The sequence below is a fragment of the Labrus mixtus genome, chromosome 19 (genome assembly GCF_963584025.1).
Source record: "Labrus mixtus chromosome 19, fLabMix1.1, whole genome shotgun sequence".
NCBI lineage: Eukaryota > Metazoa > Chordata > Actinopteri > Labriformes > Labridae > Labrus > Labrus mixtus.
Genome location: NC_083630.1, coordinates 14295564 through 14365773, shown reverse-complemented (window position 1 = coordinate 14365773; position 70210 = coordinate 14295564). Strand labels below are relative to the sequence as shown.

Genomic DNA, 70210 nt, shown 5'->3' with positions numbered 1-70210 from the left:
CTTTGCTCATCTGTTTTACTTGACACTCCATTGAGTTGGTACTAATCCCTGAACAATACTTTCCTAACAAAATATTAAATCCTATCCAATCAAGATATTCTTCAGTCTTTACTGTGTGTATGATTTTGTACTACATTTGTGTTGCTTCTGAAGACGTTTTGCTGTTCTCTTTTGAAAATAAAAAGACGTTTTCACTGACCTCTCGTCTCACTTCATAGCCCTTAATGAGACACAATTAAGTCCACTCCTGAAGACCATTTGAAAATGATGCAATCTGGTGGTCATGATGGGCTCCAGGAAAATACAATGGGCCTCTAGATGCAGTAAGGGATGCCACATTGCCTGAGCGCTCCCACCCAATTGGATCCTGTCTTCTTTGGTTCTTCTCTGCAGGACAACATGTATAACGTTAGGCATTGAAGAATGAGTGCATGATTTATCTCAAGTGTTGTAATTGCACAATGGTTTTATTTGTTAGATAATTCATATTAGCCAAAGAATCGCACAGTGGGCTCAATGGATGGCGCTTGTGCCGTGCGTAATAATGGACATCCATCCCAGAGTAAGAACGCCTGGTTTAATGGAGCTCAGACTGGGGATACTGTGCAATGTTCAGGCCCATTTACCTTTGACTCACATTCCACCGGGGTGGCGTGACCCCAATGAGACGCCTGCTTTCCCCAGGTGGCAGTGAGCGATGCTCCTCAACAGCGTCAGGGAGGCAGGGGAGGCAAGCGAGCGAAGAGACCCTTTTTTGCCCAATAGGCTGAGCTGGAAAAACAGACGCCCACACAGGCACACATTCTTACGCACACATTCACTCAGTTGCATCCTTCACACCCTCAGGGTCCCCAGGCCTGCTTTCAAGGAAATTTGGATACAAGCAATTATTGAGGGTTAGGGAGTGACAGGTCTATTCCAGGTTAGAGAAGCTAAAAATGGTCTGGAATCACTGCTTGGGTTGAGGCAGTGTGCAGGGCTAAGTGAGCTACATGTCTTGTCTGCCTCCATCATCCCTCCCTCGGGGCTTTTTAGACGAGCGCTCTGCCTCTCCTTGGATGTTTACACATCATTAAGGTTCCCCTGTTTCATCCCTGCTCAGTCTTTTCAGAGAGCAGGGCTGCTCTGGTCTGAAGTGGGGAAAAAGACAGTTTCTGGTCAAGCGTGAGAGAATGAAAGGAGAGCTACAGAGGAAGCAGAAGAATCCCACAGACAGTGAGAAAACACTTTAGATCGAGACAAGAGGAGATGTTTTTGAAGTTTTCAGGACAAACTTGATCTCCAGACTTTCAAGCAAACATCTTATTTAGATTTTATAAACTGTTTTAAAAGTAAAACCTTTTTTTTTCATCTCTTAATTTCAATGACCGCATACAATAATCTCATATTACAACTCATATTGCAAAAAAATAACACAGCCAAAGAGGCACTGAACTAAACAACAGAAGAACAGATTATTACAGCAAGAGAATAAGCTTGAATGGGAAAAATAAATTATTAAAAAAAAAAGGGGAGGGGGCGATAGGAGAGGCTGTGAGGGTGGGGGTTGCCTACAGATGGGACTTCATATAGGCTAATTGAACAGCCTACCAAGTCGTCTTAAGGATACTGTAGATGTTATATATTTTTGTACGTCATTTTCTTGAGCATTTTGCAATTTTTGGGAACATGCAATTAATCATCATTATTTACAGTTTTCTCAAATGTGCATAATTAAGCTGATGAACTATTTCTTTTTTAAATCAAAGTAGCGTAATCAGTGATTGTTTGCGTGTTTTAAAAAGAAACTTTAGAAATCTGACTTCTGGCGGCAAAAAAAGCAGCAGCAGAAAAGTCTGCTGTGTGGCAGACACGTTAGACAACACTGGTAATGAAGCATTGGCAGAAAGTGATAATTATTTTAATTAATGATAATGGTTTTAATGATTCAACATTTTGGCTAATTGATTATGATTGATTGCACATTACTAAACAAGGAAAGTGAATCAGGGAGGTAATCAGGGAGATGACAGCACAGGTCAACACTACAGCGTGACGGAACATACACTACACATGCTAATCAGACCCAGAGAGACTCAGAGAGGGAGAGAGAGACAGGCAGATGGAGGAATGGAGGAAAAAGAAGAGAACTGGCTCTCTTGTAAAGAAATGCTGAAATAAAGTTAATGCAGTAGATTATGCAGACGTTAATATTATCGTTAAGACTTTGTGTTACAAAAAGAGGAGGATAGTGTTACAACTGAAATTGGAAAAGCATGCAGTCAAAATTCATGAGGCTGGATTATTTGTTAGAAATTAAATGTGCAAATTTAAGATCAGTTTCAGAAACAATAAAAAACCTTTCTAATACGAAACAGTTTGGTGTGATGTGAATACAAGACCGTGTCCTCAAAGGGAGTCTGATTGAAGTTGCAAATTGTTTTTGTGTAAATTTACTGAACTTTAAATAATTTGACTCACTCTTACTAGTTAAAGAATAAGGGGAAACACTTCCTGCCATGGGATTTAGTCAAATTGAAGATGGAATCTTAAGTCTGAGTTATTGTTGATTCAATGAAGATTCAAAGCCCACACTTTAGTAAATTGACACTGACTGACATTGTGTCACGTTTTCCTTGAGTTTTCTTATATAGGAAAGAGACTATACTTTTTTATTGATAATGTGAGGTTTCATACAAGAAATATCCAGCAAAGCAATATGTTTTTGTGTCCTAGAAATCAATGCCGACAACATGGACTCTTCAATGTATGTTATTTGTTTTATGTTACGAGATAAATGAAATATGTCATTTCTCTCAATTCATTTTTTCAGCTGGATTTTTTTTCTTTGATATTTGCAGAGGCCAAACAGTTATATCAAACAGGACCTTGTGCTGTATCTGTATCACTGACACTCATGCATCGTCAAAGCCACTTGAAGTGTTCTTCGTCAGGGAGGAGGCATGGCACCCGCTGCACCCTCATTGTATCACCTTGTGGCCCGTTCAGTGTTTATTACTTAAGAAGGGAGTCTGTCTCTTGTTTATTTCCTCCTCTTGCTCTCCTCCATCATGCAGGCACTTGTCAGAAGGATTGTTTTTTTCCCTCCACTCCACACTCCACCTACATCCTCGGCTGCCATTGTCTAAGCCACTAGTTGTACCCCACCCTGAGCCCATGACATGCAAATCTGTCCCCTTGATTTCACTTTGGAGAGTCGGTGAGTGGAGTGGTGGAGCGTCCTGCCCTCTGCAACCTTCCTCCCCCTTCTCCTCCACCTCCTCCTCTATCCCAGCCCACCTCCATCCCCAGCTCTCTTCCTCTGAGTGACTCCTCAGAGTGAATGGATTGGGTTCGAGTTTAATTAATGAAATGTATGATAATGTGATTTCTTTAATAGAATGACATAGTCTAATGGTGTTGTGTGATTATGATTAATATAGTAGTTTGGGGGGGAGAGAACAGCAGCCAAAGGCTAAATGAGGACCTCCTCTCTCCAGTTCCAGTCCTGGACACGTTTCAGCTCTGCTCTGGTCTTATGAACAACGCTTTTGTCTGTCCTTTAGTGTGAATAAACTTTGTAATTTACTTCACCTAAGCCCTTTAAAACATTTTGAAACATATTGTTATCCTTTTTTTTGCCACAGCTTAGATAAGAAGATCAATGCCACCATTAATGTAAAGGTATATGTGAAGCTTAACAGTCAGTAGAGTGTTAGTTTAGCTTAGCTTAGTTTAGCTTAGTTTGTCTTAGCTTAGCTTAGCCTAGGCTTGCCGAAAGTGTCACAGGAAAAGATAGTTCTTCGCACTTTTCACCAAAGCTTAGATGAGAAGATCAATAGCCTACTTCTTTATGGCTGTAAGGTGAAAATCAAGCTGTAGCAAGTAGTGTTGGCGTATCTTAATTCACTGGAAAATAGAGACTTTCTCAAAGGAGGAATAATCTGATTATTAATAAATACATCTAATAAACCTGCTGTAATTACCCTCAATCTCCAAGCATATACTTTTAAATACTCTGAATACATGGAGCATCATTAGCATCTATTTGGGGTCATGTTTCTGATCAACTCTTTTTATGTTGGCCTTATAAGTTAAATCAAAATTTAAGAGCACTTTTTTAAACCACCAAATGATTCGCTATGTTCACTAGCTCGGTGGAAATGTATAAAAATACATTTTATACAAAAATGGTACGTTCTTTACTAAATCCATATTTTAAAAAAAATGAATAACAAATACACAGAGGGCCTAGTTTTTATTTAGGTGTGAGGGCTTTTTCTTTGCACTGCAGTGTTCTCCTGGAGTCGTTGTTGGTTGCCTGGTTACCTTAAAGTGACAGTGATTTTGTCACCCTTCAGCAGAGCCAGGCTAGCTGTCTCCCCCTTCTTTTTAGTGTTTAATAGAAACTACACTTAGCTAAGTTAATCAGCTGTTGTCTACAAACAAGAGAGTAGTCTTGATCGTCTACCAGCAAGAGGCAAAGCGTCAATTTGCCAGAATGTCAAAATTTTGAACATTTTATTTCCCTTATATGTTTAAAAAATGTGTCAATATTTTTTCTCTCTATTCATTTACCCAAACTCAATTATCCCGTACAGCTGCTTCTGTTACCACTACTGCTTTGTGAAGTAAAATGTAGACACATTACATGTAGTATAAACATGGTGAAGATTGATGTCTCTAACTGATGGCTGATGGTTCTATATGTCATAAATTTGTAATGATCCCAGTGGTCAAAGGTTACTCGTTTTCTCTCTCAGATGTAGACTGGTGAAGTGGCAGTCATGCATGACTCATATTATCCTTGAAGAGATTAATGTAGCTGACTGAATGAAGAGGGTAATGATGTGGACATAGGCCACTTATTTTCCTTTAACAATGGGACTATAACTGCTTAGATGTTTTTGCGATGTGTTTTCCTTTGTTTTCTATATTTTCAAAATAATTTAATTTAAGCAAAATACTTTTCATTTGAACTTTTCAACGTGGAGAGATGAAATGTCAAAACCTATAGAACGTTAGTTTTGAGCTTTAGAAGTGACTCTTTTCTTTGGCAGTCAGTTGAAGTTGATAAATGAAGGTTGATGTTCTCCTTCGATCACATCCACCTGTCTGAAGGTTGTTTGAAGGACAGAAGTGAGGCGCTCGTCTCGAGAACAGGAGGTTTGAGGGAAGTTCTTCCTCTGCAACCGTTTGTCACTCTGATATTTGGTAAATGTGATAATTAATACTGTAATTTAACTAAACCCACTCTGCAAGGCCTGTAATTAAAACTGATGCACCTACTTAGCACACCAAGCATCACAGGTGGGCCCAAATTAATCTGCAAATAGAGCTAAATTGCCTGTGCTTAGCGTTTTCGTCAACGTCACTCACTTTGGGGGGAAATATGTGTAATTAATTCTGATATAACAAAGTCATAAATTTGAGGTTAAATGCAGCCTTGACAACAGACGCGGTGACAGCGAGAGACCTCATCTAGCCGTCCCAGATGGGATCCAAGACTCTGCTTTTCCTCCCGAGAAACTTGGCTGAGACTTCCTCCGACAACAAGAGCAGATATTCAAAGATAGACTCATCTTTTCTTCGCATACACTCTCAGTCTTTTTCAATTCTTGTTAAATCAAAATGAACTGGAGTGAAAGCCGAGTTTCCGGGCTGCAGGAGAGAAAATGAAATGATTAGTTCTGGATGGGGGCCAAATAAATGAATGCATTTTTGATTTTGACTTGGACTGAAATGAAGCTGCAGTTCCAACATTTACAAGATTGTACATGCTCAGTTTTTGTTCTTTTTATATCACTTCTGTGCTTAACTGGATCCAGAATTACACTTTGTGTGTTATTTGCTCTTTAACAAATCCCAAACCAATTGATTTCTTTAATATCACCTTTGCTTTTTAAATGTACTGTCAAGAGGGATCCTGTTCCAAGATATACAAGTTTTCAAATTAAAAAAAAAAATCTACACAAGAATTCATTTTTCAAACCTCTCATTTTGTACATTCAATACCCCAAAGATCATTCATATGACAAAATGACTTGGCACATATGGAAAAGGTTTAAATCAGCAGCAACCAAAAGGACACTAGATTAACATTGAAAATGTAAAATAAAAGTTTATTACTCATGTTAAAAAATATTTATTTTCAAAGGCTTGTACTCTTCCTCCTTTTTGTTTCGGTTGTTGCAAACAGAACATTCTTGCACGCCGCTATTGTTTGAGAAAAAAATTGCAGATTAAACGGAACGACTGAGGAATCAAAGAAATAATCACATATTTATGAATATTTGATACGGTCGTGGCAAATAAGGCAAGTAATTAGGAGTTTCCATAAATTAGCAAATTGTTATTTTATGTTAATGAGAGATCTTCAGCTTTTTTTTCTCATGAATAATTAATGAATCAACAAAAAAGTTTAGCAGGGAAGGAATGAGGAAGTGATCACACATGTGCAGAGACACACAAACACACAGCTTTTGCCTTTGTTTTGTTAAATTTGTCACTTGATATTTATTAGGCTGGAGATGGCAGGTTTTTAAATGTACAATGCAGCCGGGTGTGGAGTTGTTTTTGGAAGGAGAGGTGATACTGGCATTAAAAGCAGACACCACAAAAGCCTGTTCATGTCACAAAGAAGACTCTGGAAGATTCTATTGTAAAGGTGGAGAACAAAGAGATCTTACAAAGAGAGAAAACGCAAGAACAATTAGGAGATATAAGAAAATAAAGGCTTAAATGAAAAGAAATTGAAGTAGTTGAGAGGATAGCACACTGGAGAACAGGGAGGGGTCCCGCTATAGGGGTTAATCTGAAGGCGGAGTGGGTGGGGCAGGAAGGGCAGCGAGTCAGAAAACAAGAGCAAAACAAATCTGTGATCTGGAACTGGGAGAGCAGCCACTCAGGAGGGATTAATGAGAAGTGGGAGGCTGTGAAATTATGTGGCCTTTGAGTGGTGGAGAATGGCCCTAGCAGAGCATGGCCCTGAAATGAGGTGAGACAAACTTCACCTGATCCACAATTAACGGCATCATGCGGATGGTGTGACACAGGGTCACAGCAGGGGGGGAGGGAGCATGTGAGAGAGAAAAATCACAATTCACTTTGTGGCAAATTATCATCCTCGCAAAAAGGGCAGCCATCAGAAACCAGGAGTCAGTGAGAAGAGGAGAGGATTTTACACACCTGTTTTTTTTTTAAAGGCAGTGACAAGGATGAGAGCAAGCTTGTTAGAAAGATTTATGCTTAATAAGGAGAGACAGTGGCAGGGGATGGAGACAATTAACAGTGTGGGAAAACATAAATAAGAGTGAAAGAGTAAGAGGCAGAGCAGGGAAATGGGGTAGAGTTGATTGCACAGAGGGGTGAGGAGCAATAACAGGAGCACGAATGATTAAGTGGTGTTAGGGACTAAGAACACTTGTTTGCAAGGACAATCTTTGTGTGCTTTTGTTGTCTGCCGGCCGCCTTTATCTTTGTGTAATTCTCCGTCTGATGAAATGTGTTTAAAGAGATGAATTGGGATCGGAGGAGCCGTCCTGACATGATTATGAGGGATTCATCTGCAGCCATCTGCCACCGTTATGAAAGGGGGGGGGGGGGGGGATGGAGGGGTAGAGAGAGAAATGGGGAGAGATGGAGGGGAGGAAGAGGAAGGAGGGGAGTGCAGACCTTCTGTTCAGCAACCCTGCCACAAACCCACCATTATTACACAGGCCTCTGGCCTACAGTTTAACATAAAGACTTGCTTAAACAGAGTGTGTGAAGTCAAATAAAAAAAGCAGAAAATGGTTGTAAAGCACATGCACTCTTTGCTTTACAAGCCCCAAAGCCCAATAAAAAACCATCTAAAACACAGAAATTTAAGTTTTGATGCACAGAAATGGTAACTGCTCCCCTTTAGATGCCATTACATGAAAGTTAATCATCGAAGGATATTTTCAGGTATCACTGGTTTTACATTGCGACTTGGAAATGGCACCTACACACTACATCATATTCACACACCAGTTGGAGGAGAGGGCACAGCAGATGGGTCCGTTGCTCATCACAACGTCCACTTGTTCTAAAGGGGAAAGCGGGGGCCTCAGACAGCATGTCTTAAGTTGTGTAATAGGCATTTTTAGTGTCACATATGAAAGTCACACCTCTCATTTTTTTTTCTCAGGTTGTTTGTTCTTTCTTTTTTTTTCTTTTTTTTTTTGGAATGAAAGATTTGTTCGCACAGCTCAACATCCATGTGGATAAAAGTGGTGTATAAGTGAATTGTATAACATAAACCAACATGATCGCATATAGAGAGGAACAGACATTTAGATTTATCACTTTTGGTAGCGTTGATGGGTATTATCTTACCGTCTAATCTGTCAGCTGTTGCAATGGCAGCTGGTATATGCAGTTTTTCCCAGTTATAAAATCAGACTCTGTGTTATTTCCCTCTTTATACTTTCAGTTTTACATTGACAGCTGTCTGCTTTTTATGATCACTTGTGTTAAAATTCCCCCTCAGTTCTCATGTTTTTAAAGCACCTATTTCATATAAGTCTGAGCCATCACTTCATATTACAGGTCAACGTTATGGTGCTTAATTATGTGCCGGCTGCTTGGGGCTCCTAATAACCTGTCATTGAGGGGGAATTTGAATGTCACACCATATTGTTGGCCCCTAATGGCAGCAGGCAGATCCACTGATGAGCCGTTTTGGGACAATTACAGCGGATAGGTATTCAAATCACAGGTCTGGGTTAGTGTGGTGGACAGGGGCTCACGTGTATGCATGCACGCACACACTTGTTGTATCTTGACCCTGCAGCCCACCTCTCCTTACACAAAAGAAGACAGCCCCCCCCCCCCCCCTTCTTCTGCTGAAACAGTTTAACTGCAGCCTGATCGTTTTTATTATCCGCCTAATCCAGATATCAGCGATTTCATCAAGCTGCAGGAAGATATGCATATCATGAATTATTTTGACACTGGGACCTTTTAATTTTCGCCGGCAATATTTCATCCCACCAATCAGCGCCTGGAGTGCTTGTCTGCGGGCGGACGGTGAAGCGGTGTCAGAGGACGAGACTCCCCCTGGCTGGATCCAAATCATCCCGGGGACAATAATGAGCTGTGGCCACAATTATGAGCTGCAGCCTGTGTGCACATGCATCTCATCAAGAGCCCCATGCAAGCTGCTGCACGAGGAGCCGCAAGTGCAGAGATACAAAATGCAAGACTTATGCAACATAGAAATGGTTTTCATAAGAAAGAAAAAAAAAGAGTATCCTATTTCATAGATCTTGCATTTTACTTCTGGGTTTACCTTGGTATCAGAATGTATTAATTTATTTTGCTCTACTACATTTATTCAAAAGATCCTTTTGTAACTTTACACCTTTATAGTACAGAGGAATGTTTTACAGGCCTGCATTTAGAGAGGTGCTTTAATAGGTTACTTGCACTGTACTCATTTTCTTTACTTTTGTATTTCCTCCTGTCATTATTTTACTGTAACTCTAAAGTATGGCATGTTAATCCACATTTCATTCACTGCTAGACTGAGTTAGTTTGTTGCTTTAAATTTCAAGCAAAGGAAAAATCCAATATGTTATATAATAATGTTTACATTGTGAATAACCCATTCTAGAGATTTGTAGCCCATGTAGTTTTTTTCTTCAAAGTAAGCTCTTAATAAGGTGTTAGAACATTTAAATATTGTCTATCCAATACTACAGTAGACTACTATAACACACAATGTGTGACAGGGTGCCTCTTTTTCTATGATGTCTACTTCTCCTTAAAAAAAGAAAAGAAAAAACTGACACTAAGATTTGACGGTTACAGACAACTTTTGCACATTAAAAGGATTCCTTGTTTCAATGAAGGCAGATATTTTACATAAGCAGCTTACAAAATGAGCTTGATTTTAAACTAAATTAAATATTAATATGACCAGCTACAACATAACATTATGATTACATGCATGTGGAAGGATTATCCAATATTGTGTAAACAATTCTAAGCACTACATTTATACTACACTACTTCATGAGTACTTTTTTTAATACAAAAACTGGTCTTGTAGTACAAAACATTTACATTGAAGTAGCCTACCTAACACTCTGGTGAAACCTAAACATAAGTATATCAATCATTTTAATAATGCTTGAGTAATGGTCAACAAATAGTTAACTAATGATTAAGTAGGTTTGACAGGTCTTGGGTTGCCATTTCCACATGTGGAAGAGGGCTATTAAGAATAATAATCCACTTTTCAATCATGCATCACACTTTGTGATCATAAGACTCAAATAAGGAAATATAAACAGCACTTATATCTACACATGAACTTTTGCTTCTATAATTCACTGCAGAATATTCTGTCTGTTTTGCTAAGTGTAGCTAAAACTCTTTTTTATTTTAAAGGATAAAACACAATTCAATGTTAATATATAGGCTACTGTTTAAAGATTAAAGATCACTAAAAGCACAAGTCCAAACAAACCTTATTGTGACAAGCTGCCGCATCTAAAGCTACATGCACATTAATTAATTAACACATTAACAGCTTTTAATGGCACACTGCAGGTGTTCTGCTGCTTTAATGTTCACTTCTGACTTCATGTCTAGGCCCATGTGTTCTTTTAATGCATAAGGCTACTGTAGGACGGTTTTTATAATGCATTTGATACCCTGAATTATCCCTACTTCAAAGACCTGAACGTTTCTTCCAACACTGTAACCCAATGAGCACATCGTGGTTTATTAATATAAACTTCCAAAACAGAATAGAAAAAAATACACGCCTGAGATATTTCACCTTAACCACATTCGCTCACAGTAATGGCTAGTGTACAAATAATTAACCTTTTGTAACATATAGGCTAAAAGGTTGACATGTTAGAAAGTGCACTTGTTCCAATACAAATACAAATGTTAACCATGGTAGGTTTTTCCAAATTCCACATCATTGAGCAACTATTTCCCTTACATATAAAAAGAATGAGGATGTATTATGTTCCATTGCACATTGGTTCATGTCTGAGTGTGATATGTGGACTGCTTAACTTAATACTGTGTGTCTTTACCCAGCTCCCTGCAGAGAGTGTATTACGTGAGCAAATTGGATGCTCAAACAGTCAGTCCGTGACCTTCCCTCATCCCGGATGTTGACCCCCGTATAAAGAGAGACATTACATCTCGTTACACAACAACACGGCACCGGCGCTCCGCTGCAGATAAAGAAAAATGTCTCAATTAAATGTGCACCGGAGCCCCCCCCTGCACAAGAGTTATCGCCGCCCCCGTAGCGCTGATCGCTACACTCACACATCCTCAAAAGTTATTTGACATAAATTGCCGGAGTCACATCATTTCCTGCCACACCGTGAGCGGGATTTACGGCTGATCCCATTGACTGGGAGCTGAACCTCCAATAAAAATCCTCAAGAGCCCGCGAGGCCGTGAGACGTACCTATCTCCCCTCGATCAGCCCCTTCCCCCCTCAGAACGCAGATTAACCATGCAAATACACACAGGTGGGAGGATGATACCGGCGGCACATTTATGCACATGAATGCAACTGGGCTGATATGGACAGCAATGCACAGGACAGGTTGATTGTGTTTTATCTGATGGGGGATGGAACAAGGGAAATGGGAAGGTGTTTTACCCAAGGAAGTCAAGAAAGAGTGAAAGTATCTGAGGCTTTAAAATGTGACAATAAGAGATGAGAGCCACTATTTTCTGTGGAGGATATGTGCAAAAAAAGATATGACTAATATCATTATAAGGCAGTCTATAAATCCTAAATAAAAATCATTTAAATCAGAAAATTGTTTTTTTTAAATACAAGTGCTCAGGCATTGTTCAGAAAGGTGCACCCTGTATAAATAATTATCCGATGGCTGCAGAAGCCTACAGGTATTACAGGCTTAAGTGTATGTGACCAGATGGAAATCTTTTTATAGCATGGCTCTCGATGGCACCAAGAATTTTAGGTCATCTCATTACAGACTAGTGTTTACATCAGATTATATTCTGGAGCCCACACTTTCAAACTCTCCATCCTTGTCAGGCTTACTGTCACTCTCTAGTGGTGAGAAATGAGAAGCTTGAGTTCAGAGGCCTCGGAGGCCTCTTCCACTGCAAATGTAACATCCATGTCTGTCTCTAGTCACTGGAAATGGTTGATATTTTAACATCCTATTTGTGCTACAACAAGGGACACAACATTACATCACTGTTGATGCAGAGTGCCAGAAACAGTAAGTGAGATTTGAATCTAAAACTTCAAGTTATCATAAACAAAAAAAGTGTAGTCCATGTTTATATGCAGATAAAAATGAATTTGATATGATTGAAAAGCTCCAGAACTACTGCTGTCAAACACAAGATGATTAACCCTTTAAAAAAATGGAATTCTGTTTGTTAATAGAGATGCACTGATCCACTTTTTTTTCAGTTCTGATCCTTTTCCGATACAAAATGTACCGATACAGATACTGAATCAGGTCTTTTTTTAATCATAAAAGTGCTATTGTTGTTGTTGGTATAAAGTGTAAGGATACACAAAGCTGTGGTAAACCTGGCATTGCATTGCGCGGGCAGGAAGCAGCTACAGCTGTCAGGTTTTTCAAATCAAACATTTTAAACTGAAGTGTAAGAATTGTACTTTTGATAACGTAGGAGGAGCTGATCCATCTCGTCCGAACGTCTTGATGGTGACGATTTGTGGACACTTCATTCTGAATGTCTTCAAAGCTGAGAATGTTTAAAAATGCTCAATGATCTTTGTTGATCAGTGATGTGGATTGGCGCCGTCAGTCCGATACGTAAATTATGTCAACATCGGATGAAAATCGAAATAAGATCGGATCGATCCCATCTCTACTTGTAAATGCATTCTTACTGAGCAAAACCACATTAGTAAAACACACTATATGAAGACTCTCCAGAATTCTTTGTTTTGTTCATGGCCTGAGCAGATTAAAAAAAGATTTTGTCTGAGTTGTTAATAAACATGCTCTTTAGTCACCTTCCATTCAGAGATTACAGCAGGGCAGTGAAGGCCTCCCCTCCAGCTTGGCACAGCATTTCATTGGAGGCTCAGCAGCAGCAGCAGCAGCAGCAGCCGCAGCATTATCAGCATCAGTGGCTTCAGGGCCTCCAGCTGGGGCTGGCTGCTGCCTCTGCCTGCCTACCAGCACTGCGGCTGGGGGAAGGTGGTGGGAAGGCCACAGGACCGCCCTGAGGCACCTGACTTATGCACCAGTAAAGACAACTCAATTTCCACTCTCTGACATCTGATGGGATGCAGTAAGGTGTGTAGTACTGAGTAAATACCGCACAAACCACAGATCATCATCAGAGCCACAAAAATTAAAGCACCAGAAAAGTTAAGATTTTAAGTTTATCATCATTTGCATGAACAGTGTCCTGGAATCTACAGTTTTAAGATTACATTATATTACATTTGAAGACAGACACATGAAGTCTGTGCACATGAAGTTACATTTTTGAGGACTTGGGTTGTGGTTTTGTCAACCTTATAGATGTGGTTAATGAACAGTTAAGGGGAATTTTCACTTTGATCAACACAGAGACAGTTCTGAGAAACAATGTTCAAGTATTTCCTTGCAGTATGAGCTGAGAAAACAAATATTTAAAATGAAATTACATGATGGAACTTAGACATCGTTTTTGTGCAAACATGGGACAATAAAGAATTCTAATACTGATGAGCCAAACTTTAAACTCACAAGATTTGTTCAAAAAACATTGTTTTGATGGCTGATGCTGATATTTAATCACTACATTTAATGCAAAAACAAATAATATTATTGCTTTGTAAGAGAATCCTGACCTTTGATTCAGGTCATTCCTCCATCAGTTTGACCACAACCCACTGTGACATCTCCGCACTGTCAGAACAATACAAGTCACCTGGTCAGCAACATGTATAATTATTCTGAATGATATTCAAACAAGACAGAGGAGCTCATAATTAAACCTGGTGTCAGTCAGGGGGTTGTAGGGGAAAAATAAAAAAAAAGAGTGTTAGCTTTGGCTGCTACCTCTAATTCTTAGAAATGCAAATGAGTATGAAAAACAAAAGAAGAAATTCCTTCACATGTAAGATCTAAGATTTTGGCGCAATCAGGCACCTTTTACTAAACGCACAGAATCCAAACTTGTTCACGTACACCAACACTGATCATATGAAAGCATTAGTGAGTCCTCTTTATCTGTGTGTGTTGGTGTGCGTGCACCATCGTGATCTTTGCTGTAAGGACACTGCTGGCCAAACTGAGAACTGGACAGGGCAACTACAATACTGTAAAAAATATCACTGGGAGTCCAGGTAACAAAGCGGGCAGCTAACACATAGACTTCACCATGCATATCTAAGTTTGACTCAAACTACAAGAGAAAAGAAATGCTCATAATGTGAGATAGAGGGCTGAAAGCAGAGGTAGCCTAAAGTCTGTGCAAATAACACAAGGAGCTGTCAGTCCGTTCAAAAGAGTTCAGTATGTAACAAACAGTCTAATGCATGTGAGCCAGTGGCTAACTGGGCTGCGGCCTCCTGCTGGTGTCTAAATTGACTGTTTCTACTGAAGTGTCATCTGTCAGTGAGCTAAAAGCTAGCTGCTGCTAAGGAGCACAGTTCTGATCTTACTGTAATTCTCCTTTCATTTGATTGAATGATGAAAATGTAATATTAAGTAAATTTTAACAGAAGGCACACACAATAATTTAGGATCTAGGCATCAAGGAAAAATTGGCACAAAGACTTATAGCATGCTAATTAAAAAAAAAATGTAGGCGGGGAAATGGTTTCATTTTGAAAATTAAAGGATGAAAAATAAAAAATATATATAGAGCAAAAGAAAATGAATGAGAAAAGACAATAGAAGGAAAGAAACCAAAAACATCATGCAAAACAAAATTAAAGGAACTCCCAATTTTCAATGTACTCAAAATCAGCCTCAGAAAAATTAAATATGCCTGCCACATGTCAGCTTTACACATTTCCAGAACGTTGTTTGGTTTCGGCTGATGCAAAGTCCTCTGGCTATGTCTTGTGAGTTACATATGCAGCTAGTATATAGTTGTGCACACACAGCCAGTACAGGGATTTGTAGCTCAATATATACACAAGTTTAAGTTACTGCAGGTTCCACTTGCCAGTCCAGCACTTGTTGCACGCACACAGCTGGAGCACTGTGCTCTGCAGAGGGAACTCTACACTAATGTGGGGCCGCGAGGCAGGGCTTAGTCCAGGTCAAGACTGAGAGAGGCTTAGACTGCAGCTGGATGGTACCTTAGAGAGAGCCGGGGAGCAAGGAAAAGATCACAGGAAGTGGTCACCAGTAAAAGGAGCGTGTCAGGAAGTTAGCGGCCGTGCTGAGCCAGCCCATGCCGTCTGTGATTGAGCCGACACGCGTCACTGCCTTGTCCTGCTCCTGGGATGGACTCTCCTCCTCTGGTAGGTAGTCTGGGATGTCTAAGTTTTCCTCTACCAGTTCTGCGTCTTCAGAGCCCTCCTGGAATGGAACTATCAGCTGCACAAAGACGGAAAAATAAGATAAATATCATGTTTATTTTAAAAATAAATAACAGCAAAAACAATAATTTGTTTGTATAATACTAAATAGTGAATTGCCCCCCCCCCCAAAAAAAAAAATAACCTACAGAGCTGTTGTTCGACCACAGAGCCAAATAATCATCATCTGGAGTCAGATTATTTAACTGAGGCAGGTCTGACCCCTGCTGGCAACATTATGTATGACAATAAATGAACCTTTTCTAATTACTTTCAATTATTTTGAGCCCCAAATATTAGAAAAGTATTTTCTATACAGATCATTGTAAAACATAAAAGGATTTGTTTTTTCTTTTAACAAATTTGGCTTTTTTTTATACCACTAAACAGTTTTGATCAAAGCACCAAATTGGGAACACACTGCTGTAAATGGTCTAACTGGGATGGCAATGTGTTTGGCAAAAAAAACAAGTAGCCTACAGGCTGAGGCAGAGATGTGACTAGCTAATCACGTCAGTGTGAATAAGTCTCAGCCACAGGCAAGGGTGGCTACACTCCCTGTACAGAGATGCACACAGCAGTGAGCACATTTACTGACTAGTTCTTGAGGATAAAAACTAAAAAGGTGAACAATACAGATGTTAGGTTTTTATTCATTTTCTCACGTAAGCTGTCCTTACCTCTCCTCCATTCTCTGTCTTCACCACCTGCTGAGCCGTCATTACTTTGGTGGAATTGATTGCTGTTCCCAATGCCTGTAATAAAACAATAAAAATAAATAAAAACTGAACTTTTTCTGCAATTTTATTTTGATCAAAATCAATTGTCATTGCAGCAATGAATAGGTTACTGTGTATTGTGAAAGAAGATGGATGAAACCAAAGTGTCGGTAGTATTCTGGAGTTAAGGCTTGGACATAAAAAGTGGATTTTTATTTGGGAATTAAAAATGAAAGCCTCTGATAATTTGGGTGTTTGTTCTGTAAATCAAAACTTTCCATGTGGCGTAATAAGACAACATATTGACCAAAATATTTACATTTTTTGTTGTTGGACCTCGGCAAAAATATATTGTACCCCCAAGCTGCTGGGTGATTCTTGCTTTGGGAAAGACAACTTACATCAGCTTTAAGGTCAGAGCGGATCCTGACAACACATCTCTTCACAGCCATCTGGAAGGTGAAGCTGATGACCCCCCGAATCTTCAGCAACGCCTCCTCACAAAGGCTCCTTCGAGTCTGACAATAGAAGGGAAACAGATAAAACAATTGACATCGGCCGAAGTGTCGTCAATACGGTTCAATGTTACGTTATACTGCCTTAAATTATGAAGTATGAATAATGCAGAAGAAGTTCCATCTTAATTAGATAAATGTGGGCATAAAAGCTAATTCTAAAACATTCTAGTACTACATAAAACATCCCAATGAGAAATCCAGGTTACATGACTACAGTTCCCAGCTGGCACAGCGTTATGCGTTTCTGCTATAGTGATAGTGCTGCGGCCCACCAGAGGCCGTCTGTCTGCTGTAATGTAATCTGGCTAGGTGAGAGCTTCCCACAGAGCAGCATTCAGGTTCAATCTCAGTGTCCTGCTGTTCAATGGCTGACATTTACAACCTGACCCTTCTGCCCCCTCTATCCTGTGCCAGATAGACATGGCTAAGTTACCCTGACAACGCTGTCATAACGACAGCAGCAAACACAAAGCCCCCGAAAAAGAGATTGTTTTTGGGGGGCATTAACAGACGATCACTGTGTCCTGAATGCACTCTGCTGACACTTACAGGGTCATCCAGTCCATCGATATGCAGCACCACAGTTTTGGCCCTCTTGTTGCTGGAGCCCAGGAAGAAGTGGGCTTTACGCTGGCAGGAGGCGGCTGCTGCCTCGGCCTGCTCGGCTTCTTCTTTACCAGCTGCCTGCAGGATCTCATAGATCTCAGACGCCAGTAGTTTAGTCTCCCCGGGTGAAGTACTCCTTTGGTATGAGAGAAAATAAAAGGAGGTAAGAGGAAGACCAAATTAAATGACTTTAATTTGTCAAATGAGGATTATGTACACACTAAAGATCAGTAACACTAAAAAGAAAAGTTTTAATTAACCAGTTAGATGTTGGTATCATTGGCTGATGATCAAATGCGGAGATGAATCTTGTGCACGTGTAAGATGCAAAATGACTGTGCCAAAATATTTAGTTTTAGAGGCAAGATAGAAATACCCATGCAGAAACAGACTAAACCATGCTGCCTGTTAGCCTCTGTGGGGAAAGAAGTGTGAAGTGTGCTTTAAAAACTGACATTTATACATAAATCGGAATTCTATAAACTCCAGCGGGTGTTGTCTGATTTCTGACTATATCCTTACTGATCCCACACTAGAGAAAATGTTTAACACTGTCAATCTTTATATTCTATATTCACTTTACAACCACTGAGTGGAACAAAAGACAATGCTGTAATCCCTCACACATCATTAAACTCATAAGCCAGGCCTGCACTTGGGTCTTGTTTTTCATGCCTTTTTAAGAAAAAGCAGAGAGCTGAATGTTGCAGTGGGATTAAGATTTGTTGAAGTAACCCATATAAGGTCAGTTGCAAATGCAGATATTGTGTGAGGGATACTGAGATTTACCTGCAGGCGATACTGTTTCGTATGTCAACAAGTCATCTCTCCTTAATAACCACATATGACATCAGCTGTCTAGCTGGGCTGCCCTCTGGGATCCTGGTGCTCTGGCACTCTGAAAGCATGTCAGCCTTTCACCGAGCCAAACACTCTCCTAAACTGATTTATTTATCACCTTTGTGCAGCGAATAAGTGGCAACATCTCCCTGAGCTTTAGGTCTTAATGTGTTGAGGGAATAAAAATGGTATTCACACCTGTTTGGTGCAACCATGCTGCACGCTCCCCCTCAGCAGCGTGTTCCCACTGTGCCCGGCTATGATCGACCTCTAACCAAAGTCAGAGCAGAGGGAGCTGCTGCTTGGTGCTGCAGGGCTTGTCTTCATGCCATTCATGACAAGCTTAAGTGACTGGCTAACTACAGGGCAGGCAAAAGCTTTGCCACAGGGAGAGAAGGGACAAAAACCATACAAGCTACAGCCCACCACTTGTACACAGGTCTATTCCTATCAGGGTGCTAATGATGAACAGCAGCTTAGCTAAACAGCCATGCACCCAGAGGTAAGAGCAGCTATCTGGAGTACAACACCTCCTAAAACCTGACCTGTCTATGACCACACATGCGTGAACACAATGTGATCATCAAACCCTATTAAAAAACATGCTTTAAATTTAGTTAAATGCTAGAATAGAATAGCCAATAGAATAGAAGGACAGCATATACATGAAACTAACACTCCAAAAGCAACTAATAATAATGCTGAAAATATACACCATGTGTGGAAATTGAGCCACCGCTGCAAAATAAACTGCTAACTCCATGAAGAAACAAGAGCAAATATAAGCTCACATCAGTAAAAGCATGCACGTTGACTCATCAAGAAATATACAGAGGTGGCAAGGTGAATTAAAATCTCTGATATGCAGAAACAGCGGTTTTAATTGAAACCCAGCCTTTTCTAATTCAACTTTAATCACAGTCATCCTGACAAGGCAAATGGAGGGCATCAGTCTGACAGGAGAATCTGCAGACCCGCACAATTTATCCGTGCAAAACAAAAGAAATCCTATGTTATGGTTCTCGGTAAAGAAATGCAATGCGAGCATGTGTGTCTGTGTGCGACTGTCTGTGTGTGGGGGTTCGAGTGTGATGCGGTAAAGACAGGGACTTGCTTCTGCATGACATTCTGCAAACTCAGCATCATGCCCAGTTCGCCCTTCATCTTCTCCCTGTTGGCTCGACATTCTGCCAGGTAGCGTACGGCCTGCAAGGACAAGAGCAACCATTATCCTTCGGAAAGCTGACAGATCCGTTCTGATATCATAAAAAGAGATCAAAAATTAATGAGCACGTGCAATGGTGAAATATTACGTAACCGAAATACATACACACACTCTACTCTGACTGTGTATTTACACTTCACTGGTTACTGTCAAGGAGAAACTGTTACGTAAGGCCACTTCAGTGTTTACTTTCAATATAAGTCATGCACTGTACAAAAGAGTGGTGCTACTGGATATGAGGAGAGGTTGCTGTATATTTTTTATTGTCTTTACAAGACAAAACAGAAAAACAGATGTCACCATTGTGCTGTGTTTAAAATAGATAGCTGCTTAAATGCCACCACCTGTCACCTTTGACAGTAGACAGGGGCACAGCAGAGGGAAAAATGGCCTTTAGCTATCTCTGCTGGACAACAGAGAGGATGTGTGTGTGTGTGTGGGGGGGGGGGGGGGGATGTATATCATGAGCACCTTAATTTCACACCCAGTTAGGTTGTAGACTAAAACAAATTTAATCCAAGCACTTTTGAGTGGTCAGTAAACTAGAAAAGTGCTAAAACGAGTACATTCTGTTTATCTTTTAAACATGTTGAATGTTGGTGTTATGATGGTTAGTTGGTATATACAAACAAATAAGATATATTTAAAAACAACTGCTGCTCACCAATAGTGCAGAGTAGACGACCTGTGGGTTGGGGTGGTCCAGAAACAGGATGAGACCTGGCAGACAGCCTTGGTCTTCTACTATGGCTCTTCGATTCAGGGGGTCTGCAGCAAGATCTCGCAGCTGGTTCACCACAGTCAGTGCATCCATCTCCGCACTCATGGTGCCTCTTGTCTTGACGTCACACACATCAAACCAACCTCTTCCCTTTACTGGGGGGGGGGGGGGGGGGGGGGAGAAAACAGGTTAACCAGGGACATAACATTATGGGAAAAGGGGTGTTTCAGTTTTATCTTTAAAAAAAAAAATCATACATACATTTACTAAAATGTAATAAAAAGTGTCTATCTCAGGTCAAGGATCCAAGCAGAGAACTTCAGGTTGTTTTTGGATATAATACAAAAGCCCAAGGCTAATCAAAATATAATTAAACATGTAAAGGGCTAATCTTCCAATTTGAGAGACCTGGGACAGTAAATGTTCGACAGTTTATCTTTAAACACGACGTAGACATACATCGATGTCAGATATGGTAACGTAATTCCTGTAAATCAATTATTCATCCAATAGTTGAAACACTTACAAAACTACTTTAAGAGTATCCAAAATACTCTCCAAGAGCAATTTTTTTATTAACTTGGTACAGAGAAATGTTACAGCATAATAAAGTCAGAAACTACCCCACTGCTTTACATCAAGGTGTGGTAATTTGTTGCACCTAGTAGACATTTACATCAAGGTTGAGGGTTCAATCCCCAGCTGAGCAACTTGTCCGATGTGTCCTTGGGCAAGACACTTAACCCCGCATTGCTCCCGCTGCTTCAGTGGCGGTGTATGAATGGATTAGTACTTACTCTGATGCACGTTGTTTTGGATAAAAGCGTCTGCTAAGTGAATTGTAACACTACAACATCTGCAAGTTGTGAAATGAGATGCTAAATATCGGAATATTTGGTATATCTTGTAAAGTTAACACTGACACGTTAAAAGCTGTCTGTAGTTGCTTTGGTTGGATATTTTTTAATGCGGTTTTAACTCAAGTTTTTGCTTCTAAAACGATGACGTTATTGGTGTTAGTCAAAACATAAATGCTGAAAGACATTTTCTACGACCCCCAGCCTCACCTCAAATCACGCCCTGTGGTACAGAGGCAGCTAAGCTAAGCTAACGATACTTGACAATGATTGCATACCTTTCTTTCAGTTTTCAGTAAACTCATGAGACGACCCTGGTTTGCTTCAATTACAGTAGATGTAAGTGTAGACAGCTGAGTCCCAACACATTCATAAACACGTAAAAAAAATAATAATGTCACCACCGCTAGGCTAGGCCTGCGTCCCTTTCTTTACTATGCTTCCTTAGCTAGCAGCTGTGCAAAGTGTTTGGGTTTTTGTGGCACGTCAAAGGGTACAGCTGTTTTATGATTCGGGACGTCACTGTTTTCCACAAGGATGTCCGCAGTTTTAGTCGGATAGGGCTCCGCCGGGATATGTAGGGAAATACATCGAACATCCACCAGCTTTCTGCCACATGATTGGTCGGTGTGTAATGATCGACAGATGAAACCCCCAATCAACAGATAGTTGTTGTTATGATGGCCAACTATGATTGGACAGTTTGTCTTGTCAATCATCAGGAATAACCAATAGTGGTGTTAATAATCCGTGTAATCCGTGTAACCCAATTGGTTAAAAATGTATTCCCTGACTCCTCCCCCGGTCTTCCCACACTGCTCCTCTCCGGCGGTTGACAAGTTGGAAACATTTTGCCAAGGTGTCAGTCAGCGCCTGTTTCGGTAAGTTTTGTTCACATTTTAACACTTCTTCGATTACAACCACAATGTGTACAGGTGTGACTGTCCTTTACAGACGGTAAGTTAATTACAGAAACAGAATTATCTGTCTTTTCAACATATCCTAATAAATCTGTCAGCTGCCGCTAAAGTTGCTGAAGGAGTTCAGGAGCCCGCTGTCGTTGTTAGCCTCCGTTAGCTTCTCTGTGCGTGTAGGTTAAGTAAGGGCCACTTTATTTGAGCTAAGTAAACACATTGTCTTGTTATAAATCTGATACGTACTAACACCGGTAATCGAACTGCGAGGCATTCACTTTTTAAGGTTTTGTGTTGTCCTTCTTTTCGTTGTGACATGTTAAAAACAACAAAGTGGTAAAGATTAGCTGTAAAATGTGACTCTTAACTCGTTGAAATAATATAAAAATATGTTTCAAGCACTTCGTTACTCTCAAATAATCCAAGATCAGTCATTTCTATCGAGTTATAATGACATAAATTAAACAGTACTAGTAACAACTTGAGGTCTTAATAAATTGCTGCCTTTAATTAAACAATTTTAATAAGATTTTAAATTTTAACTCTGCACTATAACTTTTAACTCTTTTTATATTTTTACTTTATTTATTTTTATTTTTATTTTTTACATATGTTCAGATTTAATAATTCCAGTGATGTTTTATTTTTATTTTCTTTCCTCTGTTATGATGCTTTTAATGTCTTGTCTGAAGCACTTTGAATTGCCTTGTTGTTGAAATGTGCTTTATAAATAAACTTGCCTTGCCTTGCCTAAATATCTTGCTTTTATTTTTGCATTTTTAGCTATCCTTTGGTTTTTCCACCAACCTTCAAATACTCTACTTGGTTCAGTTTCACTCTGACCTACTTGCATTGATTTCTTCAATCAAAATAGTATTTAATGCTGAATGTTTTAATGGTTATTTATATCAGAATGACTTATATTTACTCTGCTGCTACATTGTCTTATCACATTTCCACTTGTTGGGAGCAGAGTTAGAAAAATACCTTAAAGTATAACTTAACTGATCAGTTATTGGTTAAATAGCGATACAGCTTTGGGCCAACACATTTCAAGCATTTTCAAAATGCATGTTGTGACATTAATCTCAACAAAATGTCATTGTTGAATTTTTTGTGTCTCATTGTGATCCCATACTAATTTCTCACTCTTTTGTGTTTCCTCTAGATTAGTGTTAAGTGATGAAGCCTATGGCGTTGAAGAATGTTTCCATCTGTCCTTGTGAAACATAGACAGAAATGAGTAAAGACGATGCATCGGTTGAAATGGACCTGGTAGGTGACAGTGCGATTTGATATCGGACTCACTGAGTGTCTGCTGAATGTACCATTTTCATACATTTAACAATTAAGAAATCATTGTCTCATAAAGATCATGAAAAGCCACAATATTGCGTCTCACTCTGGTTTTAATCCGAAAGCTTGTTGTTAGGGTGTCTGGGTTACGAGATTTTAATAAGTACCAGTCAACCTAAAATGATTCATAAATGTGATTGACATATGTAACGTTTTTCTTTCATTTAGTCGTGATTAAATTAAGTCATTTCCTCTTGTTTTTCAGGCTTTTGGATCAGCCAAGCCCTATGGATCCTCAAGAAGCATTGTTAGGAGAATAGCTACTAGTCTTCCTCTGAAGCCCTGCCCCAGAGTTCACTTCCAGGTGAGTTCTAACCATTTTGTGGTTTTCTAATTTCCCATTTTTTTTGAATTTGCCAAATGTCAAGTATGAGACAATTCTCTCACCTGCTGTCGGTCTGCCCCCTTACTGAGTCATACTCATGTGACAAGAAATCACTCACCCTCTTCAAACTTTTGTTTACCATGCTTTTCTGACTGTTTTCATTTAAGAACCATAAACACAGGTCATGTAGTCAGTATTACAGAGATATTTGCACTGACTCTGTTTTGAGAAGTTGATCAACTTCTTTATAAATCACATTTTCAGTTCTTAATTCCTTGGCATGTGATTTTATAAAAACTGAATTGTGTCTCCTTGCCTTTCTGTCTCCTTCAACACTGTGATCTCTTCTTCTTTTCTTCCTTCTCCAGCTGCCCTCCATAGCTTTGAGGAATGCAGCCTGTCTGCTTTAGGTCAGTTTGTTCAGCAACCTCCGACAACTTCGACTTGATTATAGACCTACATAGCTGTCTCAACCTTTCATACTCCAAGCTTGTTAGGGGTGTCCTACTTGTATTAACAGCCTTTACATCCCCTCCTCAGTCTTCCCTCTGAACAACCCTCATTTCTCTATTTGAATAGCCTTCTTTGGATATGTTGTTATGATGCAGTGTCATATTTCCTCGTTTGAGCCCCTTTCTAAAACCAGGCTCTTTTTTTGACTTGGCTGTTGTCTCTCTATCAGCTTTATCCATATAGTGAGGATGCTGGTCTCCTGATTGGTGCCAGGAGGCAGAACAGTTTGGTGGCCTCTCTGGCTGATGTCTCCTGGATCGACGGGGAGGAGGAGGAGGAGGAGGATGCCAAAGACTTTTTTGGCAGACCCAGGTGAGAGTGGGATTGTCACATATGGGCCAACAATTTTCCAAAAGAGATTTCTAGATCTTTGTGTAAGAGTTTTTTTTGTTTTCTAAAACTTTGATTCTCAACAGTAGAACACATTTAAGATGCAAAAAAGGAACATATATCATTAGAGACAACATCAAAATAAAATAGATCTACTCTTAAGACTGACTCCATAGACTTTGTAATAATATTGAATTAACCCAAAACGTGTAGTAAAGAGACAGCCCTCGCCCTCCTCTAGCCCCCATTTATGTTTTAGTTATTCATTTTAAATTATTTCTTTCTCATTGATCCTCTCTCTGAGTTAGTTTTGATGGTGAGAGTTGATATTTGATTGAGTTCATGTAGTATGCCTTTTATTTTCTCATTGATTAAATAAATAAATACAAACATTGCAGTGTATTCTAAAGAAACTGCCAGAATGATGAATATTTAATCATAGCAATAAAGTAATGAGATTATATTCTCTTTCTCCTGGATAAGAATAGCAGTAACTAGAACATTCTGCCTTTTTAAAACAGACCAGGGATCCCACCAGGACTCCTGTTCCGAGCCCGGCAGCCTCACCCTCACCCTCAGTCTTTTATCCGTCGGAAGTCACTACCAAGCCTGCATCAGGAGCCTCCGGACCCTCAGGGGCCAACAGTCGCCAACAATGAGGCGTTTCAGAAGATCAGTGCACTGGAGACAGAACTTGCCAAACTGCGAGCTCAGATAGCACAAATTGTACTGGCCCAGGAAAAAAACACTCAGCCAGGTATTTGGTACACCGCCTTTCTCTGCATTGTGTGAATGCATGGGGGGGGGGATTTGTCTTAACTTTATTTATTATGCTGTGGTAACATAGATTCTCCTCTAGATGGCAGCATAATTTCAAATGTCAACCAGCTTTAACATTTTTCTTTTTTCTTTGTGCTGCTTCCACAGGCGCACCTCCACCTCCCCCTCCACCCTCTGGCACCCTGCCTCCCCCACCACCACCTCCCCCTCCTCCTCCTCCTCCTCCACCACCGCCGCTACCCCCAAGTCTCCAGCGGACATTTTCTACCATTGACTTGATAAAAGAGCGCAGAGAGAAGAAGACAGACGGCCAGACAGTTCTTGAACAGAGGCTAACAGAGGTCCCGAGCATGCTGGATGTACTGAAAGACATTGGCAAGGTCAAGCTGAGATCAGTCAAAAGGTAGAGCCCCCCCCCCCCCCCCCCCCCCGCCCCCCTTCAAAAATCAATCAAGATATATTTGAAAATGATCAAATGTGGAGATTTAAATGAATAGATGTGTATCAGAGGTAACAGAAATGCTTTTTGGTGTTAGTCCTATTCTCTTAATATGATCTTATCTGACTGCACCAGCAGTTACTAATGTGAAGAAATATGTTTATACCCCACAAATAATTCAATTTAAATATGTGGAATATTTGATCATTTCCATAGTCGTCCAGTGGAAGATGATGCCAAGTTGAAGTCCAACGAACCGATTGATGCTGCATCTCTCATCGCCGAGGCCTTGAAACGCAAGTTTGCCCACCGCTATCGACACGACAGTGAGCGAGACGACGGGGAGGACTTCAAACTTCCTGTTCCAGAAGTGAAACCTAAAACCCAATCCCCTATGGTAAGAAACATGACTCTCTGATCAATGCTTTTATTAAAAACCCAGAGATACCATAAAATCAGCCAGTCATTTCTACTTAAACCACAAATGGCAAGAACTGTGAAACACTTTAGTCTGCTGAGAACTTATCACAATGTCAGAATTCTAAACTGGGATATGATACTGGTAAACATCAAATTATATTTAAACCTGTTTTCATATCAAAACAACACAAACCGAAGTCTTTGTTTCCTAATGTTGGGTAACGTCTTGTTCTAAATTGTGAAAATCCTTTACACAGATACGTTGGCAACATTTCAGTTAAAATATGCTGTGATTATAAATACATTGTTTTTTTTGTAACTTTGGTACTTTTCTAAACTATCGATCATTAAAATAAAATTAAAAATAATATGTAGTATACAAAAGTATCGAGGTATTTTTAGATATCTTTGGGAGATATACATTAAGTGGCAGTAAATAATGAATTGTCTGTGGAATGAAGTGTTTGTAATTTGTACGATGTCATGTACTGTATCCTGTCTTCTCTCTGTTTTCAGTTTGGGCAGCACATGTTGAAACAAACTGGAAAAAGGAAGATGCTTTGAAGAGAGGATTCTGAATATGATTCAGGTGTACTGTGGACACTGAAGTGCCTTATCAACTTATCTTTGAATACCGGCTGTTTCAGTGGAAGGAGAAGGGATTACGCCTCCACCTCTAAGTGTCAGTCATCTTATAGTGTTGTATTCAGTGATCATTTTGACCATCTGTTTTTGCACTTTTATAACTTATGTTAGCCTTCAGTTTTCCATTTTATATTTCGTTTGAATGTCTTTGTTTATGTGTTGAAAAGACAAAAGTTCACTACTTTACGCTCACGAGTTAGGCTTGACCCCATGTTTGAGCAACACTTTTGAGCAGTAGTTTTTATATTATCTTCAATCATAGTTGCACAAAGCATCATTGGTCAGCTGTTCATTCCCAGTTTGTAGGTGTCCATGAAATCAGAAGAAGCACTTTCTTACTCGTGGAATAGTGTGCTGTGTTGTTTAGTTTATATTTTTGTGAAGACTTGTAGATTAATTTATGATCAGGATGTCTTTATTTATGTTGAAGTAGATCATTATGATTTTAACAGGTAATTATGCTGTAGATTTGTCTGTTCATAATTAAAGGTTTTAAATAATTCTCCGTATTTTCCATAGTTTGTGTAACTATAGTTGGAGTTGCCAGTCTTGCCAGGGTCTTATACTGGTCAGAGCCAAAGACATTCCAGGGATGTGACATTTAGCCTTTCAGTGCCAGCAGTTACCTTTTTTTATTTTGCCAATCAGGATGGTGCTATAATCATGCGGAAACAGATTCAGTATCAGATCAGCAGAGTTCATATATCTAGTTTATCACAGGTGCAATGTTTTGTTGCTTTATCGGTACATCTTTAACAAGGATTACCTTTAGTCACAGAGTAGCTCTCCCAGAACGTTTGTTTCCCAGATTAACATCAGCATAGCAGTGACACATTTTTGTAGTAAACTCTGTGTAACCAACATTTCAGTCCAAGGGCACCCCCGTTGTCAGTATCCCAAAGTTCTCTACTATGCTTTGGTGCCAGTGATCATATTTTAATGCTCAGTTTGTAATTGTGTCTAGGAACATATCATATCATAAGAGTGTTGCAGGCATTATTTTGTTGAAAGTGACTGCACTCTGTCTCCACTTCTAAAGTGTAGTAGCTGCTACCAGATTTGTGTTACCGTTTGTAAACAAGGGAAGGTGGAAGACTTGTGTCTGTGGTAATAAAGTGATTCAAAGTTACGATTCAAGAGTTGTCTTTGAGAGATGCTGTAAAATCTCCCAATAAAAAGTTAATGGTTCGTCCTGACTTGCACCATTGTTTGTGTGGCGTGGTGAACTTCTCACTCAAAGAAAGTTGCCTGCCCTCATCTTAACTTTCCACTTAGGTTAGTTCACGAGGAAATCATAACTTGAAGGAGAGGTTACTTTTTAAGTGTGAATTTGATGATTTACCTGACATTCAAAGACAATTGTCAGCAACAGGTTTTATTATTCAAATCTTAACTGCAACAAGCATGTATCAAAAAGTTCAATACAGCAAAGCCTTTACAAAATCTGGCTCGACACTTAAGTCATCCCAAAAAATGGCTGTTGCAACAAATTGTAAACAGTTTTATCAACAGTCTTACAGCACTTACAGCAAAATACAAATCAGCTAAAGTAAGAAAAGCACCTGTTATTTTCCAAAGTGTTTCAACACAAACACAAGTTGTGTCACTGTACAGAGTCAAAGTAGACAAACCAAACACAAAGAAATGGAATGTTCAAAGTCACTCGACCGTTTTGTTTCCGTACAAAAGAGAGAAGTAAAGAAAAGGACAGCTGGAGTCATTCCTCAACAAAAAGGCAAAGGGATTGGACAGTGCATTCAGAGACAAGCACACCATGCACTTGATGGGAACAGGAGCTGGTTTGGTCACTTAGCATAGTTTGTGCATAGTAATAAGGCATCAATCGAGCAGTCCTTTAGGTTGCATGTAGCTGAGAGAGACATTCTGCAGAGAGGGAGAGTTCCCTTCAGTAGATCCCAGGAAAAAAACAAACAAACACAACCTTGCTTCAACTGCAGTCACATCCTCTCCCTCTTTATAAGAGACTGGCAAAACCCTGAGCGAGTCGAGTTGCTTGGAGTGGAGGTTCCAGGTCAAGATGCATGTGCAGCGAATTTCTGAACTCCAGTCTGGGAGGGAAGTTACCCCGAGTTCAACCAGCACTGGAAGATTCATCAGAAAAATAGACTAATTTCTACAATACCTTCACAAGGTGTTGTGGAGAAAGTGGGTGCACGTCCAACACCATCATTATTCAGGAGTGCAACAACACATAGTAGCACAGGCGGAGTTACTTATGGCATCTGGTGTGTTTGAATAAGGTTCTGCTCATGGCTTCAACAGTGGGATGACGGTTCAAACGAGTGGTTCTTCACATCTGTGCTTTGAAGGCAAACCGTGGAGCCGACATAATTCTGTTCAGTTCAAGGGAAAGAAACAACGAACAAACAGGGAGATGCGTAAACAGTCTTCATAGAGGCAGCAAAAAGACTGGGCTTGTCACATTTTTTTTGTTTTGTTTTTTGTTTTTTTTACATGAGGAAGAATCTTCAATACGAATGCAACGCATCTTAAAGTCTTAGGAGGGTCAAAAGTCTGAATACTCCAGTAGTATCAGTCAATTCAGATCATTCTTCAAATCTTTGTTTACAAATGGCACTTCAAAATACCAGAAAAAAAAAAAGGTCTCCTTCAGTTCTCACACTGCTTTCCTCTTAAGGTTCACTGACAACAAAAAGTGGTGTGTTCAGTCAGTAATGCCAAAACTACAGTGGACAAATAAATAAAACAAAGCAAATAAAGGAAAATACAGCAGTAGCCAAATGAGGTATCTATGTATTGCTCTATACCAAAAAAAAGAGGAATTAAAATTAAATAAATTAAATAAAATCAGTGGTTTATCAAGATGAGAGGCAAAAGCAAATAAACATAAACAAGGTGTAAGGATCAGGTGGGGCGGGGCTGCAGACCATCACATGCCCCACCCGGCCCCCAGTGTGTGTAGAAGCCCTGAGGCCGGGGTCAGGCGTCAGGAGGTTGAGGTGAAAGGGCCCATGAGGAGTGTCAGGATTCTCTGCTTCCCTGAGGTATTTCTTTGGAGCTGGTTCCTCCTGTGGCTGTGTTGCTGTCTCTTCGGGCGATGGCGGCGGCAGAGTTTTCTGTGTTGGTGCCAGCTGTGCTAGGCTCTGCCTCCTCAGAGACAGAAGTTTGTTCCTGTTGTAGGCCACCCCAGCTGGCCTTGTTCAGCCCCATGTGGCCCAGCATGGTCTGGGACAGACGTGTGTCAGAGAAACGGGCCCACTCTGCAAACAAAGGCTCAGCCACGTACGTCATGAAGCCTGAGCAAGAGGAGACAGAGGACAAGATTAGGGCTAAATAGCTCTAAATTAAAGTTTTAATTAAACAAATATAGAACACAAATACTTACCCATTTGAATGTTTCCAACTGTGTTTGCCTCTCTGTCGCATAGTGGGCTGACTTCAAGTTTGTGCTTCTTCTCAATGTCTCCTAAAAGAGCATAACAATTTATAATCAATGTATGGAATTGTGTTCCACCATTAAAGAATTGATTTAAATAAAAGAATAAACACAAAAGAAAATATGAAGACACTTTGAAAGGACAAAATAAAATGCAAAATGAGAGGGAAATGAGAATACTAGGCTGCAAAAGAAGATAACCTTGTTGGAAGAACTCCTCAGTGACTTTCTCACTCCACTGTTTGCTCAGCTCCCAGGGTCTGCAGGGGTTACAGATGTCTGCACACTTCAGAGCCATCTGCACATTGGGTGGGGGGGGGGGGGAGAACACAAACAAATTGAGATCTTAAAGCTAGGCGGAGATGCCGTAATTGTGTGTGTTTGTGTTATCGAAGAAGTAAAAGACCTGCAGGAGGAAGTGACGGTGGCTGGCGTTGCTCAAGCACAGGTTGTCCTGGTCCAGGTGCAGGCGAAACCTGGACAGGTAATCATTCTGTCTGCTGATGTCCGTGGCCAGGATTAAGGAGCCCAACTCCCTCTCCATGTTCAGGCTGAGGGGCAGTAGAAAAAAAGTACTTTGAACTTTCTGTGGTAGCATGTTAAACTGTACACAGGTGCTGTCTAGTGTTGTTAGAAGAACAGTTCTGTTTTTTTTTTTTCAGTTCATGTTTTCTGTGTCAGACCGACCTGTCCTCAGCAGGAAGGTGGGAGAACAGGCCTGTCTCTCTGAGCAGGCCAACTGCTGACTTCCAGTGGTGGTTTTCCAAAACTGAGGTATTCTGCATATTGTAAGAAGTATTCACAGACACATTAACTTCATAATTCATTTTCACATGAAGTGTATTCATAAGTAAGTTCTGAAAAACAACTAAAAGAGCAGTTTTACCCTATACAGTGTAGTTAGGTAGTGGTCAGTCTTAATGAGAAAAGGCTGGTTGACCCCAGGATGGTCCAGGTCATGTGTGGCGGCGGCTAGGAGTCCCAGTAGGATGTCACAGGAGGTCAGAGACTTGGCAAGCTACACACACACACACAACAAGAAAAGCACAAAATAAGATAACTCCTGAAATGGATCACTTCAGGAATCTACAAATGACATACTTTCAAAACGTAAAGCTTTGCTAAAACAAATGACCAAAGCGTCTCGTCTGCATGTCTCACCATGGGTTCCCGCATGTAGCAGTACATGGCCTGGGTGACGTCTGCAGCGTGGACAGCGTTGTGGTAAGGGTTGTCGCTGTGGTAGTCCTCCTGGACCATGACCAGGAACCTCCAGAGTTTGACCATGTCCAGCTGGAAGAGCTCGACCAGGCCGTACTGGTTCAGCAGGTGGAAGGTCAGGGTGATCAGGCTGTTCCCTGAAAGAGAAGACAAGCAGACAGTAATCATCCGGTTTGTGGATCTCCTCCTATTTGTTTTTTTAAAAAAAGGGGAGACGTTTTGTTGTAAGACGTTGTTGTGCTGTAAAACATCAACAATCCATTCATCTCAGTGCACTGCAGGACAAAGTTTTTATTTATTTATTTAATGGTGTTCTCTAAACCTGCATTGGCTACCCATCTTTACTCCCTCCTTTACTTAATCTCCCCAAGTTATTTTTCTTTGTGATTTGTCATTCCTTCTTCCTCCCAGTGCATGGGGACTTTTATGTCTTGCAATCCCTTTTCCAATTTCTTATTATTGAGTTACAGGGCAAACATCAAGACAGATGTATGGCGAGCACATCTAAAACAGAGAGCGCACTTTTCTCTGATCTGAGTCATGCCCTTTTTTTCGAAATATAACATCTTGTTCCGTCAAACACTTTTCTATCTTTTGAGACTACTTTTGGTTGGTGGTTCAAAATGAACGTACTGTAACCAAACTCCATTGCAGCAGAACTAGAAACATTAACAAATATGTATGTCTTCATGCATTTCAAGTTCCCTGTTGTTGTCTTAAGATTGTTATAGCGGACACACCCCCCCCCCCCCAAAAAAAAACTAAATTCAGTGGCTTAATTATAAAGTAAATCTGCCTACAGTAAATTGTCTCTGTCAGCTTGCATCCAATAGATGGCACCCTTGGTATCACATTCAATCTAAGGCTGGTTACATGTCTGATTCTCCTGTCAGCGCTGCTTTTTAATGACTTTGAATACAACTTCTGACCAGTATTATTCTAATGGAAGCTGCTATGATCCTCAGTCAAGGATCACTGTTGTTTCTCCATTCTGCTATATTCAGCGCCTCTTACATTTTAACGTGTTTGATTCTTAAATGTATTTTGTCTTTAGTCTTTTTTTCCTGTCCTGTGATGCCTTGCTGCGAAACCAATCGCCCTTCAGGGACAAATAAAGTCGAAGTATTTAAGATCATATTTTACCAACCGTTAGTCAGCCTATCGAAGAGGAAAATGTCAAAGTTCCATGTTCCGACTTTTTCCAGCATGCACTGCAAGAGAGAGACAATAGAAGCACGTAATTAATGAAGTAAAAAAAAAAACAATATGAATACTGTATTATATTGGTGTATAAAAAGGTGGATGGCATACTCTGGCTTGTCCAGTGTAGTCTCCATCCAGGAGGTGGAGGGGGATCTGCTGCGGGATCCCCCGCAGCAAGCGAGATGAGTGCAGGTACCTTTGGAAGCTGAGAAGTCTGTGGACCCTCCTTTCAGGAGCAGAGCTTGCAGACCCACATCCCAGCCGTGCTACAAAAACACATGCAAAAATTGGCAAAAGATGTCACACGTTGAGTATGTATGAAGGATGTTTTGGTTCATGTTTATTTTACAAGCTCATTAGGTTCAGAGAATCAGTTGGGTTGCTCAAACTCTGTGGGGATCTGACACCAACACACAGATATACAAACAGTCGCTGCTGACACAGCCGCCCACTCGTAAGCCTCTCGTCTGGAATCACACAGCAGACATGCTTTGTCAGTGGACTCTCAAACACACACACAAACACACGCACATACACAATAGTTTTGTGTCTGAGTAAACCATGGCTGCAATCCCGAAACACGTCAGCATGAGATAGGATTACTTTTGGGTCAAAATGTCAACACACGCACATACACGCACGCACACACACACAGGCACATGCACAACTTCTCTGTAATAAGTTTGTTTTCTCAAAAATGTTGTGAAAGTGATCACACCTATCCACAAAGCTTTGATCAAAGTTTACAGTACATCAGGCCTTCATCTTCATCTCATATACCGTAAGTAAACAGTGAACAGTCAATCCGGATGGATTGAAACAAACAGAGAGTTGACTTATAGATGAGGTCATCGGATATGGTTCATACTCACTGTGAAGAGTTCGAAAGTCGATGCACAGGTACGGGTGGGAGCTTCCTCGTTCCGGTTCAAATCCAACCTGACTTCTCACTCTCACATCTCCTAGAAGAAATCAACACTTATTTCCTCAAGATTCAAGCTCCTTCTGAAGAAACTTGTCCGAATATGTAAGGATAAGGACGAGTATTTACAAATAGTTTCCATTGTTTACTGGAATATATTTTGCATAAGAGCAACAAAGATGAGCTGTACAAGGGGCAATGTACACGCTGCTAATGGTAATGTAATGTATTAACAAAAATAAATTGCAAGTGTATGTGAAATTAACAACACAGCAGAAATCCTGCCCTGTTATATGCACGTCTTTGTTCCACTAGATCTGAGGTCGGCAACCCGAGCAGCTCTTTTGCTTTTTATTTTTTATATTGTTGTTTCAATGTATTTCATATTCTCTAACTTTACAAAATGTGCAACTTGCTATTAAAGCCTCATGGGAACTGTAGTTGCTGCATATTTACACGGTTATGGTAACCAAACTATTCATATTTCATATTTGTTGCAATAACTAGGCACATTTTTTTCTAGTAACTTGACGGTGTGAATATACATCGACTGCTTCTCAAAATGTGCTTTAAATAATAATTATGAAAGAATGCCTCATATAAGTGACGCAGGACTTCACCTCTCTGTTCATAAGGTCCAATGTTGTAAAGGCTTGAGGAAGATTGAAATGTTGCCCTGTCTAAATAACACTGGGAGCTGAACAGTGTGCGGACCTTTCTCTCTCTTTTTTCTGCAGTTAGTACATTTCTTGTCCTGCACCTGTACGCATTTTGCCTGGATGTGCGCACACTCGTTTTCTCTTTCCAATGTTGTAAAGCCCATCATTTTGGTGCTCAGAGCAAAATAAAACAAGCAAAAGATGTGAGTTTGTAAACACCATTTGACCCAAATCTAGTTATCCATGTGCCTGCACAGTCACGCACACATCCACACTCGCAAGGCCTGGAAGAGGACAGTCAATCAAACAGCTGAGCATGCAATGCCATGTGAGGACAGTCGGCTCTACTATTAGTACTCAGAGCGTGATTTATAGTCCATCAAAGACTGTTTTTAGTCAGGCGGAGGATCAGGACCAAACAGACGCTGGTCTGCTTGTCGACTGCAGTCAGGAGCAGGGAGAGCACATTGATGTGACAGGACGGTGCTGTAACACTGATGCAGAAAAACGTGTGTCGTTACAGGCAACCCTCTTTATGCTCATCAAGGTGCAACACAGTACAACGGTAGTTTTACAGCACGGCACTGCTGATTGTTTCTCATGTGCATTAGAATTTAAATCAAAGCTATCGCACAGATTCTTTCTCTAAACTAGAATCTTACTTAGTTGGAAACAGCTGTTTGAAAACTACACAAGCTCCTATCAAAATACCAAAAACTAAGAATTACTATTTAGGCACAGTGGTGTTTACATTATAATGAAAGGCTGGATGTAAAGCTGTTGGCATGACATGGATGTGGAGATGAAGAGAGTGAAACTGTTCCTGGCATTTTACGTGCAAACATAAATTCTATGTCTGTGTGTGTGTGTGTGTGTGTGTGTGTGTGTGTGTGTGTGTGTGTCAGTCTGTCATACATCTGTCACATCTGCAAATGCATGTGCTGTGGCTCAACACGTGTGTGTGTGTGTGTGTGTGTGTGTGTGTGCCTGTGTGTTTTCATAGTCACAGGGTCCATGTTTCCCCAGCGATGCATTAGTGCTGGTGCTCAGGGGTTGGATGTAGGTCATGTCATTATAACTGATGCGGGGAAAAGCTCTGAGTAGTGCTATTTGAAAGCACATCAGCATTAAGTTGGCAAACTGAACCCTGGCTCGAGCACACACCAGTCTGCATTAACGTGCCTCTCCTCACACTGAAATTAATATAAAAATCCATCGTCACAGATGCTCCATGCTGCTGACGTAGGAGCCTGCAATCATACAATTGCAATGATTAAAAAAAGCTAAAACGCCTTCGGTCGGCACGATAAAGCGCTGTTACTGTTACTGTTACTGTTACGTGGCAGCAGTCCAGTCATGGATATTATCAAGCTGGAGAGAAATACAGTATAGCGATATTACGTGAAAGCTACAGTAAACAGAGTACAGTAACAGTCGGTAAGCCTGATGCTGTTTAATGCTACCTGCATACTCACAAAGCTTCACAGCAGCAATCTAATATCTGTGAACGACACTGACATGAGAACACTGTGAGGAATCTGACTTTCTTTCTTGCTGCTCACTTCCAGCTGACACCATCTGATCTGTGAATCAACGTGGGAAAATCTGTGTGCGAGGGCCAATCGGTGTGAATGTGGGACCGAAGCTCGTGGTACAACAAGCCTCTAATCGCAGCAATATCCCCAAAAACTGTATTGATCAGAAAGGGAAGGCTTCCTAGATGCCTTTGAGTCCATGTGCCTGAAAGAGCAATAAGCCCAGAGTCCTCTTATCCATTTTTTTAAACTGCTTATCTTGTTTGGGGTTGCTGAGGGCAGCACTGGACAAATGGACTAACAGATAATAAAAATTATTCAAATGTAGCCATGTACTGTAAAAAAAAAACCTGATTAAACCTTAAAAACATGCAACAAGACAGATTCAAATAACGCAACCCTGTTGTGATTGAGAGATTACTAAAAGGCTACAGACTGAGTGGACTCTGGTGCGTCCCCGTGGTTTATAATCTCTACATCCCTCACTCCATCCCTTTCCCATCTCGCTGCTTTTAAGCCAATGGGTATTAAGAAATAAAAATGAGCATGGAAGAGATAAACCCACTGATGTCTGGCAAACGTGAGTGTGTGTGTGTGTGTGTGTCGGCTGTCAGTGCACGTGCGGTTATGCGATGAGAGCGGGGAAACACTTACCTAGCATACGAATGTACAGCGCTGTCTGGTCCGAGCTGTCGTACGAGATGGCCCCTCGTCTCTGAATGAATAGGAAAAAACATCATCAATGACTTTCCAAGGTTTATACAAACATTATACTGTATGATTATTATTATTATTATTATTATTATTACAACAACCCCAGCAATGTTTTTGGTTTGCCTAAAAAGCACCTCAGAAACAGAATAAGTGAAAATTGTTACATATATAAAGTGCATGCAAAGTGCAGGGTGGTGAAATGTTGCTACTGTGGGTTCTAATCTGCTGTGCATGTGTGTACAATCTGTTTCACTGATAAACATGTTCCAACTCAATATCATCAGCCAAATACGGGCCTTACACCACTGTTATCAGTGGACACACACACACACACGCACACACACGCACACACACGCACACACACGCCAGCAGGTGAACGTAATTTGAAAGAATTTGAATTTGTGTTTGAATATAATGTATTTGCATTAGCCGAAAACCAGGAAAGAGATCATGTCCACCATCTCCAGACTAGCAATAGATTGACGTCACATTTTTTTAATCTATTTTCAATTCAATCTATTAGTTTAAAACATTCCTGTTACCTCTGTCAATTCCGATATTCTTCTGCTGACATATTGTTGAGGGACAGCTCTAAATACTATGTAAAATACAAGCCTCAATTGTTGTGAACTTCTGCTTTTTTTTTTAATACAAATAGTAAAATCAGATTACACTTTCATAAAAAAGAAAACACACAGGAAACAGCAGACATCAAGTGTCCAATCAGATGTGTGTACTGACTCCATAAGCACCAAAGATTTGCAGTGCAGCATCACACTCCACCATTTCAGCTCCAAAGTTGGTTTTGGAGCAGTAAACAAAAAAAAACAAAAAAAAAGAAACACTTTCTTCAGGATTCTGGAGTACAAGTGTCCTCAGACATTCAAAATCAAATACTGTTGTATTTGTTATTAATACTGGTGCGACCAGCCTCAGTACTTTGGAATTAGAAGATTCCAGCAAAGAGAGCAGTTGAAAAGTTGTCTGTTTTATGTTCACTTGTGTGAAACAGTATCTAGTGTGAACAGTATCTCTTAGCAGGAGGCAGCTGCAGCAGCAGAGTCTCCACTGGTAGTTGTAGCGGGTAGGACTGTGGTAAGTGCATATTTGCTCTGTGGACAGACAGCTGCTCCGGGCTACACTGAGGTGTTGGCTCACCTCTCGATGCACTCAACACATCCTAGCCCCCATCCAGGCCGGCTCTCTGCTTTCTCTTCTCTGGCTACCCTTATCTGGTGTCACCCATTCCACAGGGAGTCTTTCTGACTGGCCGGTCGGCTTACTGTCTTCATTCTGTGACCATTTTTTAAGACAACAATCAACCGGTGACACCACAAACACAAACACAAACGAAAATGCACATGCTTGTGCGTACTTTACTTCATATCCTCAGGATCATTGTAGATCTCCTTCCAAACACACACACACCTGACACTGTCTGTCCTCTCGAGCTCATGACAGCAGCCAATCCAAAGCTAATATTTTACTGGCTAGCAAACAGCTCGACTCAGGGTGGGTAATCTACAAAGCTGTATTTTAGTGTCAACAGGCCTCAATGTTTACACTCAGTACCAGTGAGTAGTGTGAATATTATAGATTGTGTGTATCTAGCTTGGGCTGTGTGTGCCTGTTTGAGTGTGTATGTGACAGAATGTGTGTATGTATGGGGGTTGTATTAGCTGTAACATTTGTGAGAACTGTATAAATCTGGCTCCAGAGCTGGGAATGGAAGAGTGACCAGCCCTGCCAGCACTTGCCCAAACAAACCTTTTGGCCACAGCTTGCTGCATGCGCGCACACACAAACACACACACACACACACACACACTATAGTTGGCACTTAAGTGGACACTGGCATGAGCTCCCTTGTGAGCTAGTATGAAGGAGGCATCAGGGCAAACACTTTGTCAATGTCACATTCCCACTGTAGACAAGAGGGGAGAGTCACGTTTTACCCTTGAAGAGGCCCGCCCACAACACACACCCCTGCCACGCCTCACAGTGTCTAGTGCCAACACACAAAAAAAAACCCAGAGTGGTCCTGTTGTGGTCTGACGTGAACTTAAGCTCCTTTATAAGCTCTGTTTTGGCATTTATGCTTCACAGCTGAGGGTGAAGGGTCATAAGGGTGACAGACAGAGATGCAGTATGTCAAAGTCAAACACTCATAATTCACTCGTAATTCATATACAGTATTTAACATAACTGCACTTTGTCCTTTATTGCACAAGCTTATCATAAGCTTCAATCATATGAAACATTAGGAATGCAGTCCATCTGTGGTTAATCTTCTTTTTGTGAAATGCCTGTTTGTGTAAGCTGCCAGCATGATCTAAAATATTTTTCTCATTGAATCTTGTACATTAGAATCACTAAGGATCAGCACTTGGAGGGTCAAGTAATGTCCTATTCTGAGAATCTATTTTGGATTTCTTTGAAACAGCACGTCACGCTTGTTGAATTCCTGTTGCATCACCAGAGGAGGGGATTACTACATTTTATTGAAGGCTAAACACAGGTTGACCACATTTAAACACGCCGAGTTCAACCTATAACAAATGACTTGATCAAAACGCTGACTGCTTTCCTTTTCGTTTGATGAAACCTGTTCTTCTACGGTAGATTTCGGCTTTTTTTTTTCTATCGTGTTGTTCATGGTTCGTCTAAGAAAAGGTATCTAGTTTCAAGGAAATCCGCCATTTGTTCTTCAGCTGAATTAAGAAAAACTATGGGTTTCTAAGAGAGCTATTTGAAGCTGGTGTGTTCCTCTTATCACTGACTTTATCGGTTATTAAAGCCAAGGCTTGGTAAGAAAAAAATTGGCTGCAATATCTGTAAATCAAGAAAAGTTACCAAATAGAGGCCTAAAAGTTGGGTGATTATTTGGCAAAATGGCTATCCCTTAGAAGAAAAGATAATTAGTCCATTTTTGTGGGAAAACAAATCAATTTTACATTTTAGGATAGAACTGTTTGATTGCTTTTATTCCCCTCAGTACTGTCATGGATGGTTGCGTGGATGGTTGTTACTTTGCATTTAACACAAAACAGGGCTATGATTAAAATTTCTACCGATCCGTTGCCCTATTTGCAGTTTTCTCCTCATAAAGGCTCGTGGAAAACTTTGGTATGAAGGGAGAGATTTTACTCATTTGGCTCCATCCACTCAATCACTGATGAATCCTCCACAATGAAAACATCCACAGTCAACAAACCATTTGTTAAATTGCCTCCGGATTTGTCGATCATATTAAAGTTACCCTTGACATTTTTTCACACAAAATATATTGGCTTCACAATCAAAGCATTGCCAACTTGGAGCCAACTTAAGATGTTGTGTGCAGGCCCATAAGTAATATTTAACAGTAGCCCTTTTCAGATTGTGTTTCCGCAAAAGCGCTGAAACTAAGCTCAGTCGTCATGACGTCTTTGTGCGCTGATGTTGATTCAGCGAGGGCGTAATATTTTTTGTCCCAGACTGTGAATTCACATTGGGTTTCAGCGTTGCGGGAGCACGGTAAAGCAGTAGCTCCACATGCACACACAGCAATCCCCCGCTGGCCCTGTTGAAACTGCCTCGTCCCTGCAACGACTCTGTTAGAACATTCAGATTGAAGGCAAACAAACACAGGTAGGTGTGTAAATATCGCGCCTTCAAACAGCAGTCTGAATAGGGCTAGTGTCCAAATTTGTTTAGGCTTTGTTTCTCTTCTGTGTACATCCCTAAAGCTCAACAAATTTAACTAAAACTATCCTTAAGTTTGAGGAACATATGGAAACCAGTCTTTAACTAAACATCCCCAGGTTGCAGCCTATAAGTGGTTGCTTGAAGCAGCCTGAGAAGAAGGCAAATTCAGTTTTGTTTGGAGTTTACTGTGAGAATAACAGTTTTCTCATTTTGCTCTGTGCAATTTCATCTGAGTTCGTTTACATATGGCTCTGTTTCTTATCGCGGCTTATTCACACTGCCTGGGGTCAGGGCACTCATGTCAAAAGTTCTGACAGTGTGAGTTAGACCAGGCCTTCTGTGTTTATCCTTTTCTGACTCCTACAGTTAACCAGATACACTAACAGCTGTTCTAGAGATGTTTGCTTGATGCAAACAGATTGATGCATTGTGTGTGTGTGTGCATCAAAAGGGCAGAGGCTGATATGCAAAAACTGAAATTCCAAACAGCTCAGTGGCTTTTTTCCAAACAGGCTCTCTTGTCATCATAGCATTGTGATGAGCTGATATTGTAGTCTGACGCCCAATGAATGGCATTCAACGGTCCAGTGCACTGTAAGGCATTCTCAAACATCCTTGTTTCAAACACAGACATCAAACCTGCTCTTCATTATGCCTTAAAGCGTTCATTCGGGTTTTAGCCAAGGACGGGCCAATTTACATGCTGAGCAGGGGCCAAGCAAATGAGAAAGCCAGCGGTATTCCTATAAACTGACTTATCAGAAATAAAGCAGAGCACACACTCATGTAAATTCCCAAGATAAAAGCAGCTGGACTCAGCAGCACCATTTCATAAACTGAAAGCTTCCTTCTGAGTTATGGCCTCTTGCAGCGCTCGGCTGTGTGGGACGTGCACATTCCAGTAACTGAGTGCTAGGCCATAAATGTGGACAGGTTTGGATTAAGTGTGTGTGTGTGTGTGTGTACCAGCAGCTGCATACAAAAAAGCCCTAGATGGAGTCTACCTGTTGTAAGAGTGTTTTATGAGAACTGTCCACTCTGACACACTCCAGCTGCAGTGAGTTTTGGAGGAGCAGAGGCCTGGGGTGAATTGGCCAGGTTCCTTAGCGGGCGGATGACAGGATAGTGTCGACGGCAGAGAACAAAGCAGCATGCTTGTCTAGCAGTAATATATCTGTGACCAATGTTTTTTCTTTCCATTTGTTCTGGCTGGTCTTAAAATGATTTAAGCCTGCTTTAGACAGAATAAGTGGCCTTGTATAAATGTGCCGGTAGCGCTATGAAAGAAGTGGAGTTAACAGGTGGGGGAAGGGGGCTTCATGCTCTCACAGGCTGTCTGCCCTGCACAGGAATTTCATTCGTTTTTTAAACATCATCCCCACGCTCTAATTGCTTCTCTCGGCCTGCTTACTGCCCCTCCTCCCTCGGCTGTCTTAACCTTCCAAGGATGGCAAACAAAACTCCAGCCAGTGTGCCTCTGAACAGCTATTTGGTGTTAAAAAACTAGAACCATCGGTCAAAAAGTCCTTGTCTGTAGACTACCGTAAATATGATAAGTAAATATGATTAATATTCAGCCAGAGCAGCTGGCCTCTGACATTGTGTCCCTAAGTGTTTTGATGTGTGGAGCCACATTCTCATGGCCGATTGCACTCGACACTGCAGCACAAAAACAAAACGGTCATGTGATAAGAGGGGCCCCCTTACAAAGAAAGAGAGACAGGCAGAGAGACAGGGAGGGTTTAAATGAAGACAGGCTGGACGGGACGGCTCCTGTTTATTTACTAAATAATTCACATCCTCGCTTAATAACAAACAAAGCTTGGCATTCCAGCTCATTCACGCAAACTTCTCAGAAATCCTGGCTACGGCGAGGAGAGAGTTAAAGCTTTTGTGAAAAGGTTGTGAAACATCGAGCTCAGAGTCTGAACGACTCCTTCAGCATTCTTACCACATCCTGAAACTACGTCACTCCGACTGCACTGTGTAGGAAGACAAAAAAAAAAAACCTTATCGGTTCAATTCAAATCAACATAGTAACTCCTTTGGAGTGCAGCACTGTAGTCTATTCTATTATCATGCTCAGCTCAGAAACATCCATAGTGTGGATGAAACACGAAGCGCTATCTCCAGCCCTGACGCACGGGCCGATCAACATCTCTCCAAACATCTGAAATATGAAGGAGTCGATCTCGGGTCAGCGGCCAGCACACTGTGACTGATATCTCAGACTGTGATATGATGGACGGAGCTCACAGCAGATCAGTGTTTTCCTCCCGTTATCACAGAAACCACGTGACTGCTCAGAACTCATCAATACCCTGCATCTGTTTATTGATTCACGTATCTTTTTTTTTTTTTGAAAAAGTTGTTCATTACACAGTCCTGTCAGAAACATGTGACTGTGTGTGAAATGTGTCTAGTACAAAATCCTGACAGCCAGCCACATGGCATAGAATTGTAGCCTCAGTCCAACTTTTTTGGAGATGTTTTCAGCAATGAAAACGGACTTGGGGTGAGAATATGCATCTTTTGTGCTTCAGATGAGTCTTTGCTGTGACCTCCTCCTTGTCTCATCCTTTCATTTTGCACCCATCTTATTCAGTCCTGTGTTTGCGCTTCCCTCCAGCCAAAGCAAAATATTCCAACATGCATCACTATAAATGAGCCAAATTCAAATGATCTTCTTCCTCACTTTTAGGAATTAGTCAACAGGCAGCCAACATGCATTGTCCTAAAACAATAGAGGCATTGAAAAAGATAAACGAGACCATTTATTAATGCCGTTGCTGTTTTCAACGCCTCTTCAGCAGCATATTTACTCCCAATCATAAGCATTCCCCAAACACAGAGTGACATATTCTTCTGAGGCTGCTCAACCCGACTCTTTCGCCCTCTGTTTACAAGAGGAAATGTCTTCATCTGTGAGGGGAAGGGGGGGGGGGGGGGGGGGCAGCTTGAGGAGAAAGAGAAAGAAAGAGAGGGAGAGCTTGTGAGTGAGCGGAACAAGATAGCCAAAGAAAGAAAAAGAGACTGAGACTCTGGCCATCTGTGAGTCTGGCTGCTAGCCAAACCCCTGCCCACAGAGCCCAGGCACATGCCTAACTGCCTCTTTCTGCAGTGCTAGTCCAGAGCTGCTTCCACAAACAACAGGCCTGTGGAACCGCACATAAAAACACAGCAGCCACCAAGGACAAACGCACCCTTATGGTCATAAATAGGGCCTGAAACACAATATTTGTTTAAGTGTAATTGCTCTGGGACAAAGGCTGAGTGACATTGCCGTTTGTGAATGCACGTTTTCCAATTCAGAAAATAAAATGACAAATGACTTTGCCGGCAGATCTGTATGTTCAATTATTGAACCCCTTTTTTTTTTTTTGCACAAAGAATAAAAGTGGCTGTTAACCTTGCCCTTAAAAACAGTGCGATTAAACTACATCAATACAAAAATGACATGCAGAACTTTCTTGTTTCATTGCAAACTCGCTCGACCCCACAGGGCCCTGTTGTTGCAAATGATCCCTTTTTCACAACAAGTAAGCATGATATAACAGAACTCCAAAATGAACTCTGTCCTACTTAAGAAACCAACTTGTGAACCCAATCGAGAGACACAATAACGTCACAAATGCATGTGTATGCACATGATGAGCAATCTAGCATCAACGTGAGATGGGTTTATTTCCTGACGTTTTGTGACCTCTCAAAGGAAGCTTCCTTTAGGGCTGCAGTTTGGGAGTCCTAGAACCACCAATGAGTACGACAGCTTCAGCTAAGATTACTTTAAAAAGTATTCTTACTATTTTCGAAAGTGATGATTGTGTTTTAGGATAATGAACACAAGAATGTATCGCACAGGGAGATAAGTTAAGAGTTTCTCCGACACCAATTAGGCCTGCACAAAACAATAAAAGTTATATGTAATAAAAGCAATAGCATTGCTCAATATTGCAACAACCATCTGAAGTTTGATTAACAGTATTTTAATGTCTTTTTGCTGCTCTTCATGTTCTAAACAATACCTGTGTATTCAAAATTTCTCTCCTGGATGGCATTTTTGTCACTACAGATTGACAACAATTCATCTGAGGGTAGCAGATAGCTAGCGCAAACTTCATCTGACTGATTCAAAACGGTGTGAAAGCATGACTGTTATACCCAGGCCTCCATCCAATCGGTCAAAAGTATCACGCTGAGTGTGAAAGCAATGGTTGTTAACATTATATCATTTTTCTTATTTATTGCAGTAGATTCAGACTTCTGAAATGTGTTTATTTCACAGGCTCAAATTGTGATAAAGGATGAAAGTGTGCAGCCCTACCAACCATTATGTATCTTGTATTGGGTATTGCAAGTTTGTTAGTCAATTCACAATCTTTCACCATAACATGTGATTATAACAAACATTGTAAGTGCAAGCTAATGGAGATAGTGTTATAATAGGCAATGCTAGCAAAATGTCAGCAACTTGTGTTTTTCCACCAGTATTGGGTTTTGTTTTGTTTTGTTTGTTTTTCAACGGCAGGCTACTCAGAATTGTCTGATACTCGTGTCTAGGTATCAAAATCAGTACCAGAAAGGGAAAAATGGTATTGGATCATATCTAGGAAAAGCACATTTCATGACATCTACCAACAACACTAAAAACCCTGCGAAGAAAGACCACTAAGGATGAGCGCCATTGCAGGCCTTTGATAGACAAGGGTTAGCATTAGTCTTTGAGGGCTTCCTGCGCTGGTGTAGCAGGTTCAAAGCGGACACACATGGGTGGTTATGTGGTGCACAGGCTCGCACAAAGCACTAATGGACAGCCCATTGAAGAGGACACTCACACAGTCAAAGACGGTGACTTAATGCTTAGCTAATGTGTTGGGAGATTCCATGAAACGCTCTGGAAGTTTCTGTTCACGACCAAACTAGCGGGACGTGAACCAAAAAGAGGAGAATACACCCTGCGTCTGTTGTGCAAAACTACTGAAGCAAGAACGTGGATGTTTTTCCCCCCATTTCAAAAAGTGTAACATTGAGGGAATGAGTTCATTGACTCATGATTTGATGTGCAGCTCTTCTCAGCAGACACACGTGTGTTGAAGTTAGTCAAGCAAGTGAAATGGACAAGGGCCCTAATGGAGAGGACATCATCTGATACACATGCTTACACACAACAGTGACTCAGTGGTTGGCTAAGTCATAGGCGATACATTATACTGCTGTGGTGCTTTTTCTGTGTACATGAGAAACAAACAAAGCGTTAGCCCACAAAATGATGAATGTTGGTGTGGCCTATCTTTATATTTTCTGTCACCGCATAGTAAGAAATGTAGAGGCAGGCTTACCAGAGGCACATTTTTTTTTTTCAAACAAGAGTTCAAGACTAAGAGTAAGCAGGAAGTGAAGTGTGACTCATTGATTTATGTTTTCTTATGTCAACGTGTCAAGAGATGTAATAATAAATAACAAAGAGACACGTTCTCTCCCACAAATGTAGCCAGTCCCAGGAGTAAAATGTTTTACTTTACACACCATCAGTGCGGGCTAAAAGTGCATTCCAAGAGGGGTTTATCTGTGGGAAACATGCACAAATGCAAAGTAGTATGAAGAGATGGTAGGTTGGTGTGTGTCTTAGATGTAAGAGATGAGAAAATATGTGTCTATGCGAGTGAGTGTAAGGGCCTGGATACCCAACAACCACCTGCAAGATTCCAGTGGATTATTTACATATTTGCTTGGATGCTGGTTTTTAGGGCTGTGTGATTCCAAGCTGATAAAGACAAAGGCTTTTTTTTTTTTTTTTTTGTTCTTTACCTGTGACAGTTGTCTTGGATCAGGAGCCCCAAAGAGAGAAGAGCTGGAGCTGAAACTAATGGCTCCCCTCCGGCTGAGGACATGCTTGGGAACCGGCCTGTCAAGAGGCAAAACCGGCAGCTGATAACATACTTCCATTGAATAATCAGGGCTGGATCCGGATCAAAAATGTGAAAAAAAAAAAAAAAAAAAAATCAAATAATGGAAAAAAATAGGCTATAACAGATACAATGTGAATGCAGATAAATGAACTAGAACATCTCCCCAAAAAGGAGGAAAAAAATCCGTCAATATAGTAGAAACGATCTGCTATCAAGCAGCAAAGTATTTATGTTCATTAAAAGCGACTCAAAACTTGTCCAGATCGCCTTCATTGATGCTGAGTCTCATCTGCCTCCACCGTTTTACCTCCTTTGGTGTCATTCTGTAGGGGGGGAAAAAAATCATGCTTCTGTTGCATTTGCTCCTTCCCTGTTCATTTTCACTCAAATCCGGGCCCACGGACGACGAGACCTTCTTGCCATTTTCTGGGTCTTTTATGAAATCGCTTCCTCATTTTTTTTTTTTTTTAAGAGCAGGAAAAAAAAAAAACGTCCGCTCGTTTGCGTTTCGTTGCTTTAGCCGATCCGCATATCCCGAAATGAAAACAAAAGACACGGCCACTTCCAAAAAAATTCATCAACATATCATACTGAACGCGACACCGGCGGATGAGGTGAGGCAGCTCCAGGATGTGAGTCCTTGTCAGCCGTAGTCGGGGAGGTTTTCTCTCACGTAGTCTTACACCGGTTTCGAAATACAATCAACATGTAGGGCTTTTTCCGTCTTTTTTCACCAGCTGCATGATAATGAAGAAGCAGTTGTCTAATTCACGGCTTGACCGTAAAGCACGAAGTGTCTGGCTCAGAAAGGGAAACCCCGACGTTCATCTCATTCACTGCGATTCCGGTGGCTTTAATGGAAAAGTAATGGCGGGAGACGAAAACTATCAACCAAAAAAGGAAAAATTAAAAACCTAAAGTGTGTTTATCCCCCTATACCTACCTACCTATCGTCCTAAACATTAGCCTACTGTATGGTTTTTAAAGCACACACCACCTGCCAGAGATGGTGCTGTTGGAGCGAGCTAAAAAACGCCCTTGTCTAAAATAGACCAATGGCGTTAAGGCAGCCATTCTAACCTCAACGCCGATTGGACGAAAGCGCATACGGCGTATTAACCGAGTGATTTGGTTGGCTAGGCGACCAGGGCGATCCCAAGACCTATATGAGCAGTCGTTTGCAGACGGCGTGGACTTTCTCAAGGGTATTCCTCCACAACGGGGCTTGCCCTGCAGCGGTCCACATCATTGCCTGTGATTACCTGACTCTCATGACTCATACTACTTGTGAGCGAAGACTCACCGGGAGTTTGAAATACAGCCTGGGAAACACAGCACAAATGTTGCAGCTGTGTAAGGTTGAAGCAGTTTTCACCATATGACTGCATTCGGTGACTTACCAGCTACTTGATGGTAAAGTAGGCCTGTGTACGGATTTGTTCATTTTATTATCTGCATCCATTGTTTGAGTTTTCCCCAAACAAACTGGACCATTAAACTGGATCAAAGCTGCTCAATGATAAGGTGTAGCTGACCTTATGCTGCAGCCCAGAGAATCATTGATTCACCAATAAAAACATAAAGCATTAACAGGACCAGAAAATCGACTTTTCACTTGGAGTTTCTGCTCCATGCCCATGTGCTGGGGAACAATAGATGTGCCATGACAACAGTTAGGCTCAGTGCAAATGGAGGCATAATCCCCACCCTCCCAATGTCTATGGGTCCCCTGCATTCATACCCCCCACAAAGACGTCCTGCATCCTTCCCAGGCAACTAAGGCAACACTACAAAACACAACAAATGAGTTGCAGACAGAATCAGGTGTGGAAAGAGTACTGGAATAGCCAGCTCAAGTGGAGTAACCCTGTAAACTGACTTTAGTTTTATTAAGGTGAATGTGTTTTAAACTCCTAAAAGAAAACTACTAAATAGTTATTTTGACTGAGGAATAGCCAATAATTACAATTACATCTTCATTCATTTAAAAGGTAGATGGAGAACTTTGTTAAAATTCTTTGTTTTTTATCAAACCATTACAATTCAACTGAAATTACTCTGTTATGAACATCTAAAATGTCATTTTGATTTGTTTAGAGGGAAAATTGATATCAATCAATGACCACGTCAAAGACACATCACGTGTGTGTGTGTGTGTGTGTGTGTGTGTGTGTGTGTGTGTGTGTACACACAGGACAGCACATCTTATATTCACTGCTCTAAGTGTACAACTGGGAAACAGATTTTAATTTCTTCTATAATCCCCTCCCTTTTCTTGCAACACACAGCTGTGTTTAACCGCTCCATAGCATCTGCCTCAGGAGCTTTAGAAAGGCAGGTGAGCAGCATACCTGCTGATTCCCCTCGGGGTCACAGTACAGTATCTGCTTGTGAGGCCCCAAAGGCCCCACTTGTCTCTGGAGACAGTCTGTGATCCACCAGAGTGTCCCTAATTGAATTACCTGTTACTCTCTGAAAGTGCTGTGAGCATCACATGAGACATTAACTATTGCGTCATTGCCCCCACAGCTTGATGCTAATAGTGCTCTTTAAATACAGAATCTTTAGGATGATCTATAAACAACAAAAATCCTTACAAAATAACACACAAACACACAAGTGCATGCAAACAGGCTTTCCTGCTTTTTAAGTAACTGTACATCCTGATGGTGTTTGACTCGTTTTTTTTACATTTTCAGCACAATGATCAAGAGCACTTGTATATTAAATAATTTTACTTTATCATCTAGTTAAATTGTCAGTATAATTAATAGTTTAATAGTGTTGCATTCTTTTGTCTCTAATAATATTATGATACTTGCACATCTATTGTTTTGTGTATCTAGAGCCATCTTGTGGTGGGAAAAAGCATTTACAAGGACACTGATCAGAACTGGATTACTGGATAAAAGATTAATTCAATAAAAAGGTCAATTAAAGCATATCTATTAAGGGAACTTTTAAACAATGTGATTTATTCTTATAACTAATCAGAAGGTATTCATGTTCAATTCAACTTTCCATTCTCTAAATTTGAGACAACTCCACTAAATAACCAGCCCAAAAACAAGACACATATTTTTTGTGCTAAGATTTGAAGCACTATTTTTATTACTTGTATAAGTGAAGTGAATAAAAATTCATAGAGTCTGTGTGTAAACCATTTCACCCAGAAGAGATACACTTCTTGACTGAGCCATAGATAGCTCTGATGTGTGAAAAGCTAAGTGGCTTTCTAGAGAAAGGACTCGCCTTTTTTTCTTCATATTATTCATAATAACAGAATAAAGTATCATGAAACATAAACTCAAAATGCAACAGCATACACCACAACTATGACGTAAGCCCCCTTTGGTGACACCTGTGATGACGTCAGCATTCAGAACAGGACAAAGCTCCCCTTCCTCCCACCACTAGATAGCACTCTTTTATTAAGTTTAAGACCAACAGGCTTCACAACCACTGCTCCTAAGCAGAAACTACAGTATGATGCCCATTTCATTAACATGAACTGTTTTTTATTGAAATTCAGATTGCTGATTTTGAATATAAAATAATTTGATGCCATGTAAATTAAAATAGTGGCAGCAGAAACAGCAGCAGATCCCTCAAAGATCAATGTTCTCTTATATGAGGCTCATTAGATTGCACTGCAGGGGACATTTGTTACATCTCCCTCCCTCATGTGGTGAGTAATTGGCCAATCCCAGAGGATAGATAAAACATCTTCAAACTGTGTAAGAGAGAACCGCAAGTATGCACAACAATCCCATCATTCTACATGTTTACAGCACCCTCAGAGTAACCTGTTTAATGCAGGCTTAATCTTAACCACAGTGTTAAACATCCAACAGTGTGGACTGCACTTCTCATGGTTCTGAGGGTGAGATTTAAGCCTAGCTGAGAGGAGCACTTGCATGCTGAGCGCATCTCAGTTTCCCATGACCATGAGGTGCAGCAGCGCCTGTTAAAACAGACTGACGTCTCTTTTACGTCATTGTATGGGAGAGGATGTTACATAAAACACCATAAGGGAATCTGGCTCTTTTATTTCATCTTTCTTATCATCAAGTGGCTGTTTGTCAAATCTGAGAGTCCACATTATATTATCACGCAAGTCCTCTATCTGTTACCCTACTTATGAATACACTGGCTTATCTCATGTTAAAAATGACAATAGCTTTTGTGTTAAAGCTTAAAGTTCAACTACAGCCAAGTATGGTTATTGGACTGATGTATTAAAAAGTAAGAGTAAATGTAACTGTAGTGTTGATGTGCATTTTTAATCCTTTTTTTCTTATTACATCCCTATGTACTCTGATCCCTATGAGATTTTGTACTTTGTGTATGATCTGTAAGCTTTACAGAAAACATTAAAAACAAAAGACCTCAATGTTAAATATAAAATACTTAGTACTAATTTCTAGAGGCCAAAGCAAAGTTTGCCATGAAATTTCATTGAAATAAATTCTTCTCCTGTATTGATTTGTAGGAAACAGGAGTTAGATTCTTGGGAGTGTTTTAGACAATCTTGACTAATAAGTCTGATTTCCATTCGGATAATTATGCAAATTGTTGTAAAAAGTTTTAAAACATTTACATTTAAGCAGCTGCCTAAATATTTACCGGTCACATTTACTACTGTAGCTTTATTAGAAAAGCTTAGTCGTGTAGGTGTGCTCTTTATAATCAGAAATGAAACTTGAATGCCGGACTTCTTTTCTACATTAAAATCATACTATTTTGAATCTTATTAACATCCTAAGTGATGTTTATAATTAACAGAATTATATTTCAGATGCCTTCCTAGGTCAGAAATTGACACCTTTATCTGAATATGCTTGCGGGAAAAAAATTCCAACTAAAAGCAGTGACTGCTTACCATCTGTATGAATACAATATGACTTCCACCTAACTGAAATATTCATACAGGAGAACAGATGGCACCCTTTGCTCCGCATCTTTTTCTGGTCCCATGTGCACCTATATCTTCCTTTACGAGCTTGTAGACCTTTACACGTAGGGTTTTGTGCAAGTGACTGTGTGTCATACCTCCTGTTGTGTATTTTGTGGCCTTAGCAGTACCTGCAGACCCTTTTCCAATCAAATCTGTTATTGTTGTTTTTTACACAACACTGTGTACCGCCACAAAGTAAAACAGAGGAATAGAGTAGGAACATGCTGCACTCTTTAAGTCTTCTTTCCGGAAACTCTCAGCAGCGTCTGTCTGGCATTCAGATTGGCCTTTCATTATCTAGCCATCTTAATGCTGCTCTTAATTTGTCGATCTTCAATCTCATTTCTACCAACAGGCACTGCAATATTAAGAGTCAGACAGTAATGGCTTTAAAATCATGATTTTCCTTCAATTACAAAGACATAACTCAAAACATCCATGCGCTTAATTGACCTAATTTGAATTCAATTTAGGAAGCACTTTTAATGGTGAGCATTTAGCAGTCCTTCCTTGTTGTTAATGAACATGTAGTTACAGTTTACAGACGGTCAATAAATACGTGGTAAAAAATCCCACAGTAAAGAGAAAACATTTTTTCTAGTAAATGACATGAAAAACATAGTGTTTCTATATGGTATAATATAGTGGACGATAGCCGCATGTTACTTATGATTAATTTATCATTCAAATATGTCTTATGTAACATCTGTTGTCTAATCTAACAGATTAGATTAGATTTTGTGATTCCAAAATGTAGTTTGTTGTCCCTGAAATCACAGAAAAGCAGACAAATAAGGCGTTAGGGAAAATGACAGTTGTTAATTTTCAGCTATAACAATTATCTAAAACATCTAAAAATGACTCACTGACTCTGATTCATATTTAACAAACCAACAAAGATGATGAGAAAACCCGAATTACATTTTGGGTTGAAAAAAAAAAAAAAAAAAGCACTCCTTCGAGCCGGATTCGAACCAGCGACCTAAGGATTACCATGTACCCACTACAGTCCTCCGCTCTACCAACTGAGCTATCGAAGGGAGATACGCAATACGATGTAACTTGATTTTTTATTTTATCATTAAACTGACATTTGATCATAAATGTGCACGAAGTAAAAAGGAAATAAAGTGGACGAAGTTCGACTTTGATGAATGTGTTCCGGGTTCAACGACCTGAATTATAAATAAGGAGTTACTAATACTTACAAACATCGAGGTTTTTAATTAATTTTACATTAACGCTGTTGCGTCATGTCAAGACACGTGGTCGCCTAGCTTCCTACATGTCCATAATTCGTTGCATTTAAAACTGTCCATGCATTTCGTTGTCCCACAACATTGTCATCATGACGAATTTAACCACATGAAAGCATTATTTTTAGTCAAAATGCTTATTTTCTCATGTTTGGAGGAGGAATTAGCTAGAATGGAAGAATTGGGAACATTTTCTGGTCTTAATATGTAATAAATATTGCTTCGATGGCGATGTTTGGCCTCTTAGTGGTAACTTCAATAAGAAAGTTCCGACATGAATCTCAAAAGATGGAAGCTAATTCGTCCTAGCTGGCTTGCATCTACCTTGCAAAAACAGTTCGCAATTCACTTTAACTAGACTTTTTTTTTAATGACTAACACAGTTTCCTCATTTTTCTTGTTGGCCAGTATATAACCATAACTTTTTGACCGTCTATTAGATGTAAAAAGTGGCCGCAGTTTGAACTGATGCTGCTAGCGCCAATGTAAAGTTTTCATTACGTCATGCCAAAAGTTTATAATCAAACAAGAGTACGCATGCGTGTTATAGGCCTGCTTATGAACACGTTTTCTTCTATGTGCTTTAAATTGTAGAAACAGCTGATTATCCATTGATTTAACATTGTCTTTTGCCTCAAGAGACAACAGGTTAGGTCTAAAGCAATTACTTTACACATAAACTCAGTCATTTTTGTTAGGCTAAAACGTCTCTGGTACGCAAACTTATTCGTTGATGTAATGCAAAGCCTCCACTATCCCTTTAAAAAAAAAACAATATATGCATAGAGACGGTCACCTCCTCAGCTAGCAGAGTATGGAGGACGAGATCTGACAAAACTATAAATAAATAAATAAATATGGAAATAAATAAATGTAGAAATTAGTGAATATTGAAATAAATAAATGTAGAAATAAATAAATATGGAAAAAAATAAATGTAGAAATGAATAAATGTGGAAATAAATAAATGTAGAAATACATTTAAGACATTTAATTATTTATGTCCCCTTTATTTACCAGTTTTTATTTATTTATTCACGCATTTAATTATTTATTTATTCATTCTTTTATTTATTTATTCCAGTATTTATTTATACATTTATTTATTTATTTATTTATTTATTTATTTATTTATTTATTTATACTTTTGTCAGATCTCGTCCTCCATAGGAGTGCAGGCAGCTGTTCAGCAGCCTACTGCTCTGCTCAGTTTCAAATATGGGCAAGGTAAAAATGGCAACCTTTGACGTGACAGCAATAGTTGCTAAAAACAGAACTGACACCAGCAAGATAGGAGCCCACACCCGCTAGGACAAGAGCAGCAGGCCTACTCTTATGACAGGCTCTTTCTCGCCGTAGATAGCTTTCAGAAACGGACTATTTACCAGCTTACGTGGCTTTATCCTTTGTTTTGTTTTTATTGAATGTATTGCTGAACGTCTCTCTCAAAAATGAATACCATGGACAACTTGGAGAAACAGCTGATTTGTCCCATATGCCTGGAAATGTTTACAAAGCCTGTGGTTATTCTACCCTGCCAGCACAACCTCTGCAGGAAATGTGCCAATGATGTTTTTCAGGTAATAAACTCAACACAATTCAGCAGTTTTGTTTCCAGTATTAAAGGGAAAGTTTGAAGGGACAATGTTGTTATGTACATATAAGCAGCTACAGGCTAACTATCCATGTCACAGGCCCTTTGAAGCGTTATAAACAGGCCCTACGTGTGTGATGTACTGAAGGCCAAACTAATACATGTTTGGATGTCATTATTTTCAGGTTTGTATTCGTATATGTCCCAAGGAGTTTAAGACGGAACACGAGCTAATGGGGTGTTGCAACTTATAATAAATAAGAATGTAATGCTGTGTTTACAAAGAGTATTAATGAATATTTTACCAAGTGTCAAAAGATGATATGTCCCAACTTAGGAGCAGAGCAATGTGATTTCCTAGTGACAGGGTACTACTTGTTATAATGAATCTTAATATGATGGATACACATTTCATAGCTGTTAGGTCAAACACTTTAACTCAGGTAACTAAGAAAGTTTATCTTATTACTATTAAATACTGTGACATCAAAATAAATTTGGATTTTTAATTGCGACTGACAGGCCTCAAATCCATATCTGCCTACAAGAGGAGGCTCAGTGACGTCTGGGGGCCGCTTCCGATGTCCATCCTGCAGGCATGAGGTGGTTTTGGACAGACATGGCGTCTACGGGCTGCAGAGGAACCTACTGGTGGAGAACATCATTGATATGTTCAAGCAGGAGTCGAGCAGGTGAGACAAATCAGACTGTCTGTTTAGTTGTAGTAGAAGAGTTACTGCTGCTGATTTCTGTTCAGAGTCAGAGGTTTATGGTTTTAGTCACCTCTGCAAAGATGATCACCTTAATCCAAGGAGTTGAATGTATGGTCAAAAGGCTTGTATGAAATGATGTCATCATCACCTCATCATGGGTCATCATCATCACCTCATCATGGGTCAAGATACTGTGTCATTATTTAAGATTACAAATCAAGTGGAAGAGGATTGACAGTGTTAGTTAGAGAGGTTTTCAAAACTAGATATCATCCGAAATCAAACAGATATGCACCTGCCCCCTCTGAAGTGTAATGTTGATTTATTGATTAAAGTGCAGACAGTCTATGTGCATGGCCTGCCAAGACTGATGGATGATCAATAAACAAGTGAGATGTGTACCTGTGACATTATCAAACTGACATTACATGTCACATCAATATGCGCCGAAACGCAGGGCCTTGACCGGAAGATCTGCTGTTTTCTTTTACACCTCAGCAGCAGCAAACCAGCTCCTGAGAGGAAGGAAGAGACGCCCATGTGTGATGTTCATGAGGATGAGAAGATCAATATTTACTGTGTGACCCATGGTGTGCCCACATGCTCCATGTGTAAGGTATTTGGCGCTCACAAAGACTGTGAGGTGGCACCAATCACCAGCATCTACCAGACTAAGAAGGTGAGGCCTGAAACACTGATGGTGGTCATAGATAGATAGATAGATAGATAGATATTCATATCTTAATTTTTTATCATCTGTGTATATGCAGGGAGTGGTTGCTCAATTACCAGAGTACCAAAAATGTTATTTAAATAATAATATGTTATAAAAGTATCATTTTGTTGAGGAACTGTTTTAGCTGGGTTGGTGGGCGACTCGCCCATTTGCAGAGGGTCTCAGAGATTCCTCATGGAAGTGGCCCTTGGTTGGACTCCAGCCATCAGCCCTTTCAGGCACGTCATTCTCAATCTCTTTTCCAAATATTTCCTGTCCATCTACAGGTGTCCTTTTAAATAAAGGCAGACTGCAAAACAATACGATCTTGAATCCTGATGTTTAATAAACAATCTGATCCTATCATTGAGATAGCATCAACTTAGTAGTAGCTTGACTGAAGCAATGGAAATTGGACATGAATATTATATTTATATGTTTAAGCCAGGTTTTTATTGTAGGTCATGCTGTCACACTTGTCACCCACTTGTGCTTTATTTTAAAATCCAAAAGCGTCCACGTTCAAGGTAACTTCTAACAAAACCAATACCTGAGTGAAAATTGTTTACATTATGGCTGATGTTCTCTACGTTTACATGCATCATAACTTTGTTTCCCGGATTGAAATCATAGTTGGTCTCAGGTATTTACCCAGCCGTGTCCTTGTCCCCCAGACGGAGCTGAGTGACGGGATTGCCATGATGGTTGGTAACAACGACAGGATGCAGGGCATCATCAGTCAGCTGGAGGAAGCCTGTCGTGCTATAGAGGTCAGTGTCCTAGGGCTACAGCGACTGGCGGCTTACTCACACAGCAAGCCCTGCTCTGTGCACAAAAAATGCACCTGCACTCACCTGCATATACGTAATGATAACATGATAATTGTAATATGTCCTTGTAGCGGCCACATGTATTGATTTCACCCAGCTGTGAGATCTATTGTAAACACAGAAATGGAGAGAGGAACAGTAATGTTTGGATGCCTGTGACTACCTTTCTCTCTCTTTACACATTCTAAGAGTGTGATCTTCTTCTACATGCACTTGGCAGGACTCTCCATTCTGCCTCTTAATTACATTAAAAAACCAAGCATTTTAACAGATAGAGGGAGAACTGAGTTTTCCTGTGGATCCCGTTCCACAGTCGGACAGTAGAGAGGAAGCTGGAGTGGCTCCAGGTCCCGCGGTGTCACCCTCAGTGTTGTCACACAGGACAGACATGCAGATGAGCTTCCTTGCCCTTCCTACACATATGGTGCCACCGGAAGAGCGGCTCACAAGCGAACAAGAACATTTGTAGTTTACAGTATTTACCTGACCTTACACAGAAAGAAACAACTATCTCGTAATTTTCTTTGGACAGATCTTTGCTTTTGAATATTCTATACTCTGTTCATCCTGGAGTACCACACCTAGGACGGTGATAAAAGATGAATAAGACAGGACTTTCAGAATGCATAATCTATTGCTGTGTGTTTGAATGCGCCTCTGCTGCTTATTCATTCACGTATAGGAGAACGGTCGGAGGCAGAAGACTCTTGTGTGCGAGAAGTTCGACCAGCTGTACTCTGTCCTGGAGGAGAAGAAGAGGCAGATGAGTCAGAAGGTGACGGCCGAACAGGAAGAGAAGTTGAACTATATCCGGGGCCTGACCAGGAAGTATGGAGACCACCTGGAGGAGAGCTGTAAGGTCGTGGAGAAGGGGATCCAGACTATGGAGGAGCCAGAAATGGCGCTATTCCTCGAGGTCAGAGTCAATAACAAACTGAATCGCGAGATTCTAGCACAAGCTCACTATTAACAAAGGTTCCAACCAAAAACATTTTATGTACAAGGTCAATCAAAATTTGCTCTTTCTCTGTCCTTTTCAGAACACAAAGCCTCTCCTCAAAAAGTGAGTACATATTTTCATGCATACAAACAGAGAACTTCGAGGTTCCTTTTTCGATGGAAAAATTCAATTTTAATTTGAAAAGGTTTTTCTGAATTTACACCTTTAAAGCGGTTGCTGGATATGCCCCATCTTTAGTTTCATTTTCTTGTTTTTATTCTTCGTAAATGATTTCGCAAAACATGTACACCTGCACCTACGGATTGAAACACACACCTTGTGAAGCAAGGTCACACTTGCTCTGTGGGAGCTGTCAAATACAAGTCAGTACAATGTAGCTAATGTACATTTTTAGACTGAGCAATCTGAAATAGCTTGTGGGATGTGCCGAACATCACAAACGGATGATACTTATACGTATATCAGGTGTGACATTGACTGTCTGAGGGAGATTATTCCCCCCATTAAAATGCAAATTTCCCCTTCGTTCCCAGGATCGCAGAAGCATCGAGTATAGCACATTTAGACAAAGTTGAGCGTGGCTATGAGAAAATGGATCACTACAACTGTGACTTCAAGAAAGAGGGAAAGGCCCTGCGCAGCATCGACTTCATCCAAGGTGAAGGATAGCTGTAAGTGGTGGAAACCTCAGAGTTTGTTGTGATCTTGACATTTATTCCCTTTCCCATTCTTTCCAAAGACGAGGATGATGAGGATGAAGAGGACGAGGATGGAGAAGCAGACGCTGAAGAAGGAGAGGGGGCACAGACTGTTTTGGGAGGCAGTGTTGTTACATCCGCCTCCGACCAACCTTCTGTCCCCCAGCAGACAAACTCGTCCTCAAGCACAGCCAAGAGCGCAGCCTCGACCTAGCTGTCAGCCGCCCGCCCAGACTCAACCTTAACCAGGAGCAGGATAAGTTTTGCTCTGACTAGATGTTGATTTCAGGTCAGTTGTGATACGTTTGCTCCCCCGATCGGGGAACACTGAGACAGATTTAGATCTATGCCGAAGGGAAAGTTTGACTTGCTGAGGTAGATCTAAAGAAAGAGACGGAAGTTTCAGTTCCCTTCTGCCTCTTTATTGAGATTGTGTTAGCTTGCATCACTGCATACTGAAGGATCTTTTTTGTCTGGTTACATACCAATTTTGTTGTTTGAATGTTTTTTATTTTTTTGGCACATTGTACGGCCAACAGTGTCTCAACCTTATTTCCAGAACAAAGACATGTTCATACATTTTTTATGTAGGCGACCTTTTGCAAATCACTGCTTTTACTGCATCGTTAGAGATCATTACAAGGTTTTCCTGCCTGTCTTTATTATGACCACTATAACATTATGAGAATGGTAGCAGAGTACGAAACTATGACTGTGACATTTCAGATATTCATACATGCATTAGCCTGTATTATGTGTGGTGTTCTTTGTTGTGAAGCACAGGTATATTTTCCTCTTACGGAAAAAGCACCACGTTTGTCCCGTTATGGTTTAATATATAATGTGTCATTAAAGCTGAATTGCGCGAGCATCTAAGGGATGTTTTTTTGCAACTGAAATGAGTTATTAGTCTGTAGTTTCAGTGATCTGCCACATGTGTCGCTCTACTTTGGTTGTTGGTTCTTGGACTGAACTGATTTGGTGTTAGTGTGTCTGCATGTGTAAAGGATGAAGACTTCGTTTTTGATCCCTCCCTTTTTCTCTTCTTGACACTATTTTTCATTTACTTGTGTCAAAGGAAATCCATCTAGATAAGGCATTCATGATATTTTTATGGCTTGTTCGGACATTTAGGAGATTATTTTCTACAGCATGGTGTTGCACAACCTGCTGCACATATCAGACCTCAGCATGCCAAGTGCTGCCAGTTATCCATCAGCTGCCTTGCAATGGTCTCACCTTGCTGTGACTCCACTATTGTAGTAGTCCACCACTGAGTACCATCTAATTATTGGGATATATGGGAGAATAGAATCCTTTACAAATGGGCTCAAAGCAGCCGTAAGCCCCAAGTTGCTAAGTGGGCCAAACAGAACAGGATGACTCACATCCACAGCTCTTGTTTAGTTTACTCTGACACTGAGGGTCAAGGATCAACTCAGCATGTGTACACACACACACACACACACACACACACACACACACACAGAGCATCTTCCATACTCATCAGCTATCAGTGGAGCATCTATCAGCTGTGTGAGGTGGCTTCATGCTGTCAAAACGAGAATAGCTTCTTGAGGATTAAGGGTTTATCAGAAAGGATGCTGTTTAAATGTTCTGCACCTGAGGTGCTCTTACAGCATGAACGTCTTAGGTAAATTATTGTTCTTCCATCTCCTTTTGTGTGTGTTAGGGAAGAGGCACGGTGCTAACCCACGACTTGGCTCCAGAGCAATGCCATGGTTACACCATATAAGATTTTTATATTCAGTAAGAAACATTTTCTCTATCAATCAATATCTGTGTAGGCAAGACTCAAAATGCAGTTGCCATTTGTGCTCCCTTTAAACTGTTAAACTGTATTTTTACCTCAAACCAGTAAACCTATATGTTTTCCAGACTTAGATTACATATTGACACATAGATTACAAATATATGTGCTAGGAGGTTAACCAAATTGGTAATTACAGTAGCTGGGAAGTTTCTCCTAGTTTCACAGGAGTTATTACCTCATATGTAAGGATATCCACAGAGAAGTGTAAGCATTGCTTTTAACTTTTTATTAAAAAATATAAATATCAGACGTTCTCTTGCACAACAGAAAATGACTGGTTGCACATAAGTTTATTAACAAACATAAATATCATAAATACAGTGAGTCATAATCTAAAACAAATGCCCATTTGGTCAATGCAGTGTTCCATGTCTTAATGAAAAGTATTTCATCTCAAATATGAAGAACGGTGCAATTCTACAGATTTGACACCAACATTAAAATGGCAAGGTACAATCGGATCTTTATAAGTCAAGCCCGTTTACGCTCCATTGTTTGAGGTTAAAGCTATAAATAATAGAGTGATAAAGCAGCACTATATTGTACAGAGCATGTTTTGTGCTGACGGTTAAATATGAAAATAGAAAAAAAAGGAGAAGAACAGAAAATAAAGTGAAATCTTTGGCGGAGTGAAAATTCATTTCCCGAAGAGCTCCATCATTCTTCTGTTATTTTGCGCTTGTTGGGCCAGCTGTTCCGCCTTGGACATCTCCATCATCTCCCGGAGCAGGTGGAAGGTCAGATCCAGGGATATTGGCGGATCCTCGGACCTCCTTCCCCTCTCCATCGAGTCGTCAACGCGGTCTCCGAAGCCGCTTATGAGCGCCCTGATGTTCCCAACTTTCCCTTGTAAAAGACGCCGCGTCAGCTGCTGGAGTTGCAACGCTCTGTTGTAGATGGAAGGGGATCCTCCGGGATACATGGGCGAGGATGGGAAAGAGTTAGAGTCCCCGTTACCCAGTCGGATGAAATACTCCTCTCCGAGTCGCTCCAGGATGGGACCAGACTGCTGCTGCTGGGAGTTTTGGGTTTGAGGTGCTGGGACGCGCAGGGCACCGCCAGGGCTCTCAATAGCCCGACATTCGTAGCGGGGTAAGAAGGCAACAAGCAGAATTACGGTGGTACCAAGTAAATTGAGCTTCATGTCAGGATATCAACAGGAATCTGAGAAGAAAATACAATAAAAAATTATTTTCATGCTACAAATCTCAATTCTATCTTGAAACAGGCTGCGTAAATGGGACTTTACGCACGGAAACAGAGTTAGATTATTATTCCCTGCCATCTCTGCTTGTTTCCAATACTGTTAAGCAAGTTATGATTAACGAAAATAAGCTCAACTCAACCTGTAAATAAACACATTGTTTCATTGTTTTTATTTAGAGTTAAACTGCACCAACAAATGAGGTTGTGTAACCTGCCAAAGAAAGGAAACGCATAAACTAAAACACGGATTAAATGAAACAAAAGCTTGTCATACCTTCTATCTCTACAGGAGGTCCAGCACAGCCGTGTAGGTTGCCAGGTATTAGTTGGCGAGATGCCGCCCTCCTTCACTTCTTTGAGGAAACAAGTATATAGTTACTTTAAGAGTAGATGCTGAATGGACTTATATAGCCAACCTCACTATAAGTGTCGCGCTCCAAGATGAGATTGAGTCTGCGCGTTCTTGCATGGGTGTAACGTGAATGGACGCCTCTGACAAAGTGCTTTAGTTTAGACGAGATGAGTCATATATGAGTGTGCGCGCGCGTGCACGAGCGTCTACCTCGGCGCTTTCAGAATAACCCAAATGGGTGCCACACCTGCTGGCATTTTCACTTAAATTAGTTAAGTAGTTCAAAATAATTGCGGAGGTTAGACTCTAGACTGAGGGAATACTTTTAAATGAGAGGTTGAAATTGTGCTTTTTCTCTTCCTTCTCAGTTTGAGCTCGTTTTAAGAAAGACAATTTGCAAAGAATTACATTTAATAGGTTGCATGAAAGCATTCCCTTTTAAATATTCAACTCCTCAGTTTGTTACAGTGCCATTGTTAAAAATGTGCAATAATTAAGACACTAAATTTACTGAAAATGTGTCCAATTGTTGCAGGTTCAACAGGTTTATTTTGGTGCAATCTGCAGGACTGTCTTTGTTTGTTCCTGCAAATAGCACCACATGAGTGATCACAAAACAGTTGACTTGTGTTGTTTTTAGTGAATGTGAATCTGCAAAAAAAAAAACTCAGGCTGTGTGAGTTTGCATTGTCAACCGGTGATTCATTTGCTGCTGCACATTTACATCACCACTTCTGCCACCTCACTCTTGGGGCCTACAAACGATCCATTCAAGAGGGGGGTTAAATCGAGTATTAGACAAGAATCTCAAACTGTTTGAAAACAAAAGTAGAACTCTCACTTTACTAATGTGATTGTGCAACAATAGTAACGAGTAAAAGCTAATATCTGTGGATTCTAAGAGAGTAGAATATGTTAAATAAATGATGAGCACTAGTTGGCACTTTTCCACCCAAGCATAAACCACACATTTGTGGATTTGTTTTGTTTCACAGTGTGGCAAATCTCTTTCCATCATCCTTAATAGTAAATCCATTTCACCAAGAAAAGCAGCACACGGAGATACTCCGGAGATGCAGTCAAAGCAGAGGTCAAAGTGACTTTCAAATACTGTGCTCTCAAGCCAAATAGCAGCTGATTTAAGAGAAACAAAGGGGAATATTTGATTTACCAAATGTAAGAAAGGTGTATTTTTCTTCAAAATATCTTTGAACTCAAAGATTCTTCCAAATTCAACACACCATTCTTGGACATTTTAGAGAGTAGGGGTCAGAGTGTAATAGCATGTCCACTTAGTCGCGCCTCATGCTCCATGTGGCTCCAGGGGAAGGTGTCAGGTCCCATCATGAGGGACACATGTTAGCTGCCATGAATAGAAAACATCGCCAGATGAAAAAGTGGCTGCTGCTCGTGGTCAACTCATGTCACCTCATTTTCAGATCACTCTTCCTGAGGAGAAATCCTCTGCTGTGACGCCACACCGGAAGAGACTCAGGCTTAAAACGCTGTCCCTTTGTATCCTCAATTAGAGTCAGATGATTAGATCAGATTAGATCAAATTTAATGGCGCTCCATGGGGAATTTGGGATCTTTCCACCCATAATGACCGTCACCAGTGACCTCTTTCTGCAGGTAAAATATAAAATAAAAATATAAAAATCTGGGTTTAATGGAATACAAATCTGTGGCAACTGCTTCACTTCAGAACTCTTCAGTAGTTGCTTCTTTTAATTGATCATTTGCTTTTCAAATTTTGATCAGCTACAAGGAGGGATAGCCTAAGTGCTTCTCACCAAAATGTCCCTCTCGAAATAATTAGACAGCTTTTCCCACTGGATTGAGCCATGTTTTTCCAAATTCTTCCGGGGTGCCAAGTGTCTTTGACAAACTAATTTGAATTAAAAAGATCACTCTTGCTGTTTAAGTCAGTGTTAACAGGTAGGGACTAAACTACTCTCAGACCACCTGACCTCACAGTGCTGTAGCTCAGGTGTCCTTCTGCTTTTATAGCCCAGCAATATAACCTGTTATAAGAACACTTGTCTCATAGAAGTGAGAGCTTGGCCTTTAATCTTTAGAGAAAAAAAAACCCAGAACATTTTACAGAAATTACATTTCTTATTCTACAGATTAACACAAAACTACACTAAGCATCCATCCAAACAGCCCACTAGAAAGATCAAATGTAAATGTATGAATATGTTAAGCAATGGCAGTGCCAGGTCAACGGATGGAGTTATGCAGAAATGAAGCTGCTGGCTTCATTTCTTCAGTGTAGCTCTTCAAAAAGAAGCTCGATTGGATTTTTCTCGATGACAGTTTAACATGTGAGAAATTTACAAACGATAGAATAAAACAATCTTCTGAAGCTTTCGAAGTGCTCCCCTTTTTAAAAATTAAATGTGAGCCAGCTGGCTTTCCAGTGCTTCTTCTATGGTTTGCATGCAATGTATCGGTGTGTAAGCAGCCTGCATGAGAACGTGTGTAGCAAAGCTGTCCGTAATGCAGAGAATTCCCCCAGGGCTGCTCTGTCTATTTGAATCTAACATGTGCAGCTCTGAAGGTGTTAAACCAGAGGCTTTCCTAATGCTTGATCACATAGTGGATGCCAATCTCCTCATACTGGGATCCTGGGAGGAAAATAACATCTGTAAGGACAATATTTAATCTATTCAACGGACAGAGCCTCCTTTATATTTATTTAAGAAAGTGACCAGAATGTTCAGTTCAAACTGAGAAATTTAAAGACTAAATATCTTTATAACTTACATTTAAAAACATATTTTTAAAATGGATAGTAGATACTTTGGTGTTATGCACATAGTAAAATTCCCCCTTTTTCAATTAATTTTTATAACAAACCCTGTTAAAGCACCCAAACTAGCAATGTCCAATCCCATCCTTGATTGCTCTCTGACGTCGACACTTTCTATGACACACATCCCATGAGGCTGTTTTTTGTTTTTTTTTTGTTTTTAAAAAGGTCACAAATATATAGTTTTGTTCTTTTAAAAAGCCTCGATAAATTCCCAGAGCAGCTGCCCTTTTTAGCAAAGGTTTATCAACAAGTTATATAAGACACACTTTCTGTGCCTGAACTGTGCACATTTGAAATACAGCTATATGTTAGTCTGCCTCTACAGAAGAAAATATCATTAAGTGCAAGTTTTTGGACAATGGAAAAATAAATATCAGGCTCTGGAAAGACAAAGTAGTTATTAAAAAAAGATCAGTTTACTTTTGGTTTTATTTATAGGAAAATACAGGTTATTGCGTACACTATCTTTGAAGAAGTATTCTACCATTTACAATGTTCTCAAAGGAGAAACCAATTGCCAAGTGGCTAGTGCATGCGCTCCGTGTTCAGAGGATGAAGTCCTTGGGACGGGCAGCCCGGGTTCGAGTTCGACATGGCTCTTTTCCCACTTGTTGTTCCCCACTCCCTCTCTTCCCAATTTCTGGCTCAATCCACTGTCTCATCTTTAAATAAACCTTAGAAAAAAGGAGATACCACAGAAGATCTGTTCAGGGAGAGAGTTTTATTTTAAGTCTTGGTGTGGATAGAGGAAAGGAAAGGACTAGAAATGTTTCCTGAAAGGTCTCATCGCTTTTCCACGCCTGGGTTTAAACAATGAGAAAACAGTGCATAGAATGAGGTGTTCTTAATTTAAAACAGCTTTTAAAAGACCTTACTACTAAACTACTAGAAAATGAATTTCCCAGTACTTGCCACGATGCAGAATGTACTCCTCCCAATTTAGTTGCAATGTTGTGTTCTCAGCTGTCATTAAAATGAAACCTACTTTCCCTTCCTACATGTGCGTTTTTTATTACAGTTTTATGTCCATAATTAGATGTATATTGTGTTAGCTTAGGCTCCAGATGTTCTGCTCCAGCGCATGTTTTTGTTGAATTAAATACTGTTTTATGTCAGAGATACGTGACATATGGTTGACTTCAAGTGTTATTCCAATGCATGGCAGCAGACGTCCACTCTTGGACTCTGACTGCTCCATAATGTGACAGGAATAGCCATCTCAGGAGAAATCTGGGGCAGAGCCATTCTTCCAAAATTGTAACCCAGTTTCCTATTCTCTATGATAACACACTCTATGATAACCAAAATTCACTCTTTTGGTGCGCCTCAATTTGAGCATAAAATGTTCACACCGTCTTCTCATAGCTAAGTTTTGACTCGTTTTAATCAAGTGCTGTTCTCATAATACCACCTGTCAGTTTTATGTACACTATTGAGTCTGACAGAAGAACAAATGAACTCGGGGCCTTAGTTCAGAATGACGGACAAACATCAAACACACCGACACTGACTGTTATTATATGGACAAACAGGTCAAAAGTCAGCCAGAGAAAGGAAACACGTCAAATGTTTTCTTTATTTCAGTCTCAGCTTGTCTCTGAGCATCAATGACCTTAAGAATCTCTCTTTTTCTTTCAAAGCAGCTATTTTCATATCATGCAAGAACGGGTCTCTTCCCGTCTCTGCAGATGTCTGTCACTTTAGTCTCTCTTACAGTGCCCACTGCGATATCTTCACACAAGAACAAACAAGTTCACTGGACCAAGCAAAGTAGCCAATATTCAGATTGAATGAGTTGTTCTGCCTTATATTATATAACCATTTTCCTTAAGTAAATATAAAGCTGTAAAAGTCTTCCCTAAGTGTGCTTAGTTTGGAGGGCCGCACAGTCAGCTGTGAAAGATGTGCGACGTATTCATTGTCAAGGGGAGTACTAATGAGAGAGAAAAAAAATCAGTGTAGGTGGAAAAGCAAGGTTGTTTCTTCCCATTTTGAACCAAGCATATCTGCAGGAGCTTTTTTCAAACAAAAGCCATCATACTGTTACAGCTCAGCATGAGGATAGCCAAGACTGGATTCTAATAAAAGACAAAAAAAAGAAGTGACCAATTGAGTTTGGTTATATCAGGAGATCATTCTCCTCATGAGTGATACATTTAAACCAGCTGACTGAAAGCTGACAGTCTCTAAGAAAACCCTTCCCCGGCAGTATGGGTCTCCTTCTTCTTAAATCCATGTGCACGAAACCTCTCAGCTGATCGCACAGCATCTGCTCCATAGCACACATAGAGGAGCCCATTAGACAGGATGCAGGCCAGTAAAGATCCAGTGAAGTCAGCTGTGTTTGTGCAGGATCATATACATTGTTGTTTTTCAGAAAGTGCATTTGAAAAAGCAGGAAAAACATAAATCCAGCACTTATGTGACATATGTTGTGAAGAGGCAGCAAAAGGAGGTCAAGAAATACCTTTAGAGCTCTTTCACTGAAAGAAAACGGACCTGCCCACACATATTTAGCCTTGATTTTGTTCATACTGCTTCATAAATTGATTAGACGTCGATTCAGTGGAAGCTTGTTGTACACGACTGACCCCCACATTCATGCTTTTTTTTTTTTTACCACCGAGTAAACCGAATGACTCATTCTTTGTCTTTTTCACTCCGTTTTACTGGTTAAGATCAGAAAATGTCTGAGGGGTTTCCTACAGGAAGTTAGAAAAGTATTCCTCTTCTCTAATTGTTTGAGTAGGTGTGTATGTTCCAACTTTGTCTCTGATCATCAGCGAGGAGCAAACAGGCACTGAACACAAAGAGGCACAGGAACAAAATCAAATCAAAATAAATAAAAAAAACAGACAATTTCACCAGACAGCAGCACTCCAAAAATACCCAATAAAAGAAAAAGAAAATATTCAACGAGAAAGAATAAATTAGGCATAAAAAAATATACAAATTCTGTTATTTTCGTTACTCAACATGATTTTAATGGAACTGTGGCACATAATCATGGCAGGACTGAACTTTGATCCCTGTGATTAATTCAACTGAGTGGCTGTAATTTAAAAGCTTCCTTCAATCAACTGATCTAGTCAAATATAACTAATGTAATGAATCAATCCTCAGAGATACACACAATAATCTGCAGCCCTCCTGTGTCAGGAGCACTTCAACAACACCCCAGAGACACAGAGGTGATTACACAGTTTGGATGTTTATGATTAGAGATATAAAAATAACATTAGTGGGCTACAGTAAGGACTCATTGAAAGTAGTTGGAGCCGGTCTTGTCTCGCAGAAGCCCCAGGATGAAAAAGAGTGACATCATTTTCTGGGGCAATAGTAAGACACAGATGCTGTGCCAGGAACCTCACTGTTTTTGAGTACACTTTATTCAATGATGATGAGATAATGTGGTGTGATGTCCCTGAGTTGTTATTGTAGAAACCAGTTAAAATACTTGAGGAAAGGACGCAGACATCAGCGCTGTAAGAGGTCAGTCATCTTAACAGGAGGCAAACAAATACAGGAATTTAAATTCTTATACTGATAGGCATGCAATGTACCAGATTCCAACAGTCACTCACCAGCATAAACCACTCCAACATGAGACATAATAACAATCATTTGTGGTTTAATAACCATCTGTTTATGGACGAGTTCGACATTTTGGGAAAAACAAATTCCAGAGGTATCAAAATGTGCCCACAAACACAAGTTCCAGAAATAACTTCAAATTACAGGTCTCGCAATAACCTGCAACAAAACACAACCAAAACACTTATTCTTAATGTTGATAAAGTATCTTTTCTTGTACCAAAACACCATTACTTCATATCTGACCACTTACATCGGGACATTAGCGGCTGAAAATGTCCCTTTTAAGAGCTCTCTTAATCAACATTAATGTCTCTTTTTTTTTTTATCACTTCTTTTTTTCTTTTTACATATTTGGGGGATGACTGTGGCTCAAGTCAGTCGTTTCTCAACCAGAAGCTCGGGGGTTCAGTCCGCAGCGCCTGGAGCCACGTGTCCGATGCGTCCTTGGGAAAGACACTTGACTCCAATACACTCCCGCTGCTTCGTCGGTGGTGTATGAATGTGTATGAATGGGATTAGTTACTTCTGATGGTCACTCTAAAAAGCAGCCTCTACCATCAGTGTGTGAATGGGTGGTAGTGACCTGTGGTGTAAAAGCGCTTTGAGTAGTCAGAAGACTAGCGCTATACAATTGTCTTTACTTGACAAAGCACATAGTGGCAAACTTTTTTTTTTAATTTTTGCGAACTAATGTTTTCTGTTACATGTATCCTGACATAACCACTGATAATCATGTAGTACATCTGTGAAGAATATTCGGCCAAGGATTGTATCAGCTATGCTATAGGTATGTATCATTGGAGCGTCATGCTGACTGTAGCAGAAGATGACTGAACTTTGACACTTAAGAGATACGGGGTTTTAAAATGACAGTTATGATACTTATCATGTTACATGATGCATTCAAGCTTTATGACAGTCATTCACAAAGATTTTTTTTTATTTATTATTTATTTATTGTTTAAGCAAAAAACTCAGTTTTCCAAAGTTTCATTTACAATGGCTGGTAAAAAAAAAAAGAAAAAAGAGTCAGCGTTTATATGCTCACAGTTGCCGCTGCCAAACATTTTGACCTTTTGAAAGGCTTTAAGCACAGCTGTGTCTGAACCCAAATGGTGAGAGGGGTCTGAAGGCAGCACATCACAGTTTGCCCACAATGCACCTTCTGTCTTTCTTTCTTCTTCCTCATTTTTCCCATCAAGTCTGCTTTGACTTCTTTGGCCAACCTTTAGGGCTTCCTGCTGGTAATCTATTGATCCTACTAGCTGTAGTTTTGTTCTTGTTTCGTCTCATACGGAGCAACCGGTGTCAAGACTGAGGCCTCTGCAGCCCTGCATTTCAACTCCGCTGCCTACTGTAAGGTCTATGTCCATCTCTGAACATAACCCTTCTGCCTTTCTTGGCATGAAAAAACCTCAGTTTTCCGGCTTACACTGACCTCTGCATGTAGTCTTAGCCACTTAACACATCCTGCCGCCAGCTGCTATATCTCCTCTTTATAAGGTTTACATTATCTTCTTTAACAGTATCTTTACAATTCAGTTATTTTTTCTTGATATCTAGTGTCAGTCAGAATCTCTTTAGCCATGAAAGTTCAAAATCTTGGGAAGAAACACTAAAACAAAAGTTTTCTTGTCTTAAAACAGTTCAGACTTAACCTTAAGGACTCAGACTCAGTTAATAGGGACTGGACTCGGACTTGGATTTGAGATTCGGCTTCGGGGATCTCATGAAATGTGGGTTAATTTGTGTTGGTTGGGTTTTTGTATGGGTTACTGTTGGGGTTTTGTTGATTCATTTCATGTTGTTTTGTGTTTTGTTTTTGTTTGGGTTCTAATGCTTGGTTCTTCTGTATGCTTCTGCATGTAGATCAAAGCACTTATTAAACCCCTGTTTTTAAAAGTGCTATGCAAATGAAGCTCAGCCAGAGTTCAAGCAGGAATCCCGTTTCATACTCATTCATACATTCATTCATTAGTCATCACTTATTCATTGTCACCACCTCTCTTCCCGTCCCTCTGTTTTCCTGCTCAAGTGATCAGCTGATTAGGGGCGTTTCATCTTTAAGTCCTCAACCACAGATTGGGCCAGGACCTCTATTCACCAATCATCTTGCTGCTGTCATATTTGAAAATCCGTTCTCCTCTCTTTCGCTGTCAGTTTGTCGTTTCAGTTTGATTGCTGCAACCCTGTTGTAACCCAGGTTAATTAATTGAGTTTGATTTAGCCCTCTAATTTTTTCTTTGCGAGGGGAGTGACCTCAGTGAACCTCCATAAATTATAATTTTTTTCTTAAATCATTTTTTTCATTTTTTTTGTATTTATTTATTAATTTCCCTTTTTTTTTCCATAATCTCACCTGAACTCCGCTAAAATCTATCACCCGATCAGAGTTCAACCCACTTATCAAAAGCATGCGGTTCACGAGGTCACTTCCTCTTATCTCATCCAACTCATGCTGCATGCTGGAACAGCAAAGCAAAATTGTTTGTTTGCCCAAAACGGGAAATGTTTACATGAATTTGCACTCAGGGGTCAGGTTTTTTTGTATGCAACTACTCCTTCATCGAGATCAACATACCCCCTGCTACAAGTTAGGTAGGGGAGTCCACTCCTCATCACATCCTATAGACTCCATCAGGGGAGTACCATATCCTGCTGTCGGCCTCATTGTCCCTCCAAGTAC

The 70210-nt window shown here is 40.3% G+C and overlaps 5 protein-coding genes and 1 non-coding gene across 10 annotated transcripts; 2 read left to right on the top strand and 4 right to left on the bottom strand.

Moving 5' to 3' along the window:
- Nucleotides 1-13367: 13367 nt before the first annotated feature.
- Nucleotides 13368-21464, bottom strand: LOC132994031 (armadillo repeat-containing protein 1-like). 2 transcript variants are annotated; one of them, XM_061064101.1, is made up of 7 exons: nucleotides 21282-21464; nucleotides 20090-20301; nucleotides 19315-19406; nucleotides 17304-17496; nucleotides 16638-16754; nucleotides 16198-16272; nucleotides 13368-15536 (listed from the first exon to the last, which is right to left on the bottom strand). In XM_061064101.1, exons 2-7 carry the CDS (start codon nucleotides 20249-20251, stop codon nucleotides 15339-15341), a joined length of 837 nt encoding a protein of 278 aa, XP_060920084.1. In that variant the 5' UTR covers nucleotides 20252-20301; nucleotides 21282-21464; the 3' UTR covers nucleotides 13368-15338. The 2 variants fall into 2 exon arrangements, with proteins under 2 accessions (XP_060920084.1, XP_060920085.1); XM_061064102.1 differs by having other exon boundaries at nucleotides 21317-21414.
- A 363-nt stretch (nucleotides 21465-21827) lies between these two features.
- Nucleotides 21828-27913, top strand: mtfr1 (mitochondrial fission regulator 1). The gene is made up of 8 exons (XM_061064923.1): nucleotides 21828-21884; nucleotides 23086-23192; nucleotides 23479-23577; nucleotides 24281-24423; nucleotides 24963-25198; nucleotides 25369-25624; nucleotides 25877-26057; nucleotides 26597-27913. Exons 2-8 carry the CDS (start codon nucleotides 23157-23159, stop codon nucleotides 26642-26644), a joined length of 999 nt encoding a protein of 332 aa, XP_060920906.1. The 5' UTR covers nucleotides 21828-21884; nucleotides 23086-23156; the 3' UTR covers nucleotides 26645-27913.
- Nucleotides 27914-28084: 171 nt separating this feature from the next.
- pde7a (phosphodiesterase 7A) lies at nucleotides 28085-46982 on the bottom strand. 3 transcript variants are annotated; one of them, XM_061064920.1, is made up of 12 exons: nucleotides 45893-46982; nucleotides 36338-36398; nucleotides 33440-33529; nucleotides 32676-32833; nucleotides 32512-32575; nucleotides 31305-31501; nucleotides 31030-31161; nucleotides 30831-30922; nucleotides 30550-30694; nucleotides 30345-30441; nucleotides 30093-30173; nucleotides 28085-30003 (listed from the first exon to the last, which is right to left on the bottom strand). In XM_061064920.1, exons 1-12 carry the CDS (start codon nucleotides 46028-46030, stop codon nucleotides 29729-29731), a joined length of 1530 nt encoding a protein of 509 aa, XP_060920903.1. In that variant the 5' UTR covers nucleotides 46031-46982; the 3' UTR covers nucleotides 28085-29728. The 3 variants fall into 3 exon arrangements, with proteins under 3 accessions (XP_060920903.1, XP_060920904.1, XP_060920905.1); XM_061064921.1 differs by having other exon boundaries at nucleotides 33440-33526; XM_061064922.1 differs by lacking the exon at nucleotides 33440-33529.
- A 4922-nt stretch (nucleotides 46983-51904) lies between these two features.
- trnay-gua (transfer RNA tyrosine (anticodon GUA)) lies at nucleotides 51905-51990 on the bottom strand. Its single transcript is given in 2 exon segments — nucleotides 51905-51940; nucleotides 51954-51990. It is a non-coding gene; the product is annotated as a tRNA-Tyr (tRNA).
- A 1493-nt stretch (nucleotides 51991-53483) lies between these two features.
- On the top strand, nucleotides 53484-58593 carry trim55b (tripartite motif containing 55b). Of its 2 annotated transcripts, none has more exons than XM_061064694.1 (8): nucleotides 53484-53786; nucleotides 54323-54492; nucleotides 55015-55192; nucleotides 55903-55998; nucleotides 56741-56974; nucleotides 57099-57121; nucleotides 57553-57677; nucleotides 57759-58593. In XM_061064694.1, exons 1-8 carry the CDS (start codon nucleotides 53658-53660, stop codon nucleotides 57929-57931), a joined length of 1128 nt encoding a protein of 375 aa, XP_060920677.1. In that variant the 5' UTR covers nucleotides 53484-53657; the 3' UTR covers nucleotides 57932-58593. The 2 variants fall into 2 exon arrangements, with proteins under 2 accessions (XP_060920677.1, XP_060920676.1); XM_061064693.1 differs by having other exon boundaries at nucleotides 53485-53786; nucleotides 55012-55192.
- A 1175-nt stretch (nucleotides 58594-59768) lies between these two features.
- Nucleotides 59769-61262, bottom strand: crhb (corticotropin releasing hormone b). Its single transcript, XM_061064292.1, has 2 exons — nucleotides 61032-61262; nucleotides 59769-60715 (listed from the first exon to the last, which is right to left on the bottom strand). Exon 2 carries the CDS (start codon nucleotides 60693-60695, stop codon nucleotides 60189-60191), a length of 507 nt encoding a protein of 168 aa, XP_060920275.1. The 5' UTR covers nucleotides 60696-60715; nucleotides 61032-61262; the 3' UTR covers nucleotides 59769-60188.
- Between the last annotated feature and the right edge of the window lie 8948 nt (nucleotides 61263-70210).

What these genes read in the sequence shown, in the direction of transcription:
- LOC132994031 (XM_061064101.1), bottom strand. Translation starts at nt 20,251, where the DNA reads ATGAGTGCGGAGATGGATGCACTGACTGTGGTGAACCAGCTGCGAGAT. An exon ending in TTGCAGAATGTCATGCAGAA is followed by an intron (nt 17,497 to 19,314) that starts GCAAGTCCCTGT and finishes CTCATACCAAAG; the next exon opens with GAGTACTTCACCCGGGGAGA. An exon ending in AGACAGAGAATGGAGGAGAG is followed by an intron (nt 15,537 to 16,197) that starts GTAAGGACAGCT and finishes GTCTTTGTGCAG; the next exon opens with CTGATAGTTCCATTCCAGGA.
- mtfr1 (XM_061064923.1), top strand. Translation starts at nt 23,157, where the DNA reads ATGAGTAAAGACGATGCATCGGTTGAAATGGACCTG. An exon ending in GACTTTTTTGGCAGACCCAG is followed by an intron (nt 24,424 to 24,962) that starts GTGAGAGTGGGA and finishes TTTTTAAAACAG; the next exon opens with ACCAGGGATCCCACCAGGAC. An exon ending in AAGCTGAGATCAGTCAAAAG is followed by an intron (nt 25,625 to 25,876) that starts GTAGAGCCCCCC and finishes TCATTTCCATAG; the next exon opens with TCGTCCAGTGGAAGATGATG.
- pde7a (XM_061064920.1), bottom strand. Translation starts at nt 46,030, where the DNA reads ATGGAAGTATGTTATCAGCTGCCGGTTTTGCCTCTTGACAGGCCGGTT. An exon ending in ACTACACTGGACAAGCCAGA is followed by an intron (nt 32,576 to 32,675) that starts GTATGCCATCCA and finishes TCTCTCTTGCAG; the next exon opens with TGCATGCTGGAAAAAGTCGG. An exon ending in ACCGTCACTTCCTCCTGCAG is followed by an intron (nt 30,442 to 30,549) that starts GTCTTTTACTTC and finishes CCCAATGTGCAG; the next exon opens with ATGGCTCTGAAGTGTGCAGA.
- trim55b (XM_061064693.1), top strand. Translation starts at nt 53,658, where the DNA reads ATGAATACCATGGACAACTTGGAGAAACAGCTGATTTGTCCCATATGC. An exon ending in GCATCTACCAGACTAAGAAG is followed by an intron (nt 55,193 to 55,902) that starts GTGAGGCCTGAA and finishes CTTGTCCCCCAG; the next exon opens with ACGGAGCTGAGTGACGGGAT. An exon ending in ACAAAGCCTCTCCTCAAAAA is followed by an intron (nt 57,122 to 57,552) that starts GTGAGTACATAT and finishes CTTCGTTCCCAG; the next exon opens with GATCGCAGAAGCATCGAGTA.
- crhb (XM_061064292.1), bottom strand. Translation starts at nt 60,695, where the DNA reads ATGAAGCTCAATTTACTTGGTACCACCGTAATTCTGCTTGTTGCCTTC.